This window comes from Lolium rigidum, chromosome 1 (genome assembly GCF_022539505.1).
Source record: "Lolium rigidum isolate FL_2022 chromosome 1, APGP_CSIRO_Lrig_0.1, whole genome shotgun sequence".
NCBI lineage: Eukaryota > Viridiplantae > Streptophyta > Magnoliopsida > Poales > Poaceae > Lolium > Lolium rigidum.
The window spans coordinates 148,708,787-148,780,875 of NC_061508.1; the positions used below are offsets into that span (position 1 = coordinate 148,708,787).

Genomic DNA, 72,089 nt, shown 5'->3' on the forward strand with positions numbered 1-72,089 from the left:
AAACGACATGAGCAAGCGATGAACTTTCCTTTCTTGACTGCAAGATTATGCAGGCAAAAGCTTCGATACGTGATAACTCCAAATGTTGAAATACCATCATTGTCCGGTAAGGACAATGTTTAAAGAACTGGCAAAGATGCTATAATGCATAATATGAGATGCAATCGTCCCGAGCGTAACCTAATCTCGATGATTTAGGATGGATGAGTTATAAAGATTTCTTTAGGGTTGGTTGCACTTTTAGAATGGTTCTCAATCAAGGTTCTTATTAGGGTTTGGTTATAAGACTAGCATATACAAGTGATATAAGACATCATAACAATCATACACATAAAGAATAGTGGTGGAATAATAGGTAAAGAACAGTTGTTAATTTTAAGTTCTACGAACATGGTTGATGATTACTTATACTATACTTCAAAAGAATAACTTTTGAAGAACATGTTGTTTAAGTGATAATAGGTATTTCAAAGAAGGATTAGGGCTTCTAAGGTTTGATTGACATCTGTACTTCAAAAGAATAACTTTTGAAGAACAGGTTAAATAAGGGTATGAACTACTATACATAGGAGCTATGTAACTCTAGGGTTTACTATTGGGTTCATTTAATTTCACTAATAGGAACTAGTTGGTTCTTAACTTGGAATGGGTTTCTATATAACAAGTATTGGTAGGTTTATTGCTATGGTTTCTTCTAAGCATCATATCAAAGGATGATGGTCAAGATGGTTCTATAAATTAGCTATTAAGGTTTACTATAGTTTCACAACTGCTTCATTAAGTGATCTCTAATTGCTTCTAAACTAAATGGTTTATCATTTCTTTAATAGGGTTTAGTTGGATAGGATCATGTAATGTGAATTACTACACAAGGTTGATACTAGGGTTCATCATTATGGTTCTACTAGGGTTTGATGGTTGAGGTTGATTCTAATGGTGTGGTATTTAGGAGTGGTGATCAATGGTACTAATCTAATTAACAAGTTAGGGTTTGCTCCTAAGTGATACTAGAGAATAATATAGGTTTTAATTAAGAATAGGGGCATGAAATGATAATCTCATGGGACTTGGTTTTATGCTAGTGGATCATAATCATGCATTCATTGGTTGTTTATTAAGTGTCTACACCTAAAGGTGAGGTGGATATAATTGTATGGGCTAAACCCCTAGGGTTTCGTGGTTGCACTAATTTAGGATGATCACATGAAATAATGGGATCAAGGTCTTACTCAAATTGAAACTAGGGTTTATAAATTATGGTACAACTCCTAAAATGATGATTGGAAATATAGGTGTGGTAACTAATTACTTTGAAGCATAATTAGTAATGGTTTGACATTTTATTAACTTCCACAAGAATTAATAATTAGGGTAACTCCTAATTAGGTTTAATTCAGAGATAAGGATTTAACAATTATTACTAGGTTTTAAAAATAATACTTGCAAATTAAAATTATTTAAGTTCACAATATTTAAGTTACTAAATTAATATTGGTTTTTAATATTTTCTTGATTTATTATTATTTAAGAAAATAGTAACTTAGAATTTTCAAATTAGGGTTTATGAATTACCACTAATAATTAAGTTAATGCAAATATGGTAAATAAAATTAATCTTAACATTTTACTTAGTTACTGAATAGTTAAAATTTAATTTTGAAACTTCATTAATTATTGAATTCAAATTGTATGTTAAATAATTGAAATGGCATAATGAATAAAGTTAAAAATAAGTGGATTTTTGTTTTGACACACATTTTTGTTTTATATTTTATTTGAATAGAGTTTATTTTTGTGAGCATTTTGATATATTATTCATAATTTTCTGAGTTGAAATGAATTTTATACAATTTTGCAAAGTTTCAACATTTTTTTCTGGAATTTGAAATAAAGTGGAAATACTAAAGCTACCCGAGTACGAGATCTAACTCTAGTCACTGGCTAGTGGGTCCATTGACTGGGTCAGTTGCCACGCGCGCAACGACCAGTCAACGACGTCAGGGGAACCCACATGCCACGTCGGTGTTGCCGGCGGTTAAACGCCGGCGACCAATTCACGGCGGTGCTACGCTACAGGGCCTCCTAGGACGGGCTACTGATGATTTCCGAACCACCTCGACACGCTGAAGACGATGGTGGTCACGGTTTGGCGAGGGGTTCACCGGAACTAGCTCTGGTGAGAGGTGTTGCGGTGGTGCTCTCCGGTGAGAATCAAATCGGACGCTACAGATGATGCTAGGAAGCGAAAGTAGGTTCTACAGACGCGTATGCTCACCCTGAATGCGATGGCGTGGTCGGCGACGACGATAGATGACGGAGACGGCGAGGACTTCGCCATTCCCGGCGATCTGCTGCAAGGGAAAACCCAAAATTGGTGTCGCTCCGAGCTCCCTGGATGCGTAGCTTTGCCGGTAGGAACGGCGACGTCGAGGCGCATCTCCTCGACCAAACGGTGAGCTCCGGGGTGGTCTCAATCGACGGCTAGCCGGAGAAGGACTGCCGGTGAGTTTGGTTGATTGAGAGAGATAGAGAATGATTGAGGAAGAATGGATGGGCGGTGAGGTACTAGGGTTTCCTGGAGAAGTTCTTGACCTATTTATAGAGCTCGGCGAGGTCAGATTAGGAAGTTCACCGCCGGCGACGGCCGAGATGTGGCAGTGTCATTGTTACTCGCAAATGAGCACGAATCGGGACGCAATTAGATAGGCTCGGACGCGAGAGGATTTGGGCGCGGTTCCGAGATTTCGACGACGTCCGAGGCGTCCCTATCGGCAGCGACGACGTGGCCGGAAGCTCCCGTGCGCTGTCGCTGCCGGGAAGGAAGACGAAGCCCCTTTTCTTCTCTTTGCCGAAACGGTATGGTGGGCTGGTTGTTCGTGGGCTGGGCTGAGGCTGGCCCGTGGTGCTAGCGCTGGTGTTGGGCTGCTGTTAGGCTTCGGCCGAAGAGGTAAGCCCCTCTCTCTCTTTTCTTTTTCTGTTTTATTTTCTGTTTTGAATTTTTCTATTTGAATTCAAATTTGCATTCTATTTTGCTTTGCAAGTTTTAAATTATTTGAACATTAGTATAATTTGATAATGTTGCTTACTGCATTGTTTTGTTTTTAAATAAACATTTAGTAATTGATTAAATTTGTGTTGTTGGGAGGCACAAGTTAAAAATGCAAATAGATATGAATTTTTGGGTTCAACTCAATTACTTTTAAATTTATAACTCAAATCTGTTTAAATGCTTTAAATTTTAGAACATGTGCATGGTGAACATATTCTATTTTGCAAGTGCTTAACCACATTGATTATTCACATATAATTTAGGTATGACTAGGGTTTAACAAATGGTTGGATCAACTCTATATTCACTACTCTTGCTTAACAAACTCTTGTTTGAACTATTTAAAATGAATCCTAAACTCATCATGATTAACTCTCTTGATGAAGTGGTGCTATTTCATAGATACTATTCATTTGGTTTTCTAAGATGGAAAGGTAGAGTTCAATATTTTATGTGAAGTAATTCCTAGGTGAAAGGTTTAGGGTTTTGGTGTGGCTTCACCAATTGGAGTATAAAATAGGCATGAGGCATGGCAGGGTTCTTCTTATATTTCAAAATCATACTTGGATTGAAATGTAAAAGGTGGTCTAGGGTTTTAGTAGTGATCACCCATGTGATACACAATTAGTATTTGGATATGGGCATAAGCTATAGTTATATTTAATTGGCTAGGGTTACTCCTCCATACAAGGCATGAGGTTTGGTCCGGGGTTAACTACTAGTGATATACTTATTATTTTATGTGGTAGATGATATCTATTAATCATATGGGGTTAACTTATCATTTATATCTACAAGGTATAATCATGCATTAGACAAGATCCACTCATTCCTCACTAATCCTTCTTTAATATTTCCCTCACTTCTCAATGTCTTGGAATAGCCTAAGGTCCTACTAAAGAGATGATGATATGATCCTCTAAATATATGGTTTCCCTAGGAATTCTACCTTGGTATCTTCTCGTAGCTTGTTCTTCGGAAATCTGATAAACCTGCATCTTGTGGTATGCCTCCACCTCCTAGCTTCTTCATCTTGATCCTAGCTAACTCATATGGAGTGGCTCTATGTGTTTGGTCCCATGTATCATGCTACAAGTGATCAAATGGATGAAGGGTGTGGCTCTATTTATAGGCTTGGGCAAGCTCTAATATCATGACACATAGGTGGTGACTCTTGTGTTGGTTTGATGAGTAAGGTGCTTGGTTGTCATGCCCTCATCCATAGCAATCCTTTGAGCATGAGGTGGCAAAGCTTGGAAAGCAAGTCATGTAGATATTTTCATCCCATGTGGCAAGATCATTATCCTCTCATTTGATTTATTTTTGGATAGCCAAGTGGCATTTGCTACTAAATATCTTGTGGATGGTTTTATTATTGTTGATGAGTCACTATATTATATTTGATTGGATTTATATTTGGTAATAGGTTTAGAAGTGAATTAATTTACACACAAAGGTAGTTGCTAACTTTTAAGTGTTAATAAGTTAGGATTTGATTCTTAAAGAATGTGTTGTTGTATATCTAATTCCATTTCATCTAATCCATATATCAAATCATCTCTACCCAAAACAAGGTTTAGCAAAGATCACGAGTGAAGTTTATAGCGCTTGACTTGATGATCTACTTCAATTCCGAGCAAGTCAAGTGAAACTTCGATTCATCGTGGTAAGTTTTATTTGAAAGCGCGAAAATTCCCCGGATTTTCTATGCATGAATGCAATGCACACTTTGGTGTTCTCTCATTTTGTTGCCTCTAAACCCGGGATATTACAGCCTCTCCCCTAAAGCCGAACTTCGTCCCGAAGTTCGAACGCTCTCATGTTTCGGAACGTTGAAATGTCTTGAACAGATCACCATCCTTCAACTCCATGGTGATCACACTAGATATAGTTGAATATATCCCTTGTCTTGATCCTTCATGAAGTCCTTTGATGTCTGGCACTGATACTTTCTTCTATTCTATGATTTCTTCCAACACTCTAAACCTATAGTCTTACTCTCCAAAAATTCTTGGATTAAGACATCTTATTGTGTTAATGGACTTTCCTAATGGTTGTGGTGACATCTTCCTTTTAGGTACTCAAAGCTTGGTTCTACCAGCTGCGTTAATCCAAACTAGCGGTGTAATATGGCACTACGATTTACCAATTGCGATACTCAAACCTTAATTTTAAAAGATTTATTTAAGGTAGGGTATTGTTTTCCCTTACTACCATGACGAAAGTAATGGTACTTGGTAAGGTATTACGATAGGCATGGTCCTGGTTGTTTAGTCCTACGAATGGATTAGACTCATTTAGTCCATCCAATCATGGCTTCTAGTTTTAAGCTAGTTATCTTCCTTTTGGGTTCTTTAGGTTCCATGAAAGGAATCTTTCTAATAATCATTAGTTTTGGTATAGTCAAACCCTTCGATCTTTTGTTTTCTTAGGCTTTGATTGTCCTCCGATATCTTCTTCATCCAACTTCATTTTCTAATACTTACTTAAGTTCTCTTGGTTTTGAGCAATTACAATTATCCACTTAAGTTAAGGTTAACCCTTACTTCTTCAATATATAAACCTCGGCTTCTGGTCTGACAACCTCCTGAGAGTACTTTTATATGGGTACTTCCCAACAACCTTATAAAAATAAGATCGGACTTCCTCTCAGTTCAGACCTTTTTCTTTATCTCTCATACTACAAACAATTTCTTAATACTTATCCTTCAACCTTCCTCTCCCCCTTGGAGTTTACTAATGATCTTCAAACTTCCTTTCTTCTAATCATTAAACTCCAAGGTTAGAGGTTTAGTCTTGGTCTAACTTGTAGTTTGTACTTTTCTAGAGTCTCACGAAGAATTCTTTGTGGTGTATCCACTCAGTTGTGGGTATCCATTATGAATCCTCCAATTAAAAAAAAAATTACCAGCTACGAGATACCAGCTGTGAAATACTAGCTGCGGAATCCCCTTTCTTTTAGGTAAAGAAATGTTCAGGCTGTGGCTATCTGGTACCAGCTGCAGACTACCTAGTACCAGATGTAACTTATTGGATACCAGTTGTGGCTATGTTGTGGTTGTCAATATCTAACTACCAGCTGTGGCTACTTACATAGCTTTAGTTAAGATATACCTCACTTAACATTCTTTTTCTTCATGGTTATCCTATATCAGCTGCGGTCTTATCATACCAGCTACGACTTCACTTGTCTATTTTCCTTCTTCCAGGGTTTGTTTTGCAAGAAACCACTTGTTCACACTATGAAAATAGTATTGTAAGTGACTTCGCTTGCATTCCCTTCTTCCATAATGCATACGGCTCCACTTCTACTACTCCATATTCACTATTTTTCTCACTTTCATGGTACTTCATGTTGAAATACTCCTTGATTAAGGATAAAAGTGAGTTTTGATTGGTCTTTCCTTTAGAGTATTGTGGTTGCTTCCCACAATTTGACTTCCTTCATCTAGTGAACCTTCATCTTTTCTTCAAAATCTCCAGATTCGTCACTTCCTCACACGAATACCTTTACCCTCTAGACCTATAACATCAAGTAAGAGCTTGATATTGCAACATGCATTTGCATATCAAAGTCAAACTTCATGTATGGATCTAGTCAATCAATGAAAATCCAATAAAATCCAAGAAGATTCAGCTTTGTGCTTATAATACACATCCTTATATACCTGAATATAATAGTTGGGTAAGACATCCCTAAACATCAGGTTCAGATGTGTAGTATATAACACCACATAATATAGGTTTAGGTTGTGATACTTAGAACAATACGTGAATTTCTACTATTTGTCTCAACATTTATCTTAATTGCACATTTGCAATGAGACAAACTTGAAACAAAATGGCTTGGGATAGTTGAAATTAAACTAATTTTTCTTTGGAAGTACTAACAAAATAGGATACCATATATAGGTGCTATTGAGGACTACTTCCTATAATACAATTAGTTCTAACATGTCTACTCTAAACACATGATGGTTTAGAATATACCACCCATAACTCTATGATTTCTCTATGTGACATGCTCTCAATAAGCCTTCTTTAAACTAAGAACTATGGTTCCAGCATACTTGGTACAGTTATTAGGACTTTAAGGCCTAAGCTCTCGAACTATTCCTTAAATCCTACTCCTCATCATACTTCTGTTAACTCGCTTATGATGTTCTACTCCCTCACATCATGATTCTCAAGTGAATCATATATGATTACCAACTTTACCATGAAAAGTAAACTTGTATAACTCCTATCACTCTTCCTTACCTCCTATGATTGTCTCATCGTAGACATATACTACCTTATATAACTTATCTCCCTTACTTAACATCAGTCATTTGACATCTTAAATGACTCTTACTTAACTATAACATAACTTGGTATACATCTTCCAATAGGATATCTTCCTTATGGTTGTATCCTGTCTTTGGACTACCATGTATTGTATACCAACTGTGGTCTACTACCACCCATTATCTTAGGCTTCAATGGTGTTCTAATTAATTTGGAATGAAGCAAGATAACTATTCCACTATAATCAAGAAAGATAGATAAGAAAAATCGACTCAAGTGTGTCAGGATTATTCTCAAGTGAATACCCATCTCAAGTCAAAAGAATAGTTGGTTTAGCATAGTTGGCTTAACTAAGATACTTCCTATAGACACTACCAAAACCTATAGGTCTCCTTTAAAGGGTTTTAATCCTAGGGTCAAAGCATTTGCTCTGATACCAGCTGTGGTGACCCAGCGTACCACTGCATGGTGTAGTACACAAGTCGTTGACATAACACAAGTGAAACACCGTTCCACTCATATTACATCTATCCGAGTGGTACAACAGAAACATATGCGAGTCCAAGGTATGTCTATAGAAGGATACACAATCTGTTTACATAAGATCAACACAACCTCCTACTTTACAGTGAGGTAAAACTTCAAATAAAGCTCTAGAAGAACGACTCGTAGTCTATCTTATTGCTAACTCAAGTTTAAGAGCTAATTGGCTTGCTATAGAAATCTAGCTACTTAGGTGCTAGGATTAGGGAAAGGTTCCCTTCTATTTCTAATCTAAGTTTGCACTCTAGCTGATGAGAAGTTGACTCCATTGACTTCTTTGATTTGATTCTTCATCTTGTTGCAGTTGACTCCTTTGTCTTCGAGTTCCACGGTAGTATCTCCTTCGGTGCCTTGATCTAAGAAGGGGGTTCAAATGGGATAGAATGAGTACGAGCGTACTCAGCAAGTTCATATTAGGAAATAGGTGTATCATGCACTAGCTACAGCCATAGACCAGAAAGTCATAGGCCAATGCAAGTTTTCATAAACATTTCTTCAAAAGGTTTATTTTATTCTGAAAACTATGCCCGTCAGTCTTCACAGGTTGACTAGAACTTCGTGGAGTTCCTTTCCTGCCGTGTTCGCAGTTCCCTTCCCGGAACAGGGAGTGACAGTCACAATTCTTGATACCCTCTGCAGAGGTGCGTTACTTTACCCCACAAGAGATCTTAACCATGTTGCCGGTCGAGAGTATGTCCTCGTCCACACTTCCTTTGGTGTGAGGCCCGGTATAAGATCCAAGCCAATCACTGCCTTCTCCGCGACCCTGCAAACCCACCCTTTTGTCCAACCGTACACCTCCAGTAGACTTCTCCCGATAATACGGCTTTACTCACGGTGTACTCCGGACAATCCATCATAGATCGTAGAGCCTATCATCACTAATGGATGGGGATTTAAAAGGATTTCCCAACCTATTGCGGCAGTGCCTCCAGCACCCCACCGGCTCTCCGATCCGTTGGCGTGCAGAAGGGAAAAGATACAGCTGACTTCCCCAGAGCCATTATAGACCTTATGGATAACGCGATATGTACGGCGCTAGAATCACTGGACGGCATTGGTAATTAATCCTAGGGTGATATAACCCATGCAATGGAACCTCCACCATATCAACACACACCATGGTTCCATTGCCCACCACATAGTCACATTCATAATTGTAAAATAATACTTTGCTTTTCAATGCATGAGTGATAAGTATAGTACTTTGCATATAGTTTGATACAAATAATCAAATGACATGAGCAAGCGATGAACTTTCCTTTCTTGATCGCAAGATTATGCAGGCAAAAGCTTCGATACGTGATAACTCCAAATGCTGAAATACCATCATTGTCCGGTAAGGACAATGTTTAAAGAACTGGCAAAGATGCTATAATGCATAATATGAGATGCAATCGTCCCGAGCGTAACCTAATCTCGATGATTTAGGATGGATGAGTTATAAAGATTTCTTTAGGGTTGGTTGCACTTTTAGAATGGTTCTCAATCAAGGTTCTTATTAGGGTTTGGTTATAAGACTAGCATATACAAGTGATATAAGACATCATAACAATCATACACATAAAGAATAGTGGTGGAATAATAGGTAAAGAACAGTTGTTAATTTTAAGTTCTACAGAACATGGTTGATGATTACTTATACTATTCTTCAAAAGAATAACTTTTGAAGAACATGTTGTTTAAGTGATAATAAGTATTTCAAAGAAGGATTAGGGCTTCTAAGGTTTGATTGACATCTGTACTTCAAAAGAATAACTTTTGAAGAACAGGTTAAATAAGGGTATGAACTACTATACATAGGAGCTATGTAACTCTAGGGTTTACTATTGGGTTCATTTAATTTCACTAATAGGAACTAGTTGGTTCTTAACTTGGAATGGGTTTCTATATAACAAGTATTGGTAGGTTTATTGCTATGGTTTCTTATAAGCATCATATCAAAGGATGATGGTCAAGATGGTTCTATAAATTAGCTATTAAGGTTTACTATAGTTTCACAACTGCTTCATTAAGTGATCTCTAATTGCTTCTAAACTAAATGGTTTATCATTTCTTTAATAGGGTTTAGTTGGATAGGATCATGTAATGTGAATTACTACACAAGGTTGATACTAGGGTTCATCATTATGGTTCTAATAGGGTTTGATGGTTGAGGTTGATTCTAATGGTGTGGTATTTAGGAGTGGTGATCAATGGTACTAATCTAATTAACAAGTTAGGGTTTGCTCCTAAGTGATACTAGAGAATAATATAGGTTTTAATTAAGAATAGGGGCATGAAATGATAATCTCATGGGACTTGGTTTTATGCTAGTGGATCATAATCATGCATTCATTGGTTGTTTATTAAGTGTCTACACCTAAAGGTGAGGTGGATATAATTGTATGGGCTAAACCCCTAGGGTTTCAGGGTTGCACTAATTTAGGATGATCACATGAAATAATGGGATCAAGGTCTTACTCAAATTGAAACTAGGGTTTATAAATTATGGTACAACTCCTAAAATGATGATTGGAAATATAGGTGTGGTAACTAATTACTTTGAAGCATAATTAGTAATGGTTTGACATTTTATTAACTTCCACAAGAATTAATAATTAGGGTAACTCCTAATTAGGTTTAATTCAGAGATAAGGATTTAACAATTATTACTAGGTTTTAAAAATAATACTTGCAAATTAAAATTATTTAAGTTCACAATATTTAAGTTACTAAATTAATATTGGTTTTTAATATTTTCTTGATTTATTATTATTTAAGAAAATAGTAACTTAGAATTTTCAAATTAGGGTTTATGAATTACCACTAATAATTAAGTTAATGCAAATATGGTAAATAAAATTAATCTTAACATTTTACTTAGTTACTGAATAGTTAAAATTTAATTTTGAAACTTCATTAATTATTGAATTCAAATTGTATGTTAAATAATTGAAATGGCATAATGAATAAAGTTAAAAATAAGTGGATTTTTGTTTTGACACACATTTTTGTTTTATATTTTATTTGAATAGAGTTTATTTTTGTGAGCATTTTGATATATTATTCATAATTTTCTGAGTTGAAATGAATTTTATACAATTTTGCAAAGTTTCAACATTTTTTTCTGGAATTTGAAATAAAGTGGAAATACTAAAGCTACCCGGTACAGATCTAACTCTAGTCACTGGCTAGTGGGTCCATTGACTGGGTCAGTTGCCACGCGGGCAACGACCAGTCAACGACGTCAGGGGAACCCACATGCCACGTCGGTGTTGCCGGCGGTTAAACGCCGGCGACCAATTCACGGCGGTGCTACGCTACAGGGCCTCCTAGGACGGGCTACTGATGATTTCCGAACCACCTCGACACGCTGAAGACGATGGTGGTCACGGTTTGGCGAGGGGTTCACCGGAAGTAGCTCTGGTGAGAGGTGTTGCGGTGGTGCTCTCCGGCGAGAATCAAATCGGACACTACAGATGATGCTAGGAAGCGAAAGTAGGTTCTACAGACGCGTATGCTCACCCTGAATGCGATGGCGTGGTCGGCGACGACGATAGATGACGGAGACGGCGAGGACTTCGCCATTCCCGGCGATCTGCTGCAAGGGGAAAACCCAAAATTGGTGTCGCTCCGAGCTCCCCTGGATGCGTAGCTTTGCCAGTAGAACGGCGACGTCGAGGCGCATCTCCTGGACCAAACGGTGAGCTCCGGGGTGGTCTCAATCGACGGCTAGCCGGAGAAGGACTGCCGGTGAGTTTGGTTGATTGAGAGAGATAGAGAATGATTGAGGAAGAATGGATGGGCGGTGAGGTACTAGGGTTTCCTGGAGAAGTTCTTGACCTATTTATAGAGCTCGGCGAGGTCAGATTAGGAAGTTCACCGCCGGCGACGGCCGAGATGTGGCAGTGTCATTGTTACTGCAAATGAGCACGAATCGGGACGCAATTAGATAGGCTCGAACGCGAGAGGATTTGGGTGCGGTTCTGAGATTTCTGACGACGTCCAGGGCGTCCCTATCGGCAGCGACGACGTGGCCGGGAAGCTCCTGTGCGCTGTCGACGCCGGGGAGGAAGACGAAGCCCCTTTTCTTCTCTTTGCCGAAACGGTATGGTGGGCTGGTTGTTCGTGGGCTGGGCTGAGGCTGGCCCGTGGTGCTAGCACTGGTGTTGGGCTGCTGTTAGGCTTCGGCCGAAGAGGTAAGCCCCTCTCTCTCTTTTCTTTTTCTGTTTTATTTTCTCGTTTTGAATTTTTCTATTTGAATTCAAATTTGCATTCTATTTTGCTTTGCAAGTTTTAAATTATTTGAACATTAGTATAATTTGATAATGTTGCTTACTGCATTGTTTTGTTTTTAAATAAACATTTAGTAATTGATTAAATTTGTGTTGTTGGGAGGCACAAGTTAAAAATGCAAATAGATATGAATTTTAGGGTTCAACTCAATTACTTTTAAATTTATAACTCAAATCTGTTTAAATGCTTTAAATTTTAGAACATGTGCATGGTGAACATATTCTATTTTGCAAGTGCTTAACCACATTGATTATTCACATATAATTTAGGTATGACTAGGGTTTAACAAATGGTTGGATCAACTCTATATTCACTACTCTTGCTTAACAAACTCTTGTTTGAACTATTTAAAATGAATCCTAAACTCATCATGATTAACTCTCTTGATGAAGTGGTGCTATTTCATAGATACTATTCATTTGGTTTTCTAAGATGGAAAGGTAGAGTTCAATATTTTATGTGAAGTAATTCCTAGGTGAAAGGTTTAGGGTTTTGGTGAGGCTTCACCAATTGGAGTATAAAATAGGCATGAGGCATGGCAGGGTTCTTCTTATATTTCAAAATCATACTTGGATTGAAATGTAAAAGGTGGTCTAGGGTTTTAGTAGTGATCACCCATGTGATACACAATTAGTATTTGGATATGGGCATAAGCTATAGTTATATTTAATTGGCTAGGGTTACTCCTCCATACAAGGCATGAGGTTTGGTCTGGGGTTAACTACTAGTGATATACTTATTATTTTATGTGGTAGATGATATCTATTAATCATATGGGGTTAACTTATCATTTATATCTACAAGGTATAATCATGCATTAGACAAGATCCACTCATTCCTCACTAATCCTTCTTTAATATTTCCCTCACTTCTCAATGTCTTGGAATAGCCTAAGGTCCTACTAAAGAGATGATGATATGATCCTCTAAATATATGGTTTCCCTAGGAATTCTACCTTGGTATCTTCTGTAGCTTGTTCTTCAGGAAATCTGATAAACCTGCATCTTGTGGTATGCCTCCACCTCCTAGCTTCTTCATCTTGATCCTAGCTAACTCATATGGAGTGGCTCTATGTGTTTGGTCCCATGTATCATGCTACAAGTGATCAAATGGATGAAGGGTGTGGCTCTATTTATAGGCTTGGGCAAGCTCTAATATCATGACACATAGGTGGTGACTCTTGTGTTGGTTTGATGAGTAAGGTGCTTGGTTGTCATGCCCTCATCCATAGCAATCCTTTGAGCATGAGGTGGCAAAGCTTGGAAAGCAAGTCATGTAGATATTTTCATCCCATGTGGCAAGATCATTATCCTCTCATTTGATTTATTTTTGGATAGCCAAGTGGCATTTGCTACTAAATATCTTGTGGATGGTTTTATTATTGTTGATGAGTCACTATATTATATTTGATTGGATTTATATTATAATATTGGTAAAAAAGGTTAAGGTTGAGGGTTATTTCTCAAGTTTGGATAGTTGGTTTTTGAATTCATCTAGGCATGATCATATGAGTTTCAAAATACTCATAGTTAGTTTTATTCAAATAGTTTGAACTATAATTCGTAATGTAAATGGATTTAGTTTTATGATATTCCATATACTTAATAAGTTATGATTTAAATAAGAATGTGTGGCTTTTATGCACTTTAGACCCTGTGGTTAACCTTATTTGGTAATAGGTTTAGAAGTGAATTAATTTACACACAAAGGTAGTTGCTAACTTTTAAGTGTTAATAAGTTAGGATTTGATTCTTAAAGAATGTGTTGTTGTATATCTAATTCCATTTCATCTAATCCATATATCAAATCATCTCTACCCAAAACAAGGTTTAGCAAAGATCACAGTGGAGTTTATAGCGCTTGACTTGATGATCTACTTCAATTCCAGCAAGTCAAGTGAAACTTCAGTTACTGTGGTAAGTTTTATTTGAAAGCGCGAAAATTCCCCGGATTTTCTATGCATGAATGCAATGCACACTTTGGTGTTCTCTCATTTTGTTGCCTCTAAACCTGGGATATTACAGGGAAAGATGTTGTGCCGACCATGTGGAGATGGTTGAGGAAAATGAAATAAAATGGGGTGACCCTTCCTAGTGTTTTCATGTAGAGGAACTCTTCTTCAATAAAGATGTAGAGATGTCATAGTTTATCTTTTGAAGTATCTTCTTCAATAAAGATATAGAGATGCCATAGGACTTCCATCGCGTCCGCTTCAATTGAGATGCCGAACGCTACCTCTTCTTTCAAGATATAGAGATGTCGTAGTCTATCTTTTGAAGTATCTTCTTCAATAAAGATATAGAGATGTCATAGGACCACCAAAGTGTCCGCATCACTTGAGATGCCGGCATGCTATATCCACAAGAGAAACTATTCTTCCTCTCTTGTCTCTTTTAGTTAGCATTGTTAGCACCTTTCTTGATGGTTTGCGAGTACAATTCCAATGTACTCACGGCTTTGTCCCCGGCTATTTACTTGGCCGGACTTGGAGGAATTCGACAGATGAAGAAGGAGTTGGCGACGTCTATGCGAGCTAGGAACGTCTTCCCGCCCGGCTGCTCGTAGGGTTATGGCGGATGACTTGGGTACTGCGCTGCTTGAAGTGATGATGCTACTCCGATGTTTAGTTAGCCCTTCGAGGCTATTATGTAAGTATGGGTCATGTGACCATGTTGTAATTTTCTTATTCCGCTTTGTAATGGATGGTGTAATTTGATATCAGTTCGGTTATGTGTTCACGACACACTGATCATGGGATCGTGAACTGTATACATAACAGGGTATTTTAGACCGTTAGTCCGGGGTCCCCACAGAGACGACCACGATATCTTAGACGATAGCCGGAGAAAAGGAATGTCCAATTCCTAGCGATTGAGCACTCCCCTACGCGATTCCTTTTGCCTAGATGATTAGCAACGTCGGGCGTGTCACCTTGACTACTTCAAGGACCTAGGGGTGGCCTCTACCGTCGGCTAGCCAGAGAAAAACCCACAACTACTTTGGTTATTTGCGAGAGATGGAGAGATACAAAGAGCGTGATAAGAGGTGGGGAAGAACTAGGGTTCTACGGCGGAGCTCTGGGTGATTTTATAGAGTGAGGCAATGTCCGGCTCGTCATTTCACTGGAGGCAATGGCCGGGATACAATGGCGATGTCGGCGAGGTTCTAGGCGTGAATCTCGATCTTTTCGGATAGGACGCACGCGAGAATGATTTGCGAGGCTTTGAGCTCGTCTGTGGCGTCCAGGGTCATTCTTATCATCGCCGAGAACATCGTTGACTGGCTCCGCCGCGCTATCGAACGGAGGGAAGATGATGACCTCATTTCACTTCTATTTTTTATACTGAAGCGTTATTCAAGCTAGGTTGGGCTGATGCTATGTTGGTACTGGGCTACTGCTATGTTTGTGCTGGGCTGCGCTGGTGAGCTAGGTTGGCCTGGTATGCCCCCTTCTCTTTTATTTCTTTTATATTTTCATGTTTTCTACTAGCATTTGAATTTTAAACTTGTTTGAAATATTTGGAAGGTGTACCTATTACTGAAAGCTATTAGAGATGAGGTCCAAGTCATGACCTTGTAATAAAATATTATCAAATATTTTGGTATTGTTGTATTTTAAAGCATAAGTCAATATTTCAAATAAAAGTGTGTTAAGGAGGATGATTATTTATTTTCCTTCTTTGTAGGTAATTATTATTATTCTTGAAACTTATAAATTATCTAGTGATAAATAAGGGTTTTCATTGTACATTTCTCATGTAAAGGAATGGTTATTATCTTTTTTTTTGTAAATATGAGCTCAGGGCATGAATTTATGTGTCCAAGATTATTCTAAGGGCTAGGAAATTAAGTAGGGCTACTCAAGAGTCTTTAGTTTTGCCTTCTTAGACCCTGAATTGAAATGCTTAGGTATATCTATTCCTCCTGTAATGACTTTATTTGTCTGGGAAACAATGGTTATGGTTCACCTCTCTTGAATTATTGCTAGGGGTTGATCAAATCCTTGGAATTGGAATGCAGAACATTATAATAGAGCTGTTTATCTTATTACCTAGTGTTGATTGAGTTTAGAACATGGTCTTCAATTTACTTGTGGTCTCTAAGTGGTATATAAGCTAAGGTTGGGTATGATCTAGGGTTTTCCTTATATTTATCGATTGAAGCAGTAAGGAAATAGGAATGTGGTCTAGGGTGTCCAAGCTAGAAGGAATATGAGATCCACTAGAGATATTAAGGTTAAACTAGGGTTTGCTCTTCTTCCCATTGATAGGATGATTACTTCATAATATCACTATGGTTAATATAGATGCTTGGCTAGGCAAGGTCTTGTTGTTCTTCATTTAGCTCTCTACTTAAGATGTTGTGAATGGTCTAAGATTGATTACTAATGGTCTCCCTATCATTTAATGTGATGGATGATATCTACTCATCACATTAGAATTTAACTTTTCAATATCTCCAAAGAATGATCATGCATTGGACATGATCAAATTATTCTCAATGGCTTCTACTTCAATTTCCTAGGGTTTAATGTGTTGCGGTCAGAAACCCACCGGCGGGCAGCGACTGGCAACACCGTAGAGCCGGGAACAACTCAGGGCTGTGGCTGGCCCTGGTCCCTCGCAGCGACGGCCCGCAAAGCCTTCCGGGTCACACGTCCGATGCTCGTCGCAAGGGCGTGCCACCCGACCTATACCCGGTCGTGGAAGGTGTTGGATGATGCCTCGCTTAGTTTCCTGCATGGCATACACGTAAACATTAAATACGAGCCTCGATCGGCTCTCGAGTTATCCCGTGAATCGGCTCAAAGAGCCGATCCACCCATGATTCGTACAAGGTGTCCGAATATATGGTGGTCCCGCTTGATCAAGATAAAGCTAATGCGATCTACGATGATTTAGGGTTTTCACCGCATAATCGGATCATCCTACTCACGATTGGGCCTCGCGCTCGCGTACGGTGATCGTAAGCCGATCCTAGACAGTGGCCAAAAAACCAACACGAGGTTGATCCCCGGAACATCCTGTCTAGGGCTAGCAAACTACACCCTACACGCCGCTGGATCCTCCAACCCTTTGTAAGGCCTAACTATTGCGGATATTAAACTAATCCTTGAAAAACAAGGAGCAACCGTAACGGATCAGATCTACTAAACAATGACCAAGCGGGGTGCCGCCCCTACACCTAAGATAGGTGTAAGGGCGGCTAGATGTATAAGGGTTGCACTACGACAGCATATGATACGAAGAACAATGCTAACCCTAACACATCTAAGATAACTACGTTGCTCGCCATCAAAAAGGCTTCAAGTACGAGCAACGCATGAACAACATAATAAGCTTATGCTGCCTAGATCGCAAGATGCGATCTAGGCAGCATGGTGCTTACCGGGAGAAACCCTCGAGACGAAGGAGTTGGCGATGCGCCGAGATTGATTTGTGTTGAACGTTGGTTGTTGTTTATTCCATAAACCCTAGATACATATTTATAGTCCGGGGGACTTTCTAACGTGGGAATAATCCCAACCGTGCACGAGGCAAACTTTAACTAACCGACACGTAACCTAATATGTTACAGATACACGGGCAAACTAGCCCAAACTTTGCATGTAAGGCCGATTCACGTATTTCTTCTATATATATTCTTCAAGTCCATCTTGATCGCGGCCCACCTCTGACTCGGTCAAATTCTGGTGATAACACATGCCCCCTCGGTTTTGGAAATGACATTTCCAAAATCATTACGCTTCCTTTCGTCGGGTCATGTCGTGGCAGAACAGACCGCCGCAAGATCCTTCATTACGATGCCTTGCCTCTTCCACTTCTCCGCGTGGCCTGCGAAATTTTCTCGTTGGGCACAACTTCCTCGAAACCGCTGTGGCATTGAATCTCCCTCATATCCCCTTTATTTAACCGTTCTACACGCTTTGCTTCTTCATCCCCTTCGCATTAGCACCCGAAAACCCTCCCGCGCCACCATGTCTTCTTCCGAGCCCCATCGACCGACGCAAACCCATTGCCTCATTGTCCATTAGGCAGCGCCGCCCCTAAACGAATGGATGGTGAGGATAATTTTGGCCGATTGCTGGAATCGGCCTCCACGTTGCTTGCTCGATGAAGGTTTTGTAATGTTCCTCCATAGATCCTTGGGGCCGATCACCTGGATCGGCATCGCCACGTTCTTCCATCGATGTTTGCTTTCGTTACACGGTCAGGCCGGTGGATAAAACCAGCCTAACCCCGTTCTTTGTCATGTCGATGCGCTCGCAGTCGTCCAAATTAATGCCTGAGAGTGGCTCTTGGCCTGATGTCTCCCAAACGTTCATGCCAGCCGTCGAAATCTCGGCTGAATCATCTGCGTGGACGACTTCTACTTCATCTTCATCCCACTGTATTAGGCATTGGTGCATCGTGGATGAAATGCAACAGTTGGCGTGGATCCAATCTCTCCCTAGTAGGACAAGCATAGGAGCTTTTGCTGTCGACAATAAAGAACGTCGTAGGGACAGTTTTCCTTCCTACGGTCGGATCCACATTCAGAACACCTTGTGCGTCAGATGCTTGGCCGTTGAAATCGCTCGGTGTTACGTTGGTCTTGATCGGATCCGAGCTGGAGCGTCCCAACCGACGTAGCATGGAGTATGGCATAATGTTAACTCGCCGCTCCAGGTGTCTACCAACATCTTGTTGACAGAGCTGCCCATTGATGTATCCTCGCAAGTACAGGGCCTTCGGATGCCCGTAACTTCTTTCTCGTGGCTTCTCAAAGATGACCGGCCGTGGGCCGCAGATCCAGCTTGTGCCACAGTGTGCTTCGTCTAATCTCGGAGCGCTAAACTCCGTTGGAAGGATGAAGACCATGTTTGTGCCAGCCGATGTCTCATCATCGGCTTTCTTTTGTCTGGGGCGCCACTCTTTTCTTTGTGGCCGACCTTCTTCGTCCAGGGTCCGCTGAATTTTGGTGGCCAGATCAGGCCGTGCCTTCCTTAACGTGTGCAGGTATAACCTTTCAGCTTCTTCCAACCCACGTAGACACTGAACCCTTCGTTTCTGGGAACGGCTGAGTCCATCAGGGCACCACCTTGGCCGGTGGTACCTGTCTTCTTCTTCTTCTCCCTCGTCTTCCAAATCCTCAAGATCTTCCATCCGAGGGGACCCAGCGCGTTTGCTTCGAGGCGGGAGAGGCCCTAGGCGCTTGAACACGGACACGTTAGCTGCATCCTCTTCTTTTGTTTGCATTCTGGGCAGTTTCCGATTGTTGGCAATCGGCTCATTCCTGAATCCCAGCAGTGTCTGAAGAAGGGGCAGTCCCAGTGCCTATCCTCGTCGTCTTGCTCCCTTGACTTTTCCTTGGCGTGGCGCTCATATCGCTCCTCGTCGCGATCATGCCGACGACGTCTCCGTCGTCCCTAGCCGGACGATCCTTTTCATCATCGTCGTTGTATCGTCGGCGTTGGTCATACTCGACTCACATACTTGTTGAGGAGGTGATCAGAGAGAGGTCGCTGATATCTTATGTTCTTCACTTCTCCCTCTGTGACGTAGCGCTTGCCGTCGTGGCGGGGCCGATCGCGTGGAGCGGCTTCCTCTGTGTCTTTGCTATGAGAGCAGCTGCCCTCATCTCCGTCCTTACCGCAGTGGTGCCCGGGTCCCACCATGTTGATATTGCACGAGAAATCTGGCTGGCACCCTCCATGGTAAGTATACTCCACCATGTTAACGGCGGGGAAGGGGTGTGTGTCGACCTTCATGGCGTACTCGGTTGAAAATTAGCCGCCCTTTTTCTATCGCCATTTGGATCTCGTCGACGCCACACCCCGCAGTCGTTAGTGGTGTGGGTGAACGTGTTATGCCACTTGCAGTATGGCCTTCCGTTCAACTCCTGCACCGTGGGGATCTTGTGGCCTTCGGGTACCTTTAGCTGCTTCTCCGTGAGTAAGAGGTCGAAAATCTGCTCAGTTTTGGTCACGTCGAAGTCGAACCCTTTTGGAGGGCCTTGTGGCTTAACCCACTTGCAGGATACGGGGCCTGCCGCCCGAGTCCATTCAGCCACTGCTACCTCTTGATCTCCCGCAGCACCTTCATCCTCGTCTGCCTCAACCAGGACCACCGCACGCTTGAATTTGTCCTGGTAAACATCCGGGTGGCGCCGTTCATATGCCGACAGCTTCCGCACCATGTGCGCCAATGAAGGGTAGTCCGCTTGGGAGGCCACGTCCTTGATCGATGATGAGAGACCCACCACCGCTAACTCGATCGCTTCTTTTTCACTTACGTGAACCGAATAGCATCGGTTCCTAATGGTCCCGAAGCGTCGGATGTATTCGGCACTGTTTCCCCGCGCTTCTGTCGTACTTGTGCTAGATCGGCAATACCAGCCTCGGAAGCCTCTGAGTGATACTGTATGTGGAATTGCTCTTCCAACTACTTCCAAGTCCGGATCGAGTTCGGTGGCAGCGATGTGTACCACCCGAAAGCCGATCCTGTGAGGGATTGTGCGAAGAACCTCACACGCAGCTCGTCTGATGCTGAGATCGTGCCCAGCCTGTGCCAAATATCGGCTCACATGCTCGATGGAGCTGGAACCATCCGATCCACTAAACTTTGTAAAGTCAGGGAGCCGATATTTGGGTGGTAGCGGGATCAATTCGTACTCGTTGGGGTACGGCTTGGTATAGCCGAATGTCTTCCTTTTCGGCATCATGCCGAACTGATCTTTCAGAATTGTACAAATCTGATCCGCAGTGATGGCTGAAGGTGTCGAACCCTGAAGATTCGCCGGGGTGGCATACTTAGCCAGCCATGCTTGCTTTTCCAGTTCTGAGCCAACTGCAGGAGCTGAGCTCCGGAGGTTTGTCGGAGTGGCGTACTTAGCTAACCACGTTTGCTTCTCAAGATCTGCTCCCGACGTCCCTCCCGCTGTTCCGGAGACCCCCGCTGTTGCAGCCTCGGTTCGAGAGTGCCCGAGCTACTACGGTCCGGCACGTATGCGCACGTGTATCCGTGCGGGATCTCCTTGGGCGCCTCGGTAGGAATTGGTAGTCACTAGGGTCACCACCAATCTTGTAGACGACGTATGCCGATGAGTTCGGCACTTCTGGTGCTGCCAACGCGAACGGCAGCGGTGGACGGGACTGGAGTGGCATCTCCCCTTTGTAAGTCCCCAGAGCTGGTCCCGACGGAGAATACTGATGGCTCATGATTTCCTGGATCACGTGCGAGCGACACGCTCCAAAGTGTTCACCGAGCTCTCGGAGTGGCGGTGCAGCGAATGAGCCACCATGAAGTTGATCTCCCGACGCAGCGACCTGGTGCGTTCTTCTCGACGGGGCGGACATGTCCACTCCATCGAGCGCGCCTTCGGTGAGAACCCCTTCCACCTGATGCCGTGGGAGCGGGTTCTGTGGAAAGAGCCGATGAGGTCGGCTTCGAGGACTGCCTTGATCTCGTCATGCTTCTTCTTGAGCTCGTCAGTCAGATCCTCGTACTTGACCGGAGTGCTTTCGCCATCTCGGATGTAGATGGCGATGCGGTGGATGTCGAAGATGGTCCCACCGGGCGTGCCGGAATGTGTTGCGGTCGAAACCCACCGGCGGGCAGCGATCGGCAACACCGTAGAGTCGGGAACAACTCGGGGCTGCGACCGGCCCTGGTCCCTCGCAGCGACGGCCCGCAAAGCCTTCGGTCACACGTCCGATGCTCGTCGCAAGGGCGTGCCACCCGACCTATACCCGGTCGGAAGGTGTTGGATGATGTCTCCCTTAGTTTCCTGCATGGCATACACGTAAACATTAAATACGAGCCTCGATCGGCTCTCGAGGTTATCCCGTGAATCGGCTCAAAGAGCCGATCCACCCATGATTCGTACAAGGTGTCCGAATATATGGTGGTCCTGCTTGATCAAGATAAAGCTAATGCGATCTACGACGATTTAGGGTTTTCACCGCATAATCGGATCATCCTACTCACGATTGGGCCTCGCGCTCGCGTACGGTGATCGTAAGCCGATCCTAGACAGGGCCTAAAAACCAACACGAGGTTGATCCCCGGAACATCCTGTCTAGGGCTAGCAAACTACACCCTTGATGTCTACGGGAGCTTCTATTCTTGTAGACAGTGTTGGGCCTCCAAGAACAGAGGTTTGTAGAACAGCAGCAAGTTTCCCTTAAGTGAATCACCCAAGGTTTATCGAACTCATGGAGGAAGAGGTCAAAGATATCCCTCTCATGCAACCCTGCAACCACAAAGCAAGAAGTCTCTTGTGTCCCCAACACACCTAATAGGTGCACTAGTTCGGCGAAGAGATAGTGAAATACAGGTGGTATGAATAAGCAGTAGCAACGGCACCAGAAAAGTGCTTTGCCCAGGACGAGTAAACAAGCAGTAGTAACGCAGCAGATAGTAACGCAAAGAAACAAGAAACAAGCAACGATAGCAGTATTTAGGAACAAGGCCTAGGGATTAGACTTTCACTAGTGGACACTCTCAACTTTGATCACATAACAGAATAGATAAATGCATACTCTACACTCTTGTTGGATGATGAACACATTGCGTAGGATTACACGAACCCTCAATGCCGGAGTTAACAAGCTCCACAATTCAATGTTCATATTTAAATAACCTTAGAGTGCAAGAAAGATCAACACGACTAAACCAAGTACTAACATAGCATGCACACTGTCACCTTCACGCCACGTAGGAGGAATAGATCACATCAATACAATCATAATGATAATTAACTCCACAATCTACAAGAGATCATGATCATAGCATATGCCAAGTACTAACATGGATGCACACACTGTCACCATTACACCGTGCAGGAGGAATAAACTACTTTAATAACATCACTAGAGTAGCACATGGATAAATTGTGATACAAAACACATTGCAATCATAAAGAGATATAAATAAGCACTTCACTACGCCATTCATAACAGTGAGTAAGTATTCTGTGAAATATAGCCTAAGAGACCCACACGGTGCACACACTTGTCACCTTTACACACGTGGGACAAGGAGTCTCCGGAGATCACATCAAGTAAAACTCACTTGACTAGCATAGTGACATCTAGATTACAAGCATCATCATATGAATCTCAATCATGTAAGGCAGCTCATGAGATTATTGTATTGAAGTACATAGGAGAGAGATGAACCACATAGCTACCGAGTACAGCCCCGAGCCTTGATGGAGAACTACTCCCTCCTCATGGGAGCGAGCAGCGGTGATGAAGATGGTGGTGGAGATGGCAGCGGTGTCGATGGAGAAGCCTTCCGGGGCACTTCCCCGCTCCGGCAGGGTGCCGGAACGGAGACTCTGTCCCCCGGATCTTGGCTTCGCGATGGCGGCGGCTCCGGAAGGTTTTCCGTATCGTGGTTCTTCGTATCGGGGTTTTCGCGACGGGGACTTTAAATAGGCGGAAGGGCAGCCTCGGAGGGGCACGGGGGGCCCACAGCATAGGGCGGCGCGGCCCCCCTCCGGCCGCGCCGGGTGTGGTGTGGGGCCCCCGTGGCTTCCCTCCGGCGGCTCTCGGGTGTTCCGGAAGGCTCCGGGAAAAGTAGGGACCTGGGTCTTGATTTCGTCCAATTCCGAGAATATTTCTTTACTAGGATTTCTGGAACCAAAAACAGCAGAAAACAGGAACGGGCTCTTCGGCATCTTGTTAATAGGTTAGTTCCAGAAAATGCACGAATATGACATAAAGTGTGCATAAAACATGTAGGTATCATCAATAATATGGCATGGAACATAAGAAATTATCGATACGTCGGAGACGTATCAAGCATCCCTAAGCTTAGTTCTGCTCGTCCCGAGCAGTAAAACGATAACAAAGATAATTTCTGAAGTGACATGCCATCATAACCTTGATCATACTATTTGTAAACATATGTAATGAATGCAGCAATCAAAACAATGGTAATATCATGAGTAAACAAGTGAATCATAAAGCAAAGACTTTTCATGAATAGTAATTCAAGACAAGCATCAATAAGTCTTGCATAAGAGTTAACTCATAAAGCAATAAATCAAAGTAAAGGTATTGAAGCAACACAAAGGAAGATTAAGTTTCAACGGTTGCTTTCAACTTGTAACATGTATATCTCATGGATAATTGTCAACATAGAGTAATATAACAAGTACAATATGCAAGTATGTAGGAATCAATGCACAGTTCACACAAGTGTTTGCTTCTTGAGGTGGAGAGAGATAGGTGAACTGACTCAACATAAAAGTAAAAGAATGGTCCTTCAAAGAGGAAAGCATCGATTGCTATATTTGTGCTAGAGCTTTTATTTTGAAAACATGAAACAATTTTGTCAACGGTAGTAATAAAGCATATGAGTTATGAAAGTTATATCTTACAAGTTGCAAGCCTCATGCATAGTATACTAATAGTGCCCGCACCTTGTCCTAATTAGCTTGGACTACCGGATCTTTGCAATGCACATGTTTTAACCAAGTGTCACAATGGGGTACCTCCATGCCGCTCTGTACAAAGGTCTAAGGAGAAAGCTCGCATTTTGGATTTCTCGCTTTTGATTATTCTCAACTTAGACATCCATACCGGGACAACATGGACAACGAGATAATGGACTCCTCTTTAATGCATAAGCATGTGGCAACAATTATTATTCTCATATGAGATTGAGGATATATGTCCAAAACTGAAACTTCCACCATGAATCATGGCTTTAGTTAGCGGCCCAATGTTCTTCTCTAACAATATGCATGCTCCAACCATTAAGGTGGTAGATCTCTCTTACTTCAGACAAGACGGACATGCATAGCAACTCACATGATATTCAACAAGGAATAGTTGATGGCGTCCCCAGAAGCATGGTTATCGCACAACAAGCAACTTAATAAGAGATAAAGTGCATAAGTACATATTCAATACCACAATAGTTTTTAAGCTATTTGTCCCATGAGCTATATATTGCAAAGGTGAATGATGGAATTTTAAAGGTAGCACTCAAGCAATTTACTTTGGAATGGCGGATAAATACCATGTAGTAGGTAGGTATGGTGGACACAAATGGCATAGTGGTTGGCTCAAGTATTTTGGATGCATGAGAAGTATTCCCTCTCGATACAAGGTTTAGGCTAGCAAGGTTATTTTAAACAAACACAAGGACGAACGGTACAGCAAAACTCACATAAAAGACATATTGTAAACATTATAAGACTCCACATCGTCTTCCTTGTTGTTCAAAACTCAATACTAGATATTATCTAGACTCTAGAGAAACCAAATATGCAAACCAAATTAGCAAGCTCTAAGTGTTTCTTCATTAATGGGTGCAAAGTATATGATGCAAGATCTTAAACATGAGCACAACAATTGCCAAGTATCAAATTATCCAAGACATTTTAGAATTACTACATGTAGCATTTTCCAATTCCAACCATATAACAATTTAACGAAGATGAAACTTCGCCATGAATACTATGAGTAGAGCCTAAGGACATACTTGTACATATGCTACAGCGGAGCGTGTCTCTCTCCCATAAAGTGAATGCTAGGATCCATTTTATTCAAACAAAACAAAAACAAAAACAAACCGACGCTCCAAGCAAAGTGCATAAGATGTGATGGAATAAAAATATAGTTTCAGGGGAGGAACCTGATAATGTTGTCGATGAAGAAGGGGATGCCTTGGGCATCCCCAAGCTTAGACGCTTGAGTCTTCTTATAATATGCAGGGGTGAACCACCGGGGCATCCCCAAGCTTAGAGTTTTCACTCTCCTTGATCATATTGCATCATACTCCTCTCTTGATCCACGCCAAACTCGAAACAACTCATTAGAGGGTTAGTGCATAATAAAAATTAACATGTTCAGAGGTGACACAATCATTCTTAACACTTCTGGACATTGCATAAAGCTACTGGACATTAATGGATCAAAGAAATTCATCCAACATAGCAAAAGAGGCAATGCGAAATAAAAGGCAGAATCTGTCAAAACAGAACAGTCCGTAAAGATGGATTTTATTAGGCCACCAGACTTGCTCAAATGAAAATGCTCAAATTGAATGAAAGTTGCATACATATCTGAGGATCATGAACGTAAATTGGCTTAATTTTCTGAGCTTCCTACAGGGAGGTAGACCCAGATTCGTGACAGCAAAGAAATCTGGAACTGCGCAGTAATCCAAATCTAGTACTTACTTTACTATCAGAGACTTTACTTGGCACAACAAAACACAAAACTAAGATAAGGAGAGGTTGCTACAGTAGTAAACAACTTCCAAGACACAAATATAAAACAAAGTACTGTAGCAAAATAAACACATGGGTTATCTCCCAAGAAGTTCTTTCTTTATAGCCATTAAGATGGGCTCAAGCAGTTTTAATGATGCACTCGCAAGAAATAGTATTTGAAGCAAAAGAGAGCATCAAGAGGCAAATTCAAAACACATTTAAGTCTAACATGCTTCCTATGCATAGGAATCTTGTAAATAAACAAGTTCATGAAGAGCAAAGTAACAAGCATAGGAAGATAAAACAAGTGTAGCTTCAAAAATTTCAGCACATAGAGAGGCATTTTAGTAACATGAAAATTTCTACAACCATATTTTCCTCTCTCATAATAACTTTCAGTAGCATCATGAGCAAACCCAACAATATAACTATCACATAAAGCATTCTTATCATGAGTCTCATGCATAAAATTATTACTCTCCACATAGGCATAATCAATTTTATTAGTTGTAGTGGAAGCAAATTCAACAAAGTAGCTATCATTATTATTCTCATCATCAAATATAGGAGGCATATTGTAATCATAATCAAATTTATCCTCCATAACAGGTGGTACTAAAAGACCAATATCATTATAATCATCATAAATAGGAGGCAAAGTATCATCAAAGAAAATTTTCTCCTCAATGCTTGGGGGACTAAAAAGATCATGAAAACCGGCTTCCCCAAGCTTAGAACTTTCTATATCATTATCAACAATGGTGTTCAAAGCGTTCATACTAATATTACTACCAAGCATGCAAATAAGATTCCATAGGTTTTTTAATTTTCGCATCAAACCATCCATGTCTTAAATCAGGAAATAGAATAAGAAGCTCATTGTTGTCCATTATGCCAAACTAGTGTAAACAAGAAACAAAAAGATGCAATTGCAGGATCTAAAGGAAATAGCTTCGAGCACAAACACAATGGCGCCGTAAAAGTACTCGTTACCCGGAACCGGAGTATGAGTGCCTTTTTACCTTTCCTCCCGAGCAACGGCGCCGTGAAAAGTGCTTGATGTCTACGGGAGCTTCTATTCTTGTAGACAGTGTTGGGCCTCCAAGAGCAGAGGTTTGTAGAACAACAGCAAGTTTCCCTTAAGTGAATCACCCAAGGTTTATCGAACTCAGGGAGGAAGAGGTCAAAGATATCCCTCTCATGCAACCATGCAACCACAAAGCAAGAAGTCTCTTGTGTCCCCAACACACCTAATAGGTGCACTAGTTCGGCGAAGAGATAGTGAAATACGGGTGGTATGAATAAGCAGTAGCAACGGCACCGGAAAAGTGCTTTGCCCAGGGATAGTAAACAAGCAGTAGTAACGCAGCAGTAGTAACGCAGAGTAAAACAAGAAACAAGCAACGATAGCAGTATTTAGGAACAAGGCCTAGGGATTAGACTTTCACTAGTGGACACTCTCAACTTTGATCACATAACAGAATAGATAAATGCATACTCTACACTCTTGTTGGATGATGAACACATTGCGTAGGATTACACGAACCCTCAATGCCGGAGTTAACAAGCTCCACAATTCAATGTTCATATTTAAATAACCTTAGAGTGCAAGAAAGATCAACACGACTAAACCAAGTACTAACATAGCATGCACACTGTCACCTTCACGCCACGTAGGAGGAATAGATCACATCAATACAATCATAATGATAATTAACTCCACAATCTACAAGAGATCATGATCATAGCATATGCCAAGTACTAACACGGATGCACACACTCGTCACCATTACACCGTGCAGGGAGGAATAAACTACTTTAATAACATCACTAGAGTAGCACATGGATAAATTGTGATACAAAACACATTGCAATCATAAAGAGATATAAATAAGCACTTCACTACGCCATTCATAACAAGTGAGTAAGTATTCCGTGAAATATAGCCTAAGAGACCCACACGGTGCACACACTCGTCACCTTTACACACGTGGGACAAGGAGTCTCCGGAGATCACATAAGTAAAACTCACTTGACTAGCATAGTGACATCTAGATTACAAGCATCATCATATGAATCTCAATCATGTAAGGCAGCTCATGAGATTATTGTATTGAAGTACATAGGAGAGAGATGAACCATATAGCTACCGGCACGGCCCCGAGCCTTGATGGAGAACTACTCCCTCCTCATGGGAGCGAGCAGCGGTGATGAAGATGGCGGTGGAGATGGCAGCGGTGTCGATGGAGAAGCCTTCCGGGGGCACTTCCCCGCTCCGGCAGGGTGCCGGAACAGAGACTCCCGTCCCCCGGATCTTGGCTTCGCGATGGCGGCGGCTCCGGGAAGGTTTTCCGTATCGTGGTTCTTCGTATCGGGGTTTTCGCGACGGAGACTTTAAATAGGCGGAAGGGCAGCCTCGGAGGGGGCCTGGGGGCCCACACCATAGGGCGGCGCGGCCCCCTCCGGCCGCGCCGCGGTGTGGTGTGGGGCCCCCAGGGCTTCCCTCTGGCGGCTCTCGGGTGTTCTGGAAGGCTCCGAGAAAAATAGGGACCTGGGTCTTGATTTCGTCCAATTCCGAGAATATTTCTTTACTAGGAATTCTGGAACCAAAAACAGCAGAAAACAGGAACTGGCTCTTTGGCATCTTGTTAATAGGTTAGTTCCAGAAAATGCACGAATATGACATAAAGTGTGCATAAAACATATAGGTATCATCAATAATATGGCGTGGAACATAAGAAATTATCGATACGTCGGAGACGTATCAACCCTACACGCCGCTGGATCCTCCAACCCTTTGTAAGGCCTAACTATTGCGGATATTAAACTAATCCTTGAAGAACAAGGAGCAACCGTAACGGATCGGATCTACTAAACAATGACCAAGCGGGGTGCCGCCCCTACACCTAAGATAGGTGTAAGGGCGGCTAGATGTATAAGGGTTGCACTACGACAGCATATGATACGAAGAACAATGCTAACCCTAACACATCTAAGATAACTATGTTGCTCGCCATCAAAAAGGCTTCAGTACGAGCAACGCATGAACAACATAATAAGTTTATGCCGCCTAGATCGCAAGATGCGATCTAGGCGAGCATGGTGCTTACCGGGAGAAACCCTCGAGACGAAGGAGTTGGCGATGCGCCGAGATTGATTTGTGTTGAACGTTGGTTGTTGTTTATTCCATAAACCCTAGATACATATGTATAGTCCGGGGGACTTTCTAACGTGGGAATAATCCCAACCGTGCATGAGGCAAACTCTAACTAACCGACACGTAACCTACTATGTTACAGATACACGGGCAAACTAGCCCAAACTTTGCATGTAAGGCCGATTCACGTATTTCTTCTATATATATTCTTCAAGTCCATCTTGATCGCGGCCCACCTCTGACTCGGTCAAATTCTGGTGATAACATAATGTCATTATCAAGTTGTGATGATCAATGACTCGCTTCCTAAGGTATTATTAGTGACACATGGTTCTCATCTCCAACATCAAGCCTTGGCTTAGTCAATTATGGTATAGTTCTCCTCCTATACTTTCTAGAATGCACATGGCTATGATTGTATCAATGACCTCTCACACTCAACATGAACTTAGATTGTATTATAGGTTCTACTCAAGAGATGATGCTTTAATCATGTAAATATATGGATAGTCCTCTCCCTTCTCTGAGGTTTGATGAAAATAGATTTGGATAGACAAGATTGGGAATAGTCAAGGTTTGAGAAAGAACTTGTGTGAATGTGCTTGACATAAGTTCAAGAATTGGGTTGAACATATACCATGAATATCATGGTAGGAACATGGGTTGGTTAAAGACATAGAAAAGATGAGTCAAGAATAGTTTCTAAATTCTTTCTTGTTATTTGATTTATAGTTGAATATGTATTCACAAGTGGTTGCAAGGAATACCATATTATGATTCATTAGAAGATCTGGTATTTGATCCTCATTGAAGGTGTTGTTTTAATGAAGCTAATCTCATTTGATCTAACCCATATATAAAATCATTTCTACCCAAAGCAAGGTTTTAGTAAATGTCACATTGAGGTTTGATAAAGCTTGACTCGATGATCTACTTCAATTTCATCAAGTCAAGTGAAACTTCAGTCATTGTGACAAGTTTTATTTGAATGCGCGAAAATTTCTCTGATTTTCTATGCATGTATACGATGCGTACATATGTTTTCCCTTTTGTAACCTCTAAACATGGGATGTTACAACTGTGAATCCCCTACATGTATCACTATATTCATTCATCCATGTCTATTCATATGACGTCCTGTGTCCCCTATGCATGAGTAGTTTAGTTGGGGATATGGATGAACCCTAGTATCACCGCGGATTGAAATAAAGATTATGATGTATTATGTGCGTAGTAGCTTTCTTCAATGCTATTGTGTGAACATCAAATGCATAATATTTCGCCCCTTGAGAGGGAAAGTGTATGACATGGATTCTCGAAGATGTATTTTCTAGGTCCTTGGATCGAGTTCGCCTGAATGTACTACATGGCAAGGATTTACAAAAGCACCATCTCGCAACGTGCATATGCCAGTTTACCCTCCCTTTTCCTTCACTCGATGACATGATCACGCCCACCGCCGCCCCTGCAACATGTTGTATCGATAAAATTCACGCACACCAGCGATCATCACTACCCCATCCCATGTAACACAGCACCACCCAACCCAAGAAGGAAAGAGAAGAAATCAAATTAAGGTTCTCAGCTCCCAAGACCCACGCCACAACTACGCACACCGCAGAAACAACATATAAGCCAATCAGCGTCCCAGGCCCCAGCCGTCAGCTTCCACGGCACGATCATTGCTCATTCCATCGAAATCCGAAAGATGCCGATGCCATGGCCATGGCATGCAAGGCAACAGAGCTCCTGGCCATGAGACCGCCCATGTCACGTCAGTCGCCCCAACAGCCTTTCTTTCTCTCTTGCATGACACAAGAAGAAAAAGCAGCAAAGCAAAGCCACTCTATGCCTGCTCTGCTTCCCCCTCCCCTCCCCTCCCACGCTTTTCTCCTCCTCGGGCGCCTCTCACCTCCATCATTCTCCCCACCGTCCGTCCCGATGGCCTCCAACGTCCCCCTTCTCCCCGTCGTCCTCATCTTCATTTTCATCCTCGCCGCCGGCCCCTCCCTCGTCTTCTCCTCCGAGCCGCTCAACGCCGAAGGTATGTACGTTCTTCACGCGCCGCCACCCGGAAGAACAACACTCCGTTTCATCATCATCACCTGTTGCCGTTTCATGGCGCGTGGTCGATTACTTAGTTACTCACCTGCGAGCTCGCCGTGGTGCAGTGGTGGCGCTGATCGCCATCAGGCAGGGGCTGGTCGACCCGCACGGCGTGCTGAGCAACTGGGACGAGGACTCCGTCGACCCCTGCAGCTGGGCCATGGTCACCTGCTCCCCGCACAACCTTGTCATTGGCCTGTAAGCCCCGCTCTCCTCTGCTCCTCCCTTTCATCATCTCCCTTTTACAGTTCCTCCATTAACGAGCGCGGGCACCTCTCTCAAATTCGCGTTTCAGTGGCGCGCCGAGCCAGGGCTTGTCGGGTACCCTCTCCGGGAGGATCGCCAACCTCACCAATCTCGAGCAAGTGTAAGCGACCAATTCAACACAACCCTGCATTGCTTGCCTACTAATCGTTGACACTCATCTCGCCATCTTGCGCTGTCTGTCTGTCGCAACGCGAGAAGAGGCAGAGCAGTTTGCTGATGATGATTGATAATTGTGCGTTTTCCGCTCGTGTAATTCCAGGCTGCTGCAGAACAACAACATCACGGGCCGTCTGCCGCCGGAGCTGGGCGCGCTGCCCAGGCTGCAGACGCTCGACCTCTCCAGCAACCGCTTCTCCGGCCGCGTGCCCGACACGCTCGGACGCCTGTCCACGCTGCGATACCTGTGAGCCATCGTCGCTACTCCGGTGGTTCTTGATTGATCAGTTAGCTGAGTTGCTTATGTTTCTCCAATTGTGTCTTCTTTTTTGCATCAGGAGGCTAAACAACAATAGCTTGTCGGGCGCGTTCCCGGCGTCGCTGGCCAAGATCCCGCAGCTCTCCTTCCTGTAAGCACGCAAACTTAACTCCGGCGTTTTCTCCTTTTGTCTTTTTATTCCAATTCACAAACTGAATCCATGACCCAAATGCGGCTGTTTGACCAGGGACCTGTCCTACAACAACCTCAGCGGCCCTGTTCCCGTCTTCCCCACAAGAACCTTCAAGTACGGACCGCTCAACCCGTGCACTCACTCGTCGTCTAATTCAATTGCCAGCCGCCACTTGTTCACAGTAATGTCGTGCTAATTACAAAGATCGAAACTAATGCCAATTTTATGCGTACGTGTGTGTGCGTCTTGCCAAGCAGCATTGTGGGCAACCCAATGATCTGCGGGAGCCATAATCCGGGAGGCGCAGGGGAGTGCGCCGCCGCGGTGGCGCCGGCCGCCGTACCGTTCTCGCTGGAATCCACTCCAAGCAGCAGCAGTGAGTACACACTACACACTGTATCTATCCGCTACTCCTGTCTAGTCGTTCGTGTCTGCTTTCTGGGAGTGCGCGTTCGAGTGTTCCCTGTTGCGTTCCTTTCCATTCCATCATCCTCCTTTGCCCTGTAGCGCGCGATTGGGGAGGAGATCGACACTGTTGTTGTGGCAGTAGTAGCAAAAACAAGGCCGTGCCTTGGCGTGGCTCGCGGCGTGCGGCACAGCACACCCTGGGGATCGGCGTTAACTTTGTTTTGCGCTGGCCTGTGTACGTACAGGGGCGGCGAGGTCAAAGGCTGGCGCGCGGCTGCCGGTCGGGGTCGGGACAAGCCTGGGCGCCTCCTCCCTTGTGCTCCTCGCCGTGTCGTGTTTCCTCTGGCGGCGCAGGCGCCGGCAGCGCCGCTGCTGCTGCTTCAAGGGCCCCTCCGTTCTCGGTACGCCGTTACGTCCCCGTCACCGAGCGCTAAAACCCTGATCTGAGATTTTGTTTCTACTCCAACTGTTCTGTCACGCACCTGTAATAACTGTCACCAATTGTTGGGTACATGTCCACAGATGGCTGCTGCGACCTGGAGGTTGGCGGCGGCGCGGTGGCGCGGCTGGGCAACGTGCGGCAGTTCGGGCTGCGGGAGCTGCAGGCGGCGACGGACGGGTTCAGCGCGAAGAACATCCTGGGCAAGGGCGGGTTCGGGGACGTGTACCGTGGCCGGCTGACCGACGGCACGACGGTGGCGGTGAAGCGGCTCAAGGACCCGAGCGCGTCCGGGGAGGCGCAGTTCCGGACGGAGGTGCAGATGATCAGCCTGGCCGTGCACCGGCACCTGCTCCGGCTCGTGGGGTTCTGCGCCGACGCCGCCTCCGGCGAGCGCCTCCTCGTCTACCCCTACATGCCCAACGGCAGCGTCGCCTCCCGCCTGCGAGGTACGTTGCTTACGTGACATCGATCCATGGCACGGTTCGCGCGCGTTGCGTTGGTGGCCGCGCGCCGTACTACGGTGAAGGAGATCAGCTCCGGTGGGCGGGTCCCCGGCGGCGGAGCACGCAGGAGTCGTGGGAGGGAGTAGTCGTAGTCCGTCCTGTGCCCGTGTCGTCAGTGGCTCAGGCGTGGTCGCGTGGCCCACGTAGGTAGGCTGGGGCTCACCTCAGACCACCGCGCGCACTCACGTTTTGTCCGCATCTCGTTCCCATGCCGGGGCTGTGGGGTCGCCGGAGTGCTGCATGCCATCGCTGCCGCCTGCGCGCGCTGCCGGCCGCGGCACGCCCTAGCATAGCACGACGACACGCACCGCACCGGCACAGTCAGTGCTCTCACTAGCCAGTAGCCACTCACGCAGGCTCGGCCGGTTCAGCGCCGATAGGACAATCTGGTCGTGTCGTGTGTTACTGTTGCTCCGCTAGTTTCTATATCGATTGATTTTGGGATTGGCGACCTAGCTAGCTAAACGAGTAGGTGGTCCGGGTGACAGCAGATCAGGGAGGTGGGCGTGCCGCGTGCAGAGCAGGGTTTACATTTTGTTTCTTGTTTTGTTCAGGCGGCAGGGCAGGGCAGGGCACACAGCACGAGCTAGCTACGAGCTCATGTGTCTGCTCGCTCTTGCAACTTGCTGCTGCATTTGGCACTATTTACTAGCCACTGTAGCTGCGTACGTAGCCTGGTACGTACTCTGGGGGTTTCAGCATTCCGAGCAGTGGCCCTGCGCGGCGCGCAGATGCTGGTCCAAAAGAGTCACCCCTGTGGGCGTACGTTCCAACGTAGGTAGAATGTACGTATGTGCATTGTAGTTTCCCTTTCACCACATACTTGTACTACGTATCCACTGTACACTCTGCGCGGCAGCAATCCCAGCTTGTCTTGTCTACTGCTGATCAATTAATTAACTAACTTGAAATGTCTTGGTTCGTACTTGCGCTTGATCACTCAGGCAAGCCGGCGCTGGACTGGCAGACGCGGAAGCGGATCGCGGTGGGAGCCGCACGCGGGCTGCTCTACCTGCACGAGCAGTGCGACCCGAAGATCCTGCACCGGGACGTCAAGGCCGCCAACGTGCTGCTCGACGAGCAGCCACGAGGCCGTCGTCGGCGACTTCGGCCTCGCCAAACTGCTCGACCACGGCGACTCGCACGTCACCACGGCGGTGCGGGGCACCGTGGGCCACATCGCGCCGGAGTACCTCTCCACGGGGCAGTCGTCGGACAAGACGGACGTGTTCGGCTTCGGGGTGCTGCTCCTGGAGCTGGTCACGGGCCAGCGCGCGCTCGAGGTCGGCAAGGGGTCCGGCGTCAGCCTCAGCCACAAGGGCGTCATGCTCGACTGGGTCAGGAAGGTGCACCGGGAGAGGATGCTCCACCTGCTCGTCGACCACGACCTGGGGCCCTGCTACGACGCCATCGAGGTCGCCGAGGTGGTGCAGGTCGCGCTGCTCTGCACGCAGTTCCAGCCGTCGCACCGGCCCAGGATGTCCGAGGTGGTCAGGATGCTCGAGGGCGACGGCCTCGCCGAGAAGTGGGAGGCCTCCAACCGGCCGGCCTCCGCGGCGCCGCTCCACGACGGCCTCGGCGGCTACGACCACCGCAACGACTCCAACGGATCCGTCTTCTTCAACGACTACCACGACAACGACAGCAGCCTCAGCAGCGACGAGGCGCGGTCCATCGACATGGTGGAGGAGATGGAGCTCTCAGGGACCCAGGTAGCGTGCGCTTGCTTGCTCTGCACGTTCAGAGTTGATCAGCCAAATTCAGAGTGCTTCAACAAGAACAAATACATGGGGGTGGGAGAGGGGGATTGGATTTGTTTCTAGCTAGTTTGAAAGTAGTAGCGAGGTGCTTAGTTTTAGTGGACCACAATGTGTAGCTTCTAGTATCAAGCTTTCCTTCTCCCAAGAAAGATGTAAAGAAAAAGGGGTGGCTTTTCTTTTCTTTTCTTTTCTTTTCTTTTTACAGTCTCTTTTTTCTTTTGCTGCTAGCTCTCCTTTTCTTTCTGTTGATTTGGGGGCACGGGCACATGCAGCACTGCAGCACTACTTTGGTTTGCATTCCGCTCCTCATCTCCTTCTTTTGCAGTGGCCCTTGTTCATGCATGGGGCCCTTCACTCCCTCAGCTCTCTGCTTTAGCTGTATGTGGGAGGCTTGAGAGACATGTAGTCATTTTGACTGCTTTCTGACCTGTAAAGATAAGCAGCTGCTGGATTTCTCTTTGGTGTGGTATGAGAGGACCATGATGTTGGCATCAGACTGGGGTGTCTTTTGCTTGCACAGGTTTTGAATTGTTGAATGGTTTTCCTAGCTGCACCTGTGGCGTTGCCAACAAGACTACGAGCAGGCCTGGAAGTGGTGATGAAATGCAGGTTCCTGCCTAGGCTCTCATGATATGACCAGCGTTGCTCATTGCTAATCTGATAAGTACTAGCTAGTCTGAATCAGACAGGCCTCACCTTCAACCTATGACTCCATGTCTTGGCACCTAAACGCTCGAGGTTGCAGTCCACCAGCTGCTGCTTATCGATGAATTCTGAACATTGAAACGTCAAAACTGGGAAAGGAAGTAACAATGCACATTAGGTTATTACCTGTCTACAAATCTGAAGTATGGTCATATGGGTAAATGTATAATGTATAAGATGGATTTAGAATCTAGGCTGGTCAATGTGGCTATGATTTGCATTTTAAGCAGAGCTCTGCCTGGTCACATTCGCCATTATGGTCTCAGCCCTAATCTTATTGTCAGCAAGTAATCAACCATTATGTTAAGAAATGTTAAAATAGATACAAGCGAAAACTATGATCTAACAATGATGACTGCAAGATACTTCTGGAGTATGAACATCCACATACAGTGCAGGAATGTGTCACATGCAAATTGCTGCTATGTTGTGTTCATATATTGCATCATAATACATCAAGTTTGGATGATTTCAGAGGGGTTGATACCACAGGCTTTTGGATCTAGCAGTGCACCACCAGTGCCGACTTATCCATTCCAGTTACTACAATGTACAGGAATAAAGTATGTGCGATTAATTAGGGGAACCGAAAGGAAAATGCTAAGATGTCAGCATGTATACCTACACATTAACCTTGTTCAGATTATAGAGATGTTAGGCACAAATATATCGTCAATGTGATGGTGCTTGCACAAATGGACACATGTACCTGTAATTGTAGGTCAAGGGCTCCCACACTTGAATAGACTGTAAAGCAAACACGCCTAGCCTTGTCTTGCCATTAACTTGCCTGGCGATAAGAAACAAAAAGCAAGTCAACTAAATCACCAAAATAATAGGTACATATGGTTCAGAGATTCATAGACCAAGCTTCTGCAAATAACATTTACCAATTCTCCAACTGACAGTTAGGCGTGCAGCTGTAGTTGAAAAAGCGACAGCTCTGAATGTTGCATCTATTACAAAGTTTTTGCTGATTTTACACATGTAGAAATTTTGCTGTCCTCGCTGTTTCATGTCCTCAAGCCTTTCTCGACATGCCACACCAGCTGCAACTGGAATGGGGCAATAAATAATTAAATATATTTATGATTTCCTTTGGTGTTGTGTGAGAGGACGATGATGTTGGCATGAGACTGAAGTGTCTTTGCTTGCAGAGGTTATGAATTGTTAAATGGTTTTCCTAGCTTCACCTGTGGCATTGAACTGTGATCTTTAATGGTAAAAAAGTTAGCACCCGAAATGAAACGCAATGATGCAGTATTCATAGCTGAAAAATGTAGCACACAAAATGAAAGGCAATGTTGCATGCATATAAGTAGTCTTTAATGCTGAAAAAGGTAGCGCGCGATATGAATCACAATGCTACATATTGATTTCAGATGCGTGGAGTATCACTTACAGTACCAGATATCCACCCATGCCTTCAATCCTGCTAAAATTGCCGGTCTCTGATGACGCCCTGTTGCACAAGACTAAGAGCAGGCCTACAAGTGGTGACGAAATGCAGGTTCCAGCCTACCTATGATGATATGACCAGCTTGCTCATTGGTAATTCTGCTGGTGTCTGGTGAGTGGCGACTACTAGTCTGAACAAGACATGCCTGACCTTGAACCATATGACTCCATGTTCACGCAAGTACCACCGGTCATTTCGAAACAGGGCGCACATGTTGCTCATGTTCAGCCATTAGTATTCCAGCCATTTATCATTGCATCTAAGAGCTCGCCCGAGGTTGCAGTCTACTAGCAGCTAATTATCCAGGAATTCTCAACGCTTAAACAATGAATTTTAAGATATATACCGTCTAGAACTTAAGTATGGTCATAAGGATATCTGAAAACAGGTAACCCATGGACCGCAAGAGCCAAACATGGGTTACATAGGCGACACACAAACAATTCTAGGATAGGTTCAATATGCCCCACAAACAGCTGAAATTAGTGGGGAGCAAATCACTGACATAGTCTTCTAATGACAACTCAAGGAATCAAATCTAGGATAGGTTAAGCCATAAAAATTCAAATACACCTATTCAACCACTGCACTGATTTGATCCATGGATAAAAGCACAGAGATTCAACTACGTGATCCAGAATTATTAAACTGAACTACTTGTGATAAAAAAGGGCCAAGCTAAACAGCTGGTGCATTCAACATGTGTTGCATATTCACACATATTCACAAATTTACAAAGTAAAACCTGTACATTTGAAAAATAATGGCTAATTCAGTCCTAAATCAGAAGGAACAACGACAGCTAAGCAAACACTATGTACATGGTACATCCTACTGGAGAAAATGAATATCATTTACACTCGTTCTTCTGAAAGGCTGATGAAAGAGAGAAAGAAATGTACTTCTCAATAAATCTTCACACTTTGTTCCATTTCCTGTTATCTACCATTGCTTTCAGCCTACTGTTATGTACCTCTCCCTGGTCCATCTTTATCTAATCACAGCTTCCCTCGGCAGTTTGCAGCTCCACAGAAACATTCTGTCTGTGGGCCGAAATGTTGTTCAAATCTACAAGATGGTGCAAAATGAAACTATGATAATATAGTACATCGCATAACATTGATCGCAAAGCAACAGGAGCATCTTTTCTATGGATTTTGAAGACTATTTTTCTAACTGATGCGGTATACGAAAGATTTTTTAGTGCTGCTAAAATATTTTACTTAGGTGTCATTGCCATTGTAGAAGATAGATTTAGATTTTATGTCAGTTAATCTGGCATCAATGATTTACGTTATAAGCTTGACGGTCTTCTTCTAATATACAAAGACACACGTCTTGGCGTGTGTTCGAGAAAAAAAGATTTACGTTATAAGCTGAGCTCTGCCTGGTCACATTCTCCATTATGGTCTTAGCCATAAGCTATTGTCAGCAACCACTATGTTAAGAGATGCTAAAATACAGACAACTCAAAACCATAGTGTAACAATGATGACTGCAAGATACTTCTGGAACATGACAAACAGTGGTCGTGCCACATGCAAATTTCTGCTATGCTGTGTTTATATTGCATCATAATACAACAAGTTTGGAAGGTTTTGAGAGGGGTTGGTACACGAGGTTTTGGATCTAGCAGAGCACCACCAGTATCGACTTATCCAATCCAGGCAAACCTACTATTGTCGGTAATATTTTATTTTATTTTAATGAAGGGTTCACTTTGTATTGGCCAACGTGAAGCCAGGGAAATAAAGCATGTGCGCTGAATGATTACGGAGGGAGAGGGGCACCAGAAAATAAAAAATGCTAACATGTGTATACCTACACACATTAACATTGTTAACGATTTTATGGTGTTAGAAATGCATACAAATTTATACCAAAAGTCAAAGTGTATTGCATGAGGGAACAACGGTATATTCTGGCACTAAATGGGACAGAAGGCTGATTGAGTCTTTCTCATGTACCTGTAATTGTAGGTCAAGGGATCCCCCACTTGTATAGCCTGTAAAGCAAATACGCCCAGCCTTGTCTTGCCATTAACTTGCCTGGCGATAAGAAACGAACACAAAGTCACTAAATCACCAAAATAATAGGTATGGTTCAGAGATCCGTATGCCAAGCTTCTGCAAACAAGACATTTACCAATTCTCCAACTGACAGTTAGGCGTGCAGCTGTGGTTAAAAAAGCGACAGTCATTTCCTCTGAATGTTGCATCTATTACAAAGTTTTTGCTGACTTTACACATGTAGAAATTTTCATCTCCTCGCTGTTTCATGTCCTCGAGCCTTTCTTGACATGTCACGCCATCTACAACTGGAATGGGGCATTAAACAATTTAAAAATATATGATTTTAAAAATAAATGAAGAGGATACTGATGTAAACACCAATCAAGATTCTTTTAATTATATATTTTGTAAGAAAACTACCTTTTGATTTCCAGAGGCAAGGAACTTGAGTTAACATCAATTTAGCAGAATAGAAAATCATTAGCAAAATAATAACAAGAATCATTTCCTCCTGTACAAAATATAAGCATTTACTTGGATATGATTTTTTTTTTGGAGCAACCGGCAGCCTTTTCATTAAGAAGAGGAGGACCAGTTTATAAGGAAAACTGGACGAAAACCAATAATTGGATATGATACTCAAGAGATTTTTTTAATAAGTTGCGTGGATCCAAAAAATGAAGGCGTGGATATAGAGAAGCTCTGGTGGGACACTGCAAAATGCAAAGGCATCGCTTCCTTGAGCACACTCACGGCCCAGATATCTTCAGGCTCACCCAGGAAGAACCGCAGCTTGAGACAGGGCCGGGGTGTGATGCCTTAGCCTGGCTTTACTGGGTAGTGTGTGTATGTGTGTGTTTGGTATTCACAAAACAAATAAATGGAAGAACTTACATTTCCAGAATTTGCTTAAGAAGGTTTCCTCTATTAAATTATGTAGGCAAAAATATGTTTTACCTTTTTTCTAGTAATAATTAACTTTAAAAGGATAATGTTGAAAATAAGAAACAATATCAATAGAAATAATAGCGAAAATGGCACCACCACATGGCATGTGTGGTTAGCAACATAAAAATACAATGTCAAAAAGAATAGCGAAATGGCTAATGGGAAAAGTTAACAGGTATGGAAAGGAAACACCTATTGTTGACCTACTAATCAAAGAAATTGGTCATCAATAACAAATAATAAGTTTATCATCTAAGTTCTTTCAATCATTGTACAGCAACTTAAGATATAGCATATGTATAAGCAGCAGCAAGTGCATTAGAAGTAAGGGTTTAAAAGAACTATATAAGATTATAAAGCAAACCAAAGAACGAATCCCAAATACCTTCTCCAACAAATTCTTTCACAAAATCACCTTTCTCAATTGCTTCCAATGCTACAGCGCCCCATCCACAAAGCTGAGTCTACAGAAGAATTCCATCAGGAAGTTATTTACCACACAAAATTTTCTTAATCACAGGTATATTAACAAAGTAAGTTATTACTTAAGCTAAATAAAAAATAAAACATAGATATCTAAGTTATCATGCGCTTTGGGGGCATGTTCGGGAAAAATATTAGGCATAAATATTCTTTTTGACGTGAACAGGCAGGAGCACTGCTTTTATGCATTATAGAGAGGGAAAAACCCACAAGAGTAGGCATAAATATTCCAAGTTCAAAAACATCAATCCTGTAAGTTTGATATTTTAAGTGATGCAAGTTAAAAACCTTCAATTACTTTTTGTCTTTCTCAAAGAACAAACACAAGATCACTTAAAATGAAAAAGGAAGAACAGAAGAAGGACCACTGAAATCCCTACCTTAACAATCTCTACCCGTTTCTCTCTGCGAAATGGTCTGTTGCAGCACATTTTTGAGCATTTGCAGGCCTGAGAGCAGCTAATGAACACAGACCTGCAGGAATTAATAACTTTCTGTCAACAAAACATTCATTTACATCTACTGAAGGAGTAGATGCATTTTATTTTATAGGATACAAATAGCCTAAATTCTAGGATACAACTACTACAGTAGAAATTGGAAAAAAAAAACTGTTCAATGGGAGCATAATAATCTGGAAGAGATGTACAGAGAGAATAAGCAGATCTCCCACAAGCATGCACAGAAGAAATGAAATTGGCTCCTACCTGCATGAGCATCTTATTTGACAGGTCAAAGGAGGGTCACAACCAGTGCATTTAGCTTCAAAGACATCACCGTCACATTTCTTCTTGACAAAATAAACATCTTAGCTCATTTAGGAAATTATGGATTCCGAGGTTGAAAGATAAAAATATAAAAGGAAAACTGGTCAACTAATTTCAATTCCGGCACACAAAGGATACTGTGCTTCAAATGTACATATGGAGGTGGAGTTGTCAGACTTTCCATCTCCTCTTTCTTAATAGGGTCGATATTGAACTCTTGGTCAGCATACGGGAGAGGTAATCGCCGGAAGGTTTCCTGTAAATGAATATATTCTCAACAAGAATACAGATCAAACAACTGTAAACTAAAAAGAACCATTGAACCGCAGAACTAACAAGAATTACATGATTTTTTGTTTTCCTTCAGTTCGTTTCCACAAAATAGATCATTCCAGACAAATACAAGGCATAGATGGAATATCCACAATAAAGAAAGTAGAAGTGTAAGAGTCTAACAGATTGACCGTGCCTAAGTTCAACTAATCACATTTTACGAAGGTAATACGTCAGAGAATCAAAATTGGTGAATTTCAGCGTGTTCAACATTTCAGAAAATGAAATGTATATGGGAACACCATAACTCAACATATAACACGCTATATCTTTTTGCCGAAAAATAAAATAAAAGGGAACTGTTAACCACCTTAATGTCATTTGCAGGACCTGCACCCTGGTAGAAGAACATTTCACGTAATCAGCAAAATTAACAAGAAAGAAAGAACCTAAGTTTACAGCAATAAATAAATCAAATAAAATGCATTCAAATGTAATAAAATGTTAAATATTCTAGAAATATTAATCATTTAAGACTAGTCAACAGAGAGAATATTTTGGCATGCATATTCAAGGTATTTAAAACTGGAGAATGTCCTTCTGAAAACCAACTTATTAGATGAGGCCCTCCTTTGTTCTCAATACATTAACAGTTAAAAAACCTTAAGCAGAGACCAAAATCATCTAGCTCATGTTTCATAATAATATCTTCAAATTTGATGCTATGATATATGAACATATGCTTGATATGGTAAAAAGATTATCAGTACGTGAGCATATAATAAGCTTATAGCTCGACAAAACCTGCCTTATGAATTATATTTCCTCAGCCAATATTGAACTATCATATCAACCTAGTATTATATCAATAACCTGTACATATAAGTTATACATCTACGCTTACCATGTTTTTAGTCGTACCTCTGAGTGGTTATCTAGATGCAAACTGTAGGCACTGAAGGTACATATTATCTAGGAGTAACTGTCCTGATACCGGTTAAAAACCAACAATATCCACTCTGCTATGTTGTTGTAGGCAAATTATATAAGAAACTAACAGACAAGCACCAAATAGGGTAGATGAAGCAACAGCATCAACCTCACTCGTTGATGGCCAAATACTCCAACTTATCATTGTATTCGAAGGATCAACAGACTCAGTTATTCTGTTTTCATGCAGCGAACATTGTGCACATGCAGGCATTACATGTTTCCGACGCTGCAAAGTTGTTCTCCTTTTGCAGTAAAAACATATCTGCACAGTTAACAAAAATATTAGGGGATGAATCATCATAATTACTGAGAACTAACACATACTTCAATGTAATTAAAAAGATAATATCAATTTTAATTGGATACAGAGATAGGCAATTTTACATTAGTACCAACAAACATATATGTAGGATATCATTATTTGCAATCTCGGAAAAATGAAAAAAAAAGGTTTAGATCTATGGCTTGGTTTCAACAACTTACATGGCGAGGACAGATTCCATCACTTTTTCCAAAGCAAACCTTATGCAAGGTTACTTCACAGTGATGAACTGAACATTGCATCCTTTCATCAGGCATGACACTCTTCGAGCAAATTAGGCACTCAACCTAAATCCAAAGGATTTCAAAAATTCTATGTTTCAGTAAATCAGTAGAAAATCACACTAGCTTATGCACTTCGTTGGAAAGCAGGCTAGTAACATCCGGAGTACACATCCATGTACTACTGTGTCAATGCAATCACTTGGTATCAGTATCCTATATGTGGAAGCTTTGAAGTGCATCAGAAATTCAGAATACTATAGTAAGTTTACTTGGCATCCATCCATCGCTTCTTGACCAAGCTTTCACCTATTCTTGTGATAACTAACAAGAGTCTGAGTACATTTCCACGCTGTATATTCCATGCCCTGATCTCCTTGATGCCTCCTATTAAAAGATTTGGATAGTCCAGCAGCCAGAGCTACAGATAATGACTAAAAGCAATGGCATGACACTTCTGTTTAACAGAACACTAAATATTATGGCCATCTTCTGCCAGTTCTATCAGAGCTGGTAGCCACGTACGCATCATTTGTTTATGCAGGTTGTCAACTCAACATTTGTCCAAAGAACATTCCAGGAATATATACATAAGAGTTTTCATGGGAGGCATCCATATTCCGTAAGAATATCAGCCTCTTCAAATAGTTCTGTTTCTTCAGGTAGTCTACAGATCAACACTCCGTAGGCACTTAGGTGTTGTCATTGAGTTCAAGATTTGGAGTCCCATCTCCTACCTCAACTACAACGTGGCATGGTTCCCTGTGCGCTCTAGCTTCTTTTTCTTGCATTAGAGCTAAATAAATTCTTCCATATGTGCTCTGCAGATATAACTTCATTTGCCACCAGCTTTCCACTCCATATGTTTTATATGCTATAGAACTCCATATGTTATTATTTCCAGCTTTCCAGTTTTGCAGAGCTCTCATTTTCCGGGTTTTACCTTTTGGGTTGTAAGTCCACAGCGCCATCGCGACACATTATTCTAATACAAAATGACGCACTCAGGCACACGATCGAGGAAAAAATAGCTTGACTTAACATTTTGCATCATGTTTCCAAAGCATTCCATGATCTTTATCCATAATAACTCTTGGAAAACAGAGTCTGCCCTCAGAACAGCCGTCCTATAAAAAAGGAAGTTTTTCCACTCACATTTTCTAATGTGATGATATCCCTAAATCGTCGACTGATTTGCATCTTTGTTACAGTGCTTGTTTTCTCTCCAAATTTATGTGTGATATCCAAATCCATCTAGTGTATCCATTTCTTCTCAGTTTGGAGCTTATGAAGATAAAATGATAATAAAGACCGTACTGAAGTTCAATGTTCTTTGTTCCAAACACCTTTTTTATATCTTTTTCTGCCTGTATCATGAGTTGGGTGCAACAAGAGTACAAGATAATCACCCCCATTTATCAGTTCATCCTGTTTCTACAAAAACTGATAATTTGGTTGTCAAATCCCTGCACGACACAAGTCGGTAATTGATGCATATCTACAGCTACCACACTCAGTGTTGCAAACAATACTTCCCAGATGTGTTTTATTGGCTGGTCTGTATACAAAGAGATATGAAAAGTGTTAATAAATTGAATATGTGCATTTAAAATGATGCTAATTTTTTTAGATATGCACAAATGCTTTGAGATCCGTTAGGTTTCCGAAAGATTTTAATATCCTAGTATGTTCATCTATCTTCTGATGGACAAAATACTATTCATTGTTCTAATAAAACATTCAATGCAGCACTGCTAACAACCTAAGGTCAAGAAGATTTATACTTATGTTAAAAAACAAGATTTATACTTTGTGCAATAGTAAATGCAAGCTACATATTGTGGCTATGTAACAGAGTTTGTTGCAGGACCTAATCCCCTCGAAGTGTAGTTCAATTTGTAGACAGGAAGTTAACAAGTAAAGTAACTACAATGTAAGTAGAGGAGGTAGAGTATTTTGTATGTTTTTAGCTGCTTAATTGCACCGTGCGAGTCCTTGTCGCCTAAAATATTGCCCCCACACGTCAGGAGGCTACTCATCACGAATCACACCAACAACAGCAGGAAACAATTATCTCCTAGTATGTGTAAACAACCGAAAGCACGTACATAGAAATGACAATTAGACACTGGTACAAATCAAAGGGAGCCTAGCCCAACACCAACAGGCAGGGTAGATCCTTGGGAAATGAATGAAATAGCTCATGAGTGGAGCATTCTTTATTTTTTTTTGTAAAGAAACACACAGCAGAGCGTATGAACCATATTTCTGGAGCTTGGATTGATGTTGCTGGTTTGTTTCTCATTCCAACTAGTTCCATTCATGTCTTAGGCAGATCACATCAACCAAGACTCGTTCCTACACACCGAGCGCAACTCGTATTTACTCCACAGGAGAACACAGAAACATCCTCCTGACACTCGCACACATAATCGTACTCGCAAAGTCGATGACAGAAGAATTATCTGGTTCCGCCACACCACAGTACGACAGTTCAGTCTCCCGTAACGAAATCAAACCCACAATGTAGCAATGAGCTGGAACTCTCAGAGTTCCGGGGATCAAATTCAACCCAACGACAATGCAGGAAGCCCATAAATATGAGGAACCGAGAGTTATAAAAATCGAAGAGCTAGAAAATCATTTGCCAATTGCCGTTGCAGGACGGTGGCGGGACGCGTACGTACCTTCCTTGGCGCGCCTTTCTGGAGGAAAGGGAGGACGCAGTCCTCCTCCGGGGCACCTGACGCGGCCTTCGCTCTCCCCCACTCCTCCGCGCATTCATGTACCGTCGGCGCCGCGGGGGCCTCGCGCCGTAGCCGCGAGGACGAGGGCGACGCCGAGGGGAGGCCGCGGACGCGGGGGCGGAGGCGGATGGGTACCACGATGCGGGGCTCCTTTCCTCCCGGAGATTCCGCCGCGGCCGGGCTTGACGGTGAAGGTGACGGCGAAGGGGGCCGATGATCACCGCCGCGCGGTGGGCCGTGGCGGGCGGAGCGGCGCGCCGGCGCCGAGGATCGGGCGGGGGTGGCGCGTGCGGGGGCGTGGGCGGGCGGCCCCGCCATTGGTGGGGCAGCGGTGATCGACGGGGGCGGGGTTAGGGTTTGGTGGCGAGGCGAGGCGAGGCGCGGGGTTGGAGTGATTTGGGAGAGGCAGAGGATGAGCGATGCGAGGAGCGGAGTTGGGGAGAGGCAGAGGGGCCAAAGGCGGGAAGATGGAAGAAGGAAGAAGAGCAAGTGTGGGTGCGGTTTTGGGCAGTTATACTGGCGGAGTGTGGCTAGCGGTTAGGTCGGACCGGGCCGTGGAACCGCACCGCAGCCTGTTCATACTACCTCCATCTTAAAAGCTCGTTTGACTTTCCGAAAAAAATATAGATCTTAAGTCTTGGGATGGAGGTAGTATTTGTTAGGACATGTACAGTAATTTAAACGTCACCGCCTTAAAGACAGCTAATACAGTGGGCTAGTGTTTTGGTTATCTGTAAAGAATCGGCGGTTGCATTAGCATACAACTTATTGAGGAATCCAAATTATTTCCCAAACACTGAAGAATGGAAGAAGATGATTACAAACTGGGGAAACAATTAATGATACGTAGAGACGCAGGTCGTCCTGAAAAGAGCTTCACGCCAAGGCGACGAGCTGCACGCCGCGGCAAAGTCTGAATAGAAGATGAAAGGGGAAGAGATAGAAGCAGAAAACGAATCCATAGGATCCTTCTTCGCATGCTACCGTCACAAACTGACTTTATTAACCGACCTGCCTTCCCAGTGACGGGGACGACGCTAAATTCTGTCGCCCCCCACTTGCAGTCCTTCGGCAAGCGCCTCGCTCCCCGGCTCCTCCGAGCCACCACCACCTCCAGGCGGCTCGTCGCGCCAGCGATTTCTCGAGGATTTCTAGGGGGAATCTAGGGAGATGAAAGGAGAAAAAAAGTATCGTGTACAGACGTCCTCCAAGTTTTCTCTCTCTTCTACGTCATCTAATTTCATACGTGGTGTGTGTTACCGACGGCTGATTGGACACCACTGTACATCCCCTTAGCCTGGAACACCTCTACACTTTTACAACTTGGTTTGGCCTTAGCGAGAATTAGTGGGGATAATTCCAATCATTTATTTTAAATTCATGTAAAATATTAAGTGAGTCTAATCCGCGTGTTCTCACTTTTTCTCAAATTTGAGTTTACTTTTCCTAATCCTCAATACTCTATCTATACATAGTGGATTGGTTGGGGATGGAGTTTTGTGAGGATTAGATGACGTTAGAAATTCACCCAATACTTTAAAATATTATCCACACTAATCCCTACAAACGCTTTAGTACCAAATAAGCCCTAAAGCGGAGGACTCCATAGGGCGTAGTAAGGCGGCCGCCCGAGCTCACATATGTGCTATGCCTCTATGTTTTGGTTGCACGCTAGTTAGAGCTTTGCATGGCGCCGCGTATGACCATACCGATGAAGGCATAATCGTTATGTCAGCTTGCATCGCATAGGCTTTTTAAAACCAAGATACGCGTCTAATCTATCATTGTTCTTGGAAAATCGTGTGACGTATAAGGATTAAACTTATATATGTACCGAGTATAGTCCAATCTTCATTTTATTGTTGAATCTTGTGTATTCATGTTAGAAAAATTGTACCAAATTGGTCTTACATCCTTACATGGGGGAGGGGGCAGTTGCCCCCCCACCCCCCCCACACGCGCAATAAAATGATGAAATATGTATTTTACATCACCATGCCTACATTTTTAACGGCACTTCCTCTAAGATCATTAGAGTGCAATATTGCTAAGAAGTGTTTGGGACTTATCAGATGAGCAATATTGCACTCCAAGATCATTAGGGTGCAATATTGCTAAGAAGTGTTTGGGACTTATCAGATGAGCTGATGGTGAAACATATGAGTGCAAACACGGAACCAACCGCAAAATAATGGCTCTTTGATATGATAGAGACATTACCTCGCGAGCAGTTCAACCTCTTGACAGTCACCTTGTGGTCTATTTGGACAAGTAGGAGAAAGGCTATCACAAAGATACATTTCAAAGCCCTTTATATATTCATGGGTTTATTACTTCTTTCTTGCGAGAGTTAAAAGCGTTGAAACAACCTGACATGCTAACTATTGGCCAACGAAATGTTGCATTGTCACAGAAGAAATGGAAACCTCTTCCATCCATGATTGCAAAAGTAAACGTCGACGGAGCTATCTCAAAGACTGAAAATCAGGGTGCTCCTGCGTTATGTCAAAGACTGAAAATTTCCCACCAAATGTGCATTTTAGAAGAGTCTCATCGGTCCCAGGAAAACCTCTTGGCAGCAATTGTTACAACGTCTTAAGTTAGTTCAATTGACGCACGGATTGGATGTTTTTCGATGGAATCTTACCGGGAATGGTTCATTCTCAGTGGCTTCCATGTACAATGCTTTAATTCGGCCTGAACTCCCGATCGATAATAATTCAAAAATTTGGAAGATGAAGGTACCATGCGGTATGCCTCTGCGGAGTTGGTGTAGCTGATCCTTGGGAGTGGATGGCTATGTTAGCTCCCTCAGACATGTCCTGTAAAATCCTCATACGGTTCAGAGTGATGAGCTGTTGGGAAAAAAATAAAGGTGCGTCAGTAAACATATTGACTGTTATGAATATAGGTGTCAATAAATTGAAGAAGAAGGTGCAGCGGCTAGCATTATACCGGCTGATCAGCATTCATTCTGAATGTAATGTGGATGTGATAGCTCTAATCTGGCCGTGCCTAAGTATGTTCTCAGGCGGAGTGTTTGCACTTATATATAGGTAATGAGAAGGTCATGCATGTGAGACACGCATGCAAGGACGTGGCAGCTTTTATTGGGAAGTTCCAACACTTGTAATACTTTTCTGTACATGCATGGTGACGTGTTGGTGTCTTTGCCATCTGTCGCTGCATGGAGTAACGGCGACGCGTGGATACAACTGCTAAAGGTGGTCACCTACCTATTTTAAGCATGCATGCAAGTTCTGAGGAGCACAACATTTGCTAGTTCATTTTTGTGTGCAGTAGCATCAGTCGAGTGTTTGCTTGTTTCGTGGTAGTATCAGCTTGTTGGCTTGCATGGAGGAATCAATGGACATTGATGACATGCTCAAGCTATATGCTTCAGACATAGAGGAAGATGCAGCTCGCCTAGATGTCATGCCTTGTCCTGTGTTTCCTCCAGCTGGTAGGTTTATTTATTTTCCTTTGTTGCTGTTGTTTTGTTCCTGAGTTTGTATTTCATTTTTTATTTGCAGGCAGTGCGCAGACGCTTGAAGTTTCGCATACAGTCATACTGGATGAGGTAGTAAAAAAAACTTTCAGTTATTGGCCTCAGATTTGAGAAATTCTATAGATGTATGCCATTCTTTAGCAATGTGTATGGTTCTGTGCCTGACATGAAGATTCCAGTGAAAATTCACCATGTGTTCACCTCAAGTGGATCAGAGTATAACACTTTCCAGGCTGCAGAAGAAAAGGCGACTGAATCGATGATTCGTTCACTTGAAAGAAGGTTTAATTTTGAGACAAAATATCTTAACTGGTGGAATATGAGATGCTTCAACCGAGATAGTTATAACTCTTGCACTGGATGGAGGTGCGAGAAGGAAGAAAACCGGTGATGCGTGTAGTTGACACGTCCGTTGGGAACCCCAAGAGGAAGGTGTGATGCGCACAGCGGCAAGTTTCCCTCAGTAAGAAACCAAGGTTTAATCGAACCAGTAGGAGTCAAGAAGCACGTTGAAGGTTGATGGCGGCGGGATGTAGTGCGGCGCAACACCGGAGATTCCGGCGCCAACGTGGAACCTGCACAACACAACCAAAGTACTTTGCCCCAACGAAACGAGTGAGGTTGTCAATCTCACCGGCTTGCTGTAACAAAGGGTTAACCGTATTGTGTGGAAGATGATTGTTTGCAGAGAAAACGAGTAAAACAAGTATTGCAACAGATTTGTATTTCGAGTATTAAAAGAATGGACCGGGGTCCACGGTTCACTAGAGGTGTCTCTCCCATAAGATAAAAGCATGTTGGGTGAACAAATTACAGTCGGGCAATTGACAAATAGAGAGGGCATAACAATGCATATACATGGCATGATAAGTATAGTGAGATTTAATTGGGCATTACGACAAAGTACATAGACCGCCATCTGCATCTATGCCTAAAAAGTCCACCTTCAGGTTATCGTCCGAACCCCTTCCAGTATTAAGTTGCAAAGCAACAGACACTTGCATTAAGTATGGTGCGTAATGTAATCAACAACTACATCCTCGGACATAGCGCCAATGTTTTATCCCTAGTGGCAACAGACACAGCACAACCTTAGAACTTTCACGTCAGCATCCCAGGTGTCAATGCGAGGCATGAACCCACTATCGAGCATAAATACTCCCTCTTGGAGTTAAAAGCAAAAACTTGGCCAGAGCCTCTACTAGTAACGGAGAGCATGCAAGATCATAAACAACACATATGTAATAACTTGATAATTAACATAACATGGTATTCTCTATCCATCGGATCCCGACAAACACAACATAGAGTATTACGGATAGATGATCTTGATCATGTTAGGCAGCTCACAAGATCCAACAATGAAGCACAATGAGGAGAAGACAACCATCTAGCTACTGCTATGGACCCATAGTCCAGGGGTGAACTACTCACTCATCACTCCGGAGGCGACCATGGCGGTGAAGAGTCCTCCGGGAGATGAATCCCCTCTCCGGCAGGGTGCCGGAGGAGATCTCCAGAATCCCCCGAGATGGGATCGGCGGCGGCGGCGTCTCAGTAAGGTTTTCCGTATCGTGGTTTTCGCGACAGAGGCTTTAAGTAGGCGGAAGGGCAGAGTCGGGGGCCAGACGAGGGGGCCACACCACAGGGCGGCGCGGGCCCCCTTGGCCGCGCCGCCTTGTGGTTTGGCCACCTCGTGGCCCCACTTCGTATGCTCTTCGGTCTTACGGAAGGTTCGTGGCGAAATAGACCCCTCGATCTTTGTTTCGTCCAATTCGAGAATATTTCGTTACTAGGATTTCTGAAACCAAAAACAGCGAGAAAACGAGAAGTGGCACTTCGGCATCTTGTTAATAGGGTAGTTCCAGAAAATGCACGAATATGACATAAAGTGTGCATAAAACATGTAGGTATCATCAATAATATGGCATAGAACATAAGAAATTATCGATACGTCGGAGACGTATCAAGCATCCCCAAGCTTAGTTCTGCTCGTCCCGAGCGGGTAAAACGATAACAAAGATAATTTACGAAGTGATATGCCATCATAACCTTGATCATACTATTTGTAAACATATGTAGTGGATGCAGCGATCAAAACAATGGTAATGACATGAGTAAACAAGTGAATCATAAAGCAAAGACTTTTCATGAATAGTACTTCAAGACAAGCATTAATAAGTCTTGCATAAGAGTTAACTCATAAAGCAATAAATCAAAGTAAAGGCATTGAAGCAACACAAAGGAAGATTAAGTTTCAGCGGTTGCTTTCAACTTGTAACATGTATATCTCATAGATAATTGTCAACATAGAGTAATATAACAAGTGCAATATGCAAATATGTAGGAATCAATGCATAGTTCACACAAGTGTTTGCTTCTTGAGGTGGAGAGAGATAGGTGAGCTGACTCAACATAAAAGTAAAGAGAATGGTCCTTCAAAGAGGAAAGCATCGATTGCTATATTTGTGCTAGAGCTTTTATTTTGAAAACATGAAACAATTTTGTCAACGGTAGTAATAAAGCATATGAGTTATGAAAGTTATATCTTACAAGTTGCAAGTCTCATGCATAGTATACTAATAGTGCCCGCAAGTCTCATGCATAGTATACTAATCTTTGCAATGCACATGTTTTAACCAAGTGTCACAATGGGGTACCTCCATGCCGCCTGTACAAAGGTCTAAGGAGAAAGCTCGCATTTTGGATTTCTCGCTTTTGATTATTCTCAACTTAGACATTCATACCGGGACAACATGGACAACGGATAATGGACTCCTCTTTAATGCATAAGCATGTGGCAACAATTATTATTCTCATATGAGATTGAGGATATATGTCCAAAACTGAAACTTCCACCATGATTCATGGCTTTAGTTAGCGGCCCAATGTTCTTCTCTAACAATATGCATGCTCCAACCATTAAGGTGGTAGATCTCTCTTACTTCGGACAAGACGGACATGCATAGCAACTCACATGATATTCAACAAAGAATAGTTGATGGCGTCCCCAGAAGCATGGTTATCGCACAACAAGCAACTTAATAAGAGATAAAGTGCATAAGTACATATTCAATACCACAATAGTTTTTAGGCTATTTGTCCCATGAGCTATATATTGCAAAGGTGAATGATGGAATTTTAAAGGTAGCACTCAAGCAATTTACTTTGGAATGGCGGATAAATACCATGTAGTAGGTAGGTATGGTGGACACAAATGGCATAGTGGTTGGCTCAAGGATTTTGGATGCATGAGAAGTATTCCCTCTCGATACAAGGTTTAGGCTAGCAAGGTTATTTGAAACAAACACAAGGATGAACGGTACAGCAAAACTCACATAAAAGATATATTGTAAACATTATAAGACTCCATACCGTCTTCCTTGTTGTTCAAAACTCAATACTAGATATTATCTAGACTCTAGAGAAACCAAATATGCAAACCAAATTAGCAAGCTCTAAGTATTTCTTCATTAATGGGTGCAAAGTATATGATGCAAGAGCTTAAACATGAGCACAACAATTGCCAAGTATCAAATTATCCAAGACATTTTAGAGTTACTACATGTAGCATTTTCCAATTCCAACCATATAACAATTTAACGAAGAAGAAACTTCGCCATGAATACTATGAGTAGAGCCTAAGGACATATTTGTCCATATGCTACAGCGGAGCGTGTCTCTCTCCCACAAAGTGAATGCTAGGATCCATTTTATTCAAACAAAACAAAAAACAAAAACAAACCGACGCTCCAAGCAAAGTGCATAAGATGTGATGGAATAAAAATATAGTTTCGGGGAGGAACCTGATAATGTTGTCGATGAAGAAGGGGATGCCTTGGGCATCCCCAAGCTTAGACGCTTGAGTCTTCTTAAAATATGCAGGGGTGAACCACCGGGGCATCCCCAAGCTTAGAGCTTTCACTCTTCTTGATCATATTGCATCATACTCCTCTCTTGATCCTTGAAAACTTCCTCCACACCAAACTCGAAACAACTCATTAGAGGGTTAGTGCATAATAAAAATTCACATGTTCAGAGGTGACACAATCATTCTTAACACTTCTGGACATTGCATAAAGCTACTGGACATTAATGGATCAAAGAAATTCATCCAACATAGCAAAAGAGGCAATGCGAAATAAAAGACAGAATCTGTCAAAACAGAACAGTCCGTAAAGATGGATTTTATTAGGCCACCAGACTTGCTCAAATGAAAATGCTCAAATTGAATGAAAGTTGCGTACATATCTGAGGATCATGCACGTAAATTGGCTTGATTTTCTGAGCTACCTACGTGGAGGTAGACCCAGATTCGTGACAGCAAAGAAATCTGGAACTGCGCAGTAATCCAAATCTAGTACTTACTTTACTATCAAAGACTTTACTTGGCACAACAAAACTCAAAACTAAGATAAGGAGAGGTTGCTACAGTAGTAAACAACTTCCAAGACACAAATATAAAACAAAAATACTGGAGTAAAAACATGGGTTGTCTCCCATAAGCGCTTTTCTTTAACGCCTTTCAGCTAGGCGCAGAAAGTGTAACTCAAGTAACATCGAGAGATGAAACATCAACATCATAATTTGTTCTAATAATAGAATCATAAGGTAACTTCATTCTCTTTCTAGGGAAGTGTTCCATACCTTTCTTGAGAGGAAATTGATATTTAATATTACCTTCCTTCATATCAATAGTGGCACCAACGGTTCGAAGAAAAGGTCTTCCCAATATAATGGGGCAAGATGCATTGCATTCAATATCCAAGACAACAAAATCAACGGGGACAAGGTTATTGTTAACCATAATATGAACATTATCAACCTTCCCCAAAGGTTTCTTTTTAGCATTATCAGCGAGATTAACATCCAAATAACAATTTTTCAATGGTGGCAAGTCAAGCATATCATAGACTTTTTTAGGCATAACGAAATACTTGCACCAAGATCACATAAAGCATTACAATCAAAATCTTTGACTCTCATTTTAATGATGGGCTCCCAACCATCCTCTAGCTTTCTAGGAATAGAAGTTTCAAGTTTTAGTTTCTCTTCTCTAGCTTTTATGAGAGCATTTGTAATATGTTTTGTGAAAGCCAAGTTTATAGCACTAGCATTAGGACTTTTAGCAAGTTTTTGTAAGAACTTTATAACTTCAGAGATGTGGCAATCATAAAAATCTAAATCATTACAATCTAAAGCAATGGGATTATCATCCCCAAGGTTGGAAAAAATTTCAGCAGTTTTATCACAAGCAGTTTCAGCAGTTTTAGCGATTTCGAGTAATTTTGCGCGCTTTGCACTAGGAGTAGAAGCATTGCCAACACCAATTATTTTACCATTGATAGTAGGAGGTGCAGCAACATGTGAATTATTAGCATTGCTAGTGGTGGTAATAGTCCAAACTTTAGCTACATTTTCCTCTTTAGCTAGTTTTTCATTTTCTTCTCTATCCCACCTAGTACGCAGTTCAGCCATTAATCTTATATTCTCATTAATTCTAACTTGGATGGCATTTGCTGTAGTAACAATTTTATTTTCAATATCATCAGGTTTAGCAGCCATTTTATTAATTAAAGAAGATTGTGACGTGTGATATGTATGAGATTCGGTCTTCGACATTTGCAAGTTTAGTTTGCAACCTAGAAATCTCCATGTTCAAATTTTCAAGTTGATTTCCTATTTTCTTCAACAAGGTAGATTGCTCATTCATAGTTTTAGTAAACAATTTATTTTGCTCATACTTGTGATTGCATAAAGCTCTTGGTGGACCTTTCAATTTCTAACATCTTTTCCTCATTAGGTGAAACATATCTACCATAAGAATTACCATTAGCGAGGATGTGGTCTAGAATTTTGAGCAACCAATGAAGCTAACGGAACATTATTAGGATCAACATTAGTCCTACCATTAACAAGCATAGACATAATAGCATCAATCTTATCACTCATGGAAGAGGTTTCTTCAACAGAATTTACCTTCTTACCTTGTGGAGCTCTTTTCGTGTGTCATTCAGAGTAATTAATCATCATATTATCAAGAAGCTTTGTTGCTTCACCAAGAGTGATGGACATAAAGGTACCTCCAGCAGCTGAATCCAATAAATTCCGCGAAGAAAAATTTAGTCCTGCATAGAAGGTTTGGATGATCATCCAAGTAGTCGATCCATGGGTTGGACAATTTTTAACCGAGAGATTTCATTCTTTCCCAAGCTTGAGCAACATGTTCATTATCCAATTGTTTAAAATTCATTATGCTACTCCTCAAAGATATAATTTTAGCGGGGGGATAATATCTACCAATAAAAGCATCCTTGCATTTAGTCCATGAATCAATACTATTCTTAGGCGAGAGATAGCAACCAATCTTTAGCTCTTCCTCTTAATGAGAAAGGGAACAATTTTAATTATATAATGTCACCATCTACATCTTTATATTTTTGCATTTCACATAGTTCAACAAAATTATTGAGATGGGCAGCAGCATCATCGGAACTAACCCCAGAAAATTGCTCTCTCATGACAAGATTAAGTAAAGCAGGTTTAATTTCAAAGAATTCTGCTGTAGTAGCAGGTGGAGCAATAGGTGTGCATAAGAAATCATTATTATTTGTGCTAGTGAAGTCACACAACTTAGTATTTCCAGGGTTGGCCATTTTAGCAGTAGTAAATAAAGCAAACTAGATAAAGTAAATGCAAGTAAACTAATTTTTTTGTGTTTTTGATATAGAGTGCAAGACAGGTAAATAAAGTAAAACTAGCAACTAATTTTTTTGTGTTTTGATATAAGTGCAGCAAACAAAGTAGTAAATAAAATAAAGCAAGACAAAAACAAAGTAAAGAGATTGGGAAGTGGAGACTCCCCTTGCGGCGTGTCTTGATCTCCCCGACAACGGCGCCGGAAATTTGCTTGATGCGTGTAGTTGACACGTCCGTTGGGAACCCCAAGAGGAAGGTGTGATGCGCACAGCGGCAAGTTTCCCTCGGTAAGAAACCAAGGTTTAATCGAACCAGTAGGAGTCAAGAAGCACGTTGAAGGTTGATGGTGGCGGGATGTAGTGCGGCGCAACACCAGAGATTCCGGCGCCAACGTGGAACCTGCACAACACAACCAAAGTACTTTGCCCCAACGAAACAGTGAGGTTGTCAATCTCACCGGCTTGCTGTAACAAAGGGTTAACCGTATTGTGTGGAAGATGATTGTTTGCAGAGAAAACGGTAAAACAAGTATTGCAGCAGATTTGTATTTCAGTATTAAAAGAATGGACCGGGGTCCACGGTTCACTAGAGGTGTCTCTCCCATAAGATAAAAGCATGTTGGGTGAACAAATTACGGTCGGGCAATTGACAAATAGAGAGGGCATAACAATGCACATACATGGCATGATAAGTATAGTGAGATTTAATTGGGCATTACGACAAAGTACATAGACCGCCATCCAACTGCATCTATGCCTAAAAAGTCCACCTTCGAGGTTATCGTCCGAACCCCTTCCGGTATTAAGTTGCAAAGCAACGGACAATTGCATTAAGTATGGTGCGTAATGTAATCAACAACTACATCCTCGGACATAGCGCCAATATTTTATCCCTAGTGGCAACGACACAGCACAACCTTAGAACTTTCGTCACTTGTCCCGGTGTCAATGCAGGCATGAACCCACTATTGAGCATAAATACTCCCTCTTGGAGTTAAAAGCAAAAACTTGGCCAGAGCCTCTACTAGTAACGGAGAGCATGCAAGATCATAAACAACACATATGTAATAACTTGATAATTAACATAACATGGTATTCTCTATCCATCGGATCCCGACAAACACAACATAGAGTATTACGGATAGATGATCTTGATCATGTTAGGCAGCTCACAAGATCCAACAATGAAGCACAATGAGGAGAAGACAACCATCTAGCTACTGCTATGGACCCATAGTCCAGGGGTGAACTACTCACTCATCACTCCGGAGGCGACCATAGCGGTGTAGAGTCCTCCGGGAGATGAATCCCCTCTCCGGCAGGTGCCGGAGGAGATCTCCAGAATCCCCCGAGATGGGATCGGCGGCGGCGGCGTCTCAGTAAGGTTTTCCGTATCGTGGTTTTTCGCATCGGGGGTTTCGCGACGGAGGCTTTAAGTAGGCGGAAGGGCGAGTCGGGGGCCGACGAGGGGCCCACACCACAGGGCGGCGCGGGCCCCCCCTTGGCCGCGCCGCCTTGTGGTTTGGCCACCTCGTGGCCCCACTTCTTATGCTCTTTGGTCTTCTGGAAGGTTCGTGGCGAAATAGGCCCCTCGGTCTTTGTTTCGTCCAATTCCGAGAATATTTCGTTACTAGGATTTCTGAAACCAAAAACAGCAGAAAACGAGAAGCGGCACTTCGGCATCTTGTTAATAGGTTAGTTCCAGAAAATGCACGAATATGACATAAAGTGTGCATAAAACATGTAGGTATCATCAATAATATGGCATAGAACATAAGAAATTATCGATACGTCGGAGACGTATCAACCAGCAACTGAGAATGAAAGTGGATGAATTAACAAACGGTTGGCGCCGTACACTGGAGCGAGTTGATCGAACACACAATAAAATCACTTCTGCTGAGTCAACTGCTCTTGAGTATTGCGAACCTGAAGCTATTGAACATTCATATGAAGATATCTCTAACTCTTCATTTTCGGCTGTTAACTACGGTATAGTTGAGTTTGAAGAGATCGCTGGAAAGTACTAAGATGTTTTCTTTTCTTAGGCCGTCCGTTTATCTCCTTAGTAAAAATGGTTTATGCATGTTTGGAATGTATTGTCAACGCATAAACGGCCACGTGTGTTTATTGGTGTGTTTGTGTGGAAACGTCTAGTTGAATAATAAAGTGTTTATGGTGCAATGTGTTAATTTCCTGTACTCTAAAGAAGACATGTTTATTTTGTTGTGTTCAGTTATCTATTTATCTGAAATAGCGTTTTTTCCCTTCATCTATGGTGAACATTTTTACTTTTCTGGACGTTTTTCCTATTTATTTTTATGGTATTTTAGTCGTTGCTTTTTGTATAAACACGTAACACTGACTTGTTGCTATGAGTAGATATGAAAAAAATATTCATGGTGTAGGGCATCTTCCCTGGTGCAGAGCGGTAAATCAATTCATATCTACCTTGAGTGGCATGTATATTACAATAAGTATATACTCTATACAATGGAACACACAAATCTACTAATTCTGTGGGGAATAGATTTAGCTAGGCATTATTTGAAGGATTATCAATCTACACAACTCAATTCTAAATATGAGTATTGTAAATATGGCATTCTGATGTCACAGTTGCAGATACATTGTTGTATTTCAATGGTAACCAGTTTCATACTATTTATACTGGCAAAACTGGCCCCAAGCCAAAATTATTCTGTTATCAAGAGGAAAAAAGTAGGTTCCATATTCATCTTTTTGAATATTGATTCTGTGGACCTTTTTTTCAAGACGTGGGTTCATAGCTAGCACCTAAAAAGCTTGTAAATATTCAGTAGACATGCCGCCATATTGCTAAGTACTGAGGAAAATTTCCATTTATGTGTGATGAAAACTAAAACATATTAGAGGACAACCTTGAAGATAACTATTCTATTAAATTTTAGTGCAAAAAATGTTTAGCAACTATTTGATATTATTAAAATATGCATGAAGCTTAGTTTGCATTTGACTGACACAAATACACAATACATAACTCAAATAATGAAGAAAACTGGCCAACTAAATATTTGCTCACAAGTAGTGCATAGGTAAGATCCCTGCAAAAAATTGTGTGCCTCTTTAGGTATTAGCAACAACGACCTATCGATGGCATCAATGATAAATGCTGAAACATATGGTAACCCATGAGGTATTTACTAAAATAGTTAAATAATCAGCCAGAAGTATTAAACATACAAAATAATCACATTTACAGTTGTTGGCCACATAGATTTTGAAGATACAACTCAGATTTTTTTGCTCGAGTACGTGCACTCTAATACTGCAGAAATGCAGATGAAGAAATTAGGTATCCATCGAGACTAAGACAACCAGAGCATGTAAAGCCAGAATTTCTTTCAATTATTTGCACTAAGATTCAGTTAGAACAGAGAATTTAGGACTTGGGGGAGTAAGCATAACTTGTAATATCTTGTGTTCAGGTTTCCAAGCATGCCACTCTTGGTGCTGGACTGGATATAAAAGAAACTAACCTGGGATCACCTTTGGCAAAATACGAACTCATCAATGGAAGTCCCGTGTGCTCTCCATACAAAATATTTGTAAAAACAGTAGAAACAGAGATCTCCATGCAAAGAGGAATAAAAATAACTCCGTGCCAAAGAAGAAGAAAATATTTTTATGTGACGGAGCCGTCAGTGAAAGGTCTGGTTTCAATTGGTTTCTCTGTTGGATCGGTCTCTTGGTTCGTTAGATCACTTGACTGAACCTGGAAGCAAGGATTGATCTGCATTTAGTAATAAGAGTAAGTTGGCAACCTGGAAGCAAGAATTGATCTGCATATAGTAATAAGAGTAAGTTGGCAGTAATAATAAAAATAAAAAGCTTGAATATAAGTTGCCGACTCTCGGTTCCCTCGGTTCAAGAGAACATGATCACCGGGTTCAAATATAGCTCTCTTGTTTCTCTCAAAAAGAAACTCACACAATTATAAGTTAGGTAGAACTTCAGTTTAAGCTGTTCAATAAATTTAAGATTTTAAAACAACAGAAACTCATGGTTCTTGTGATATTCAATATTTTCGAGATCTTCTTATATGTCTTATGGGTTCAAATGAAGAAGTAAATATTTCTTTCAAAAAAACACTATCTCTCTTGAAAGTTATGAAAATATACATTATTAGCAAAGTAAATTTACATAACATATTTTCATGGTAAACAAACAAATAAGCCCAAAATGGAGAACTCTAGAGCATCAATTTACACAAAAGTTGAGTTACACTTCAGGCTTATATTCAATAAAGATCTTGTATGCTTGATGGCAAGAGGCAGTTGAAGGATCAGAGTGCTTAACTAAGAAAGACGTCACCACAATGATCCGTCAGAACTTCTGAAACCGCGAGCATACTCTTTTTCTGTCCATCGCCGACGAAGGCGCGACAGCGATAACCCCGGCGGAAATCTCCAGTTGTTCGAGCGGCCTTGACTTTGGAAGCACGCAGTTTATATTTCTGCCGAACCGTGTGTGTACAAAACCGTGGTAAATTTTTTCCAATCGATAAGGAAATTAAAAAGAATATCTTCTTTACTAAGAGATGATATAAATTTTGCCAATTTTTTTTTATGTAAACGCGCTTTTCACCAGCGTTTAATTAGCAATTTTGTATTATTAATACCTGGGCCTCTATGTGCCTGCTTCTACCTCACTGCATCGACTTTTGATGTTGGCCGAATGGTGCTGTGCTAAGCTTATTCTGGTTGATTGTTTGTTTGGAGTTATACGGTGTCAGCCTCTGGCAGGTTATAGGCTGGGCCATGCATGGCCGCTCTGTCTCAGTGAATAGGGCCTGTAGGTGCCATCGTCTCAGAGACAGATGTGTGGCCTTTTTTTCTATGTGAGATACTGCACTTCACTCAATAAATTGGCATGATATGCTTGATTCAGACTCCTATACTATTGATTAAATTGTATGGAATGATACCGCTGTAGATTAGCTGCAGCTATGGCTCTGTGTATACTGTCAGCCCGATTAGTGAATGGGCCCAGAGACAGATTTGTGGAGTTTTTTGCTATGTGAGGTACTGCACTTCACTCAATAAATTGACATGATATGCTTGATTCAGACTGTTATACTATTGATTAAATTGTATGGAACAATATCGCTGTAGATTAGCTGCAGCTATGGCTCTGTGTATACTGTCAGCCCGATTAGTGAATGGGTTCGTACGACGGTAGCTCTGCATGCCCTATTTAACGGGTGGATCTGGGCATGTGGTTTCATTGGCAAACAACCTCAATCACCTCATCGTCTACATCTCTTTGCTTCTCTTTGCTTTAGGCGTCAACAGAGGCAAGCATGACTGGTCCTGTAATCGAGTTTCTGGCTCCTCCTCCCTTCGAAGATGGTAGTATGTTACAATTTTGGATAAGAGGAGGGAATGTTTCTTTGCAAAATGCCACTCGTATTTTCTTGGAAGCGTATTTTGTTGATCATCGGCTCTTTAAGGTGATGAGAGGTGTCGCCAACTGTGTTTTTGGCCACCTCTGGAACCACGGGGACGCGTTTGACCTGCATGGTACCGCTGCTTGGGTGGGTAACACTATTGTTTGTTGTGCGAAGGTGGATCCACATATGTTGTATGATGCTCATGCGGCGGAGTTTGTTCCAGTCATTCGGTTCGTTGATTAGCGGCGCAGGTGCCCCACAACGATTGTATCGTTCGATCGGTTGCTTTGTTGTCATCGTTGTCTAGTCGCTATTGCTTTGTTTGGTTAGCCTATGCAGATGTTCCTTTGGAGTGCTGTCTTTGATGAAGAAGTTTTAGTTTACTTAGTTGGTTGTGTTGTACTATGTGGTTTGATGTTCAGTTGTAATCGGCGTGTATTATTAAATGAAAGTAAATCGATGTGTGTTCTTTCTATCTGTTGGGCCATATATTGCATGGTAAAAGACCACGGCTGAAAAGTAAAAGTTGGTGCAGAAAACAATTTGCACACATCTTCAAAAGATCTGCAACAAAAAAAGGAAAGGAAAACTATATTATCAATTAAGGGTAATATAGTAAACTCTTTTCGACACAATATCTATAAATAGACTAAATCTAAACTGCATACAAGAAACCAAGGTCTTCGAATTTCAAAAAAGTACATGAGTATAGAGATTTACAAATGAAATGTTAAAGTTAGTAGCAAAAAATAACATGGTAGCAGAAAGTTTTGGCACAGGAAGCATCCTAATTTCTGTCGAGATAAAACCCATGATAAATTTATGAAGTGTTTATCCATGCGGTATGCCTCTGCGGAGTTGGTGTAGCTGATCCTTGGGAGTGGATGGCTATGTTAGCTCCCTCAGACATGTCCTGTAAAATCCTCATACGGTTCAGAGTGATGAGCTGTTTGGGAAAAAAAATAAAGGTGCGTCAGTAAACATATTGACTGTTATGAATATAGGTGTCAATAAATCGAAGAAGAAGGTGCAGCGGCTAGCATTATACCGGCTGATCAGCATTCATTCTGAATGTAATGTGGATGTGATAGCGCTAATCTGGCCGTGCCTAAGTATGTTCTCAGGCGGAGTGTTTGCACTTATCTATAATATCTAAATTGAAGCAACCCACTAAAAGTAGTTCTCTCAACATGCAAGCCATCCACATCATCAAGCTTCTCTGGCTAATCCTAGCCTACCATCTGTCATCAAATCTGCCACCTCACCCATCCAAGTCACCAGGATACCACTGTAATTATGTCTCATAAGTAAAAAATAAGCCACGGTTAAAATCCCACTAATCCTCTTCCTCTTCCAGTAGCCTACCTTCCACTCACAACCATTCAATTCTAATGTCTACCATCCATTTATGTTGTCTAGATCCCGCACAAGCAATCCCACTAAATTCACCATACAAAAATGTCCCGTACGTACACGCTATGTCAAATGAAAAGAAAAGTAACTCTTTAATGTGACTCTCTCCATTCTTCCATAATCTCTTCTCTATGCGCAGGGGGGTGAACCGCTTTGGTAGCTTTCCACTCAACTTAGCAAGTACCGTGACTATTCATCTGCTTCCTCCTATAAATATGACATCTCTCTCAGCGAATAAACCAGACGGGAGACAGCCATCTGTTGCTATCTCTCTTTCTTGCAGAAGACAACCAAAATCCGATTCATCTCCGGCGCCGATCGATCTGGCCCGTCGTGTCCCCTTTCTATTCTACTTAGTACTTGCAGCCGGTGGACATTATCCAAAAGCAGCAGATCAATCGATGTGGGAGGCTGGGCGCTTGCACTTGAGTGCGGTGGCGACAATTTGTGGACGACCAGATCGCCTTCATGTGCATGGGGGATATCGGTTAGGTCGTCATCCAAGCAATACAGGCCCCAATCTTTGATCTGTTACATAATTTGGATTGGATTTGTGGCTATTTTTTTTATGCTGGATGAGCCACATAACATGGTGGAGGACATGTTGTTTTTAGGACATGGCATCTTCTTACGCAGATTTTGAATTGGTTGTATCCGTGTATGGCTGATTGTTGGGGCAAGGTGCAGATTTAATTATCTACACGATTTGGCCTTCTTTGTTCTTTGCAGTTCTTCAACCTCTCTCTGGCTCTACTAATGTAAGGATTCTCCTCAAAACAAAAAAAAAATGTAAGGATTGTCCTCAAAACAAAAACAAAAAATGTAAGGATTTGTCCTCTATTTTAGTTAACTTTTTTTTTTTTGCTTCACGCTTCGTTGCTTATTTCTATGAATGCATGCAAGATTCATTCCATTTGTTGTCTTCAATTAAAATTTTAAACCACTATATTTTTATCCGTGAGACTGATATATTCTTTTGCACATATTATGTGTTTTTGCCTCCAACCAAATATGTTTCTTCCAATCATTTTCTGCAGCAGTGAAGCATATTTTTGGGAAAAGGAGTTTATTAATTTAATAATATCATGTGACTTTTTCTGAAATGATGTTGATTAAACCATGTAAAAAGGCTATGTTACGAAAAGTGTAGTTGTTGAGATGGGAAGATAAGCTCATACAAACCTGCTGCACAAAGATTGGTTTTTTGACAGGTAGAGTATACACGGCCCCATAATTAATCAGTCTGATGGTTTCAAGTGTAAGCGGGCTTTTTCCAGGCAATAACCACTGTAATATTTCAGTAATTTTTCTAAATAATACAAGACTTTGTTTTCAGCAATTGTACAAAAAAACATATTCATCATTCAATTATTGCACTAATTATTTCAATTATTTTTAAACATTTGCAATATTTGTACTACATGAATACACAACAGAGAATGGTAGGATGCTTACTTTTGTTATAAAACACAGCAGTATATGTTGTGCCCAAAATTTTGGGACATTGGCTCTTAATAAAGTTGTATCCTGCTAAGAATTAATTTTGATTGTTTTAACTCCTTTTTCTCTGTGAAGTGTTTGTTGCCAATTCCGCAGCAACGCGCGGGGCATCATCTAGTATATAGGTAATGAGAAGGTCATGCATGTGAGACACGCATGCAAGGACGTGGCAGCTCTTATTGGGAAGTTCCAACACCGGTAATACTTTTCTGTACATGCATGGTGACGTGTTGGTGTCTTTGCCATCTGTAGCGCTGCATGGAGTTACGGCGACGCGTGGATACAACTGCTGAAGGTGGTCACCTATCTATTTTAAGCATGCATGCATGTTCTGAGGAGCCTCCTTGAGGGTTAACAAGGTAGTGACACATTTTGTACTAATTGATTTGGTTCCTTTAGTTATTTTTCTATGTACACTTCGGGTGTTCCTTGCCATTTGTTTTGGGTATGGGTTTTCATATGCTGAACCACGTATGCAAAATTGCATCCTTTTCTTCCTAAATATGGGTTGCTTTGGTATGTTGTTGGTGAAGTCGTAGCTGCCTGACATGATTTTTCCTATTTTTGCTAGCTTGGTACAAACTGTCGGCTGTTCTTTTTGCGAAACATAGTATAGACATAGACGCTCACTATCGGTTATTTTTGTTGTACTATCGTGCGCATGTGTAACTGGTTCACTGCATGAGTGGTTTTATACTTTTTTGTTGGTTAGTTTTGTTTGCTGATGTGGGCCTGTGAGTTGATTATTTGTCTCCCTGCGTCGCTGGAGAACTCCTATCGTTCCCAATGCGGCCATGTCATATGGTTTCCTCCTCTCTCTCTCTCTCTCTCTCTCTCTCTCTCTCTCTCTCTCTCTCTCTCTCTCTCTCTCTCTCTCTCTCTCTCTCTCTCTCTCTCTCTCTCTCTCTCTCTCTCTCTCTCTCTCTTTCTTCTCTCTCTCTCTCTCTCTCTCTCTCTCTCTCTCTCTCTCTCTCTCTCTCTCTCTCTCTCTCTCTCTCTCTCTCTCTCTCTCTCTCTCTCTCTCTCTCTCTCTCTCTCTCTCTCTCTCTCTCTCTCTCTCTCTCTCTCTCTCTCTCTCTCTCTCTCTCTCTCTCTCTCTTCTCTCTCTCTCTCTCTCTCTCTCTCTCTCTCTCTCTCTCTCTCTCTCTCTCTCTCTCTCTCTCTCTCTCTCTCTCTCTCTCTCTCTCTACATGTTCTGACCATATCGAGAGACGGAACCTTATCCTTATTTTTTCTATCCCTCCACCGCCTCCACATCTCTCTACCCGCTTGAGCTCTTCCTAGGCAATTTTCATGCACCTAGGCGAGCTCCGATGATCTCTCCCCCATCCAAGTTCCGTGCGACCGCCCGCCCCGTTTTCCTCACTTATCTATCTACAACGATACTTTCTCAACTTTGTGGCCAGCGGCGCGCCGATGCAGAAACGACGCCGACCACCATGCCCCGCCCAAGCTCATGTGTTTCTCTTGCTGCCAAATTCCAGGAGGAATGATTCTTCTCTCTATCCAGGTTCAAATTTGCAGTTCCTACCTAGAGTTGTGGGGATTACCTCTAGGGTCGACTTGGTGTTATGCTTTGGGTTTGATTCGTTCGATTGATCTGTTTCCGTGGTTCATTTTTGGCTTGTAGGTGATTGGTGTGTAGTGGTGTGTAGTACGTGGTCGACAATCAACACGGCGAGGTCGAGCTCGCCCTTCACAACCAGAGATGACAAGCAACTTGTGGTGGGTTTGATTCGTTCGACTGATCTGTTTTCGTGGTTCATTTTTTGACCTGCAGGTGATTGACACACGGTGGTGTGTAGTACGTGGACGACAGTCAACACGGCAAGGTCGAGCTCGCCCTTCACGTCAAGAGATGACAAGCTACTTGCGGTGTAAGTTGGCGGTCACCATCTTCAGGAAGGTGCATCTGCGGTGGAAGGGGTCATCCTCGCCTCAGGTGTGCTCGCCTTATGTTCTCCCCAACCACGGCTCCCGCATCGCCCTCAGTGGCAGACAGTACTGGATTTTTCACATGTTTGTGCTGGGTGGCTCGCTTGCCAACCAGGTGGAGAACAACGGGACAATCTCTAGGAAGGCTCTGTCCGGGGGTACGTGGCGGTCATGGCCATGGAGTTTTGCATACCTCCATGATGAGTCCATGGTGCACAACGCGACGGGGTCAAGGGGAGGAACATGGTGAGCATGGCCGATGGCTGGGCCAAGCTCATGGACTTCGACGGGCTAAATCATCGGGGCCACACCAGTTTTCATGGCGCCCTAGGTAGCATGGTGGAGAGGAATCGGGCATGGCCGCCCATGTGTAAACGGACATCGTGTTGGAGCGGCTGTCAGCGAAGGTCATGAACTATTTGGACAAGTGCCTTCTGCAGTGCGCCGGTGATCGCTGGACGGCTGTGCAACTGTTGGAGCACCCGACATTGGCATAAGGTAAGGGGCGCCGTGTGATCTTGTCTCATCCTGATTCCCCTCTCAAATAGTTCACTAGCAAACAAAGAATAGTAATAGATGCCTCTCTGCAGCAGATCCACTCCAAGTTGTGTACGTGTTTGACACTAACTTTCCATGCATTGTGACACTGCGAAAAATAAAATATGCCTAGCACAACGCCATCATCCCCATCGAAGAAGGCGAAAAAGCAGGGCACGGTCAGCCCCTCTGCAAGTTTTCCAAGAAACAACCAACTGCTTAGTCAAGCGCAAAGGGCAAGAAAAACAGTGTCTTGCAAGACTCTGAGGAGTCTAGACCAGGTACACCACAGCTAGGAAGGCATCCGTTGGTTGGATTTCTACCAGAGGGTAGGTTCCACCGCCGCTTCATGTGTACAACCAACGGTAATCCTCGTGGCTCGCTCACGATCCCAAAGGCGTTCTGTCAACACATCATTGGTGATTTCCTTCATAAAATCATACTCGGTAGCACGGTTGGGGACACAAGGCGAGTTTGGTTGGTGGAATTGAGGATCCGTTTCTTCATCGATCATGGATGGGATGAGTTTGTCGAGGAGAACAACATTGTAGAAGGTGATACTATGTTCTTCACCTACAACATGGGATCTCAGTGGATATAACCATCTTTGAAAATAATGGATGCAAAAAAATCATTGTACGCATTGAGCGTGGTGGCGTTTAGACTTTCGCAAACTTTTGTTTGCTAGCATAGTAATTCATGCTACTATTTGGGTTCTATCTATGTAATGGCTCTCTGAATTGCAGTGATCCTATATTGCTATGCATAGCTATTACTTGATCTAAATGTTGCGCCTTATTGCCATTGCATTGCATGTATGTTCACAATTACGATTTCCAGATTTATATGTGTATGTTTGTGGTGACCGAATGCTTATCTTACATGGTGAAATCAAAAAATTATACATACATGGAATACCTAGCAGGCTCAATTATATAATGACCTGCAATATACCGAGAGGGATAACAAGTAGACATTCTACACATTTTACCAGCCATTGTGTTCTTTAGTTTTTGCCCACGACACTCACAAATATTTGAGCTCTCTGGGTTCTTTTCACACATGTTTTTTTCTCTTTGAATGGGCCGAAACAGTAATGCACGGTAGAAACCCACAAGTATTTAATATACCAACCATTTTAGTTGATCCAATTTATTATACATATTGCATTCTAATGGATGTATTGATGTTATTTCACCTAATTTTCCATCAGCTATCGACCGTACTGGTGCGGCGTGCCGCCGCGCCCACCATTGCTGATCCATGCGGTATGCCTCTGCGGAGTTGGTGTAGCTGATCCTTGGGAGTGGATGGCTGTGTTAGCTCCCTCAGACATGTCCTGTAAAATCCTCATACCGTTCAGAGTGATGAGCTGTTGGGAAAAAAAAATAAAGGTGCGTCAGTAAACATATTGACTGTTATGAATATAGGTGTCAATAAATCGAAGAAGAAGGTGCAGCGGCTAGCATTATACCGGCTGATCAGCATTCATTCTGAATATAATGTGGATGTGATAGCGCTAATCTGGCCGTGCCTATGTATGTTCTCAGGCGGAGTGTTTGCACTTATATATAGGTAATGAGAAGGTCATGCATGTGAGACACGCATGCAAGGACGTGACAACTCTTATTGGGAAGTTCCAACACTGGTAATACTTTTCTGTACATGCATGGTGACGTGTTGGTGTCTTTGCCATCTGTAGCGCTGCATGGAGTTACGGCGACGCGTGGATACAACTGCTAAAGGTGGTCACCTATCTATTTTAAGCATGCATGCATGTTCTGAGGAGCACAGCATTTGCTAGTTCGTTTTTGTGTGCAGTAGCATCAGTCGAGTGTTTGCTTGTTTCGTGGTTGTATCAGCTTGTTGGCTTGCATGGAGGAATCAATGGACATTGATGACATGCTCAAGCTATATGCTTCAGACATAGAGGAAGATGCAGCTTGCCTAGATGTCATGCCTTGTCCTGTGTTTCCTCCAGCTGGTAGTTTTTTTTTTATTTTCCTTTGTTGCTGTTGTTTTGTTCCTGAGTTTGTATTTCGTTTTTTATTTGCAGGCAGTGCGCAGACGCTTGCAGTTTCGCATAGAGTCATGCTGGATGAGGTAGTAAAAAACTCCCAGTTATTGGCCTCAGATTTGAGACATTCTATAGATATATGGGATTCTTTAGCAATGTGTATGGTTCTGTGCCTGACATGAAGATTCCACTGAAAATTCACCATGTGTTCACCTCAAGTGGATCAGAGTATAACACTTTCCAGGCTGCAGAAGAAAAGGCGGCTGAATCGATGATTTTTTTCACTTCAAAGAAGGTTTAATTTTGAGACAAAAGATCTTAACTAGTGGAATATGAGTCGCTTCAACCGAGATAGTTATAACTCTTGCAGTGGATGGAGGCGCGAGAAGGAAGAAAACCAGCAACTGAGAATGAAAGTGGATGAATTAACAAACGGTTGGCGCCTTGCACTGGAGCGAGTTGATCGAACACACGATAAAATCACTTCTGCTGAGTCAACTGCTCTTGAGTATTGCGAACCTGAAGCTATTGAACAGTCATATGAAGATATCTCTAACTCTTCATTTACGGCTGTTAACTACAGTATAGTTGAGTTTGAAGAGATCACTGGAAAGTACTAAGATGTTTTCTTTTCTTAGACCGTCCATTTATCTGCTTAGTAAAAATGGTTTATGCATGTTTAGAATGTAATTTCAACGTATAAACGGCCATGTGTGTTTATTGGTGTGTTTGTGTGGAAACGTCTAGTTGAATAATAAAGTGTTTATGGTGCAATGTGTTAATTTCCTGTACTCTGAAGAAGACCTGTTTATTTTGTTGTGTTCAGTTATCTATTTATTTGAAATCGCGTTTTGCCCTTCATCTATGGTGAACATTGTTACTTTTCTGGACGTTTTTCCTATTTATTTTTATGGTATTTTAGTCGTTGCTTTTTGTATAAACGCGTAACACTGACTTGTTGCTATGAGTAGATATGAAAAAAATATTCATGGTGTAGGGCATCTTCCCTGGTGCAGAGCGGTAAATCAATTCATATCTACATGGAGTGGCATGTATATTACAGTAAGTATATACTCTATACAATGGAACACACAAATCTACTAATTCTCTGGGGAATAGATTTAGCTAGACATTATTTGAAGGATTATCAATCTACACAACTCAATTCTAAATATGAGTATTGTAAATATGGCATTCTGATGTCACAGTTGAAGATATATTGTTGTATTTCAATGGTAACCAGTTTCATACTATTTATACTGACAAAACTGGCCCCAAGCCAAAATTATTCTGTTATCAAGAGGAAAAAAGTAGGTTCCATATTCATCTTTCTGAATATTGATTCTGTGGACCTTTTTTTCAAGACGTGGGTTCATGGCTAGCACCTAAAAAGCTTGTAAATATTCAGTAGCCATGCCGCCATATTGCTAAGACTGAGGAAAATTTCCATTTATGTGTGATGAAAACTAAAACATCTTAGAGGACAACCTTGAAGATAACTATTCTATTAAATTTCAGTGCAAAAAATATTTAGCAACTAATTGATATTATCAAAATATGTATGAAGCTTAGTTTGCATTTGACTGACACAAATACACAATACATAACTCAAATAATGAAGAAAACTGGCCAACTAAATATTTGCTCACAAGTAGTGCATAGGTAAGATCCCTGCAAAAAATTATGTGCCTCTTTAGGTATTAGCAACAACGACCTATCGATGGCATGGATGATAAATGCTGAAACATATGGTAACCCATGAGGTATTTACTAAAATAGTTAAATATTCATCCAGAATTATTAAACATACAAAATAATCACATTTACAGTTGTTGGCCACATAGATTTTGAAGATACAAATCAGATTTTTTTTGCTCGAGTACATGCACTGTAATACTGCAGAAATGCAGATGAAGAAATTAGGTATCCGTCGATACTAAGACAACCAGAGCATGTAAAGCCAGAATTTCTTTCAATTATTTGCACTAAGATTCAGTTAGAACAGAGAATTTAGGACTTGGGTTAGTAAGAATAACTTGTAATATCTTGTGTTCAGGTTTCCAAGCATGCCACTCTTGGTGCTGGACTGGATATAAAAGAAACTAACCTGGGATCACCTTTGGCAAAATACGAACTCATCAATGGAAGTCCCGTGTGCTCTCCATACAAAATATTTGTAAAAACAGTAGAAACAGAGATCTCCATGCAAAGAGGAATAAAAATAACTCCGTGCCAAAGAAGAAGAAAATATTTTCATGTGACGGAGCTGTCAGTGAAAGGTCTGGTTTCAATTGGTTGCTCTGTTGCATCGGTCTCTTGGTTCGTTAGATCACTTGACTGAACCTGGAAGCAAGAATTGATCTGCATTTAGTAATAAGAGTAAGTTGGCAAGCTGGAAGCAAGAATTGATCTGCATATAGTAATAAGAGTAAGTTGGCAGTAATAATAAAAATAAGAAGCTTGAATATAAGTTGCCAGCTCTCGGTTCCCTCAGTTCAAGA

At 42.3% G+C, this 72,089-nt stretch overlaps 2 protein-coding genes across 2 annotated transcripts; one reads left to right on the forward strand and one right to left on the reverse strand.

Annotated features, from left to right (window-relative positions):
- The first annotated feature begins 31,466 nt into the window (after window positions 1-31,466).
- LOC124682558 (probable LRR receptor-like serine/threonine-protein kinase At2g23950) lies at window positions 31,467-35,783 on the forward strand. Its single transcript, XM_047217217.1, is given in 11 exon segments — window positions 31,467-31,569; window positions 31,697-31,829; window positions 31,927-31,998; window positions 32,158-32,301; window positions 32,393-32,464; window positions 32,561-32,620; window positions 32,764-32,882; window positions 33,160-33,315; window positions 33,437-33,802; window positions 34,804-34,943; window positions 34,945-35,783. Coding segments are annotated over 11 exon segments (2,103 nt in total). The 3' UTR covers window positions 35,683-35,783.
- A 2,977-nt stretch (window positions 35,784-38,760) lies between these two features.
- On the reverse strand, window positions 38,761-42,003 carry LOC124682559 (histone-lysine N-methyltransferase ASHR3-like). The gene is made up of 6 exons (XM_047217218.1): window positions 41,934-42,003; window positions 41,607-41,700; window positions 41,129-41,207; window positions 39,929-40,100; window positions 39,751-39,831; window positions 38,761-38,851 (listed from the first exon to the last, which is right to left on the reverse strand). The coding sequence occupies exons 2-6, from the start codon at window positions 41,655-41,657 to the stop codon at window positions 38,782-38,784; spliced, it is 453 nt and encodes a 150-aa protein (XP_047073174.1). The 5' UTR covers window positions 41,658-41,700; window positions 41,934-42,003; the 3' UTR covers window positions 38,761-38,781.
- Window positions 42,004-72,089: the final 30,086 nt, after the last annotated feature.

Excerpts from the sequence above, each read along its gene's own strand:
- LOC124682559 (XM_047217218.1), bottom strand. The coding sequence starts at position 41,657 with ATGTGCTGCAACAGACCATTTCGCAGAGAGAAACGGGTAGAGATTGTT. Across the intron at positions 40,101-41,128 it reads GAAAGAATTTGTTGGAGAAG|TTGTAGATGGCGTGACATGT; the intron begins GTATTTGGGATT and ends GCCCCATTCCAG. Across the intron at positions 39,832-39,928 it reads AACTGTCAGTTGGAGAATTG|GCAAGTTAATGGCAAGACAA; the intron begins GTAAATGTCTTG and ends TCTTATCGCCAG.